This window comes from Microtus pennsylvanicus, chromosome 6, assembly GCF_037038515.1.
Source record: "Microtus pennsylvanicus isolate mMicPen1 chromosome 6, mMicPen1.hap1, whole genome shotgun sequence".
NCBI lineage: Eukaryota > Metazoa > Chordata > Mammalia > Rodentia > Cricetidae > Microtus > Microtus pennsylvanicus.
In genome coordinates this window covers 77,987,269-78,048,216 of record NC_134584.1, presented here as the reverse complement: position 1 = coordinate 78,048,216, position 60,948 = coordinate 77,987,269, and the positions used below count along the sequence as shown (strand labels likewise).

The window sequence follows — 60,948 nt, the reverse complement described above, 5'->3', positions numbered from 1 at the left end:
GGCAGCAACTCAAACAGGGCAGGAACCTGGAAGCAGAGGCCATGGAGGGGTATTGCTTACTGGCTTGCTCCTCATGGCTTGCTCATCCTGCTTTTTTATAGAATCCAGGACCACCAGCTCTGGTTGGCACCACCCACAAGGGGCTGGGCCTTCCTCATCAATCATTAAGAAAATGCCCTACAGCGGGATCTTATTTATTTATTTATTTATTTATTATGTATACAATATTCTGTGTGTATGCTTGAAGGCCAGAAGAGGGCGCCAGACCTCTTTACAGATGGTTGTGAGCCACCATGTGGTTGCTGGGAATTGAACTCAGGACCTTTGGAAGAGCCATCTTAACCACTGAGCCATCTCTCCAGCCCCTATTTTTAAATATACAGAGGGAATGAGAAGAACTAAAGCATTTGGTATAAAAAAACATAATATGTATATTTTACTATCAAATGACTCAAAAATGACTACCTATGAGGAAAGGAGGAGAGAATAGCAGAGTGAGTATGGCAAAGTGATAAGAAAAATGATTTTGGAGCATAAATAATGCATTCATTATTTTGATTATAGTTGTTGGTTGGTGTCAACATTAATCAAAACTCTACCAAATTTCACACTTTAATACATGGCAACTTGAAGTATCTCTCTATTCATCAATAAAGGAATAAAAATGTCATAGAAGAGACACAAATACAATTTCTAGAAATAATAGTTACAATGCCTGGGATACCTAGATACAGTGAACAGCCAATTAGATGCCGATAAGGATCTTTAATACCCAGCAAAGACATCACCTAAATAAAATACACAGAGAAAAAGCCCAGATTGAAGGTTCAGTAACTATAGAACAACTTTGAGCTTAAGATAAATGCAACTTGAGGAGCTAAAAGAGGAAAGAGAATGAATTTTTATTTCATTTTATTATTATTATTACTATTTAATTATTTATTTATTATGCATATACTTGCCAGAAGAGGGAGCCAGATCTCATTATAGATGGTTGTAAGTCACCGTGTGGTTGCTGGGAGTTGAACTCAGGACCTCTAGAAGAGCAGACAGTGCTCTTAACCTCTGAGCTACCTCTCCAGCCCCTATTATTATTTTTTTTAAATTTAGAGTGCATAGTGGTTAAGACCATACGTGGCTTCCAGAGAGCCTGAGTTTGGCTCCCAGCACCCACAGGGCAGCTCACAGTAACTGTGACTTTATTTCCAGGGGAGGATCCAATGCCCTCTTCTGACCTCTGAGTACAATGTACTCAGGTGAGTCATAGATCTGTATCCAGGTAAAACATACATATACATAAAATAAGGTAAGTATAGTGGCATATATATATATATATATATCTACTTTGGATGCTGAGGATGAGGAGGATCTCTTGAGCCCAGGTCTTTGAGGCCAGCCTGAGGCAACCTACAATAGCCTAGTTCTTACCCAAAGCTAAAACAAACAGCAACAGCATCAGAAAAGGGCCGGCAAGATGGCTCAGTGAGTAAAAGCACCCATTAGGCAAGTCTGATGACCTGAGTTCAGTCCTGGAACCCACCTGTTTTTAGGAGTTGACCATTTGACACTAGACAACCAATTATTATTGTGCTTTTTAAGAAAAAAAAAAAGCCCTCTCCTGTTGTTCTTATTTGCTAGCTTTCTTGTCTGCAGGGTTAGAGGGTGAAGGCGTTATGCGGGGAAAGGAGACACAGACACGCAGCGGTCCCACGTGGGTGCACTTTAATGGGGGAGGGGTAACGACAAGTAAGGTACAGGCATGCGGAAACGAAAGGAGAGGCGGGGGGGGGGGGGTCGTGGTGATTCTCGCCTTTTAAGGAGGAATGCAAAGCCTTCTGGGAAAGCTGTCCTGTGCTTGATCCGTAGTCCAGGGGAATGCTGGGAGCTGTAGTTTCGCAAGAGGAACAACATTTTACCCTTTTGGTTTTATTAAAAAAATGGGGGGGGGGCCTTAAAGGGTAGGGAATGGGGGCGTAGCCCGGTCTCTCATGACTGCTTCCTGCTGGCTTTGGGCGTCGAGGGATTCAGGGAGTGTCCAATTATTCTGGCGATATTTTGTTGGTTATATCCTGTCTGCTGGCGTTTGAGGTGGCTAGTGTCCTGTCCACTGGCGTCTGGGGTGGCTGATGTCCTGTCCACTGGCGTCTGAGGTCGTGGCTGATTGAAGAAATCGCATCTGTCTGGCTTCTTTTGAGTAGCTGGGTCATCGTTAAGATGCTGGAAGACAAAAGTCGCATTAGTAGAGAGGAAAAAAATTAAAGGGGAGAGGAAGTTAAAGGGGAGATCTGGGGTGGGATTAGAGGGGAGATCCGGAGTGGGGGAATCTTAGGAGGTCTGGGGTTAAGAATGATAAAAAAATTAAATGATACTTATTCCGTTAATGATCCGCTTGTGTTTGATTTGTTTAGGTGGGTTGGGCTGGCGTCCTGGAGCTTAAAGAAAGTGTCTTAAAAGAAATAGATTTTAACCGTATATTCCTTAACATTTCAGGGGCCACTGCTGCAGTCAGCGGCTGACCTGTCATATCAAGGAGCTTTGTTGAGAATCTGCTTACCGCCTGAGCCCTTGACTCCGTATTTGATGATGGTATCTGTAACGACAGCTGGATGGTTATTTATGAATTTAAAGAAGGGAGGGTGTGTTAACACAGCGACGGATGGGACCACTGTTTTCCTTAGACTGGAGTAGAGGGGGCTGAACCCTGGTCTTTAAGCTTGGCAGCTTATCTCCTCAGCTGGCCGGGCGGGTGCAGTTATCACGTGGCAGTGATTCCGGGCCTTGTCGTTTCTCGTGTGATACACCTTGAAAACCACCTCCAGGATCTGTGCCTGTGGGGTTAGGGGACCCTTCTCCAAACGTCTGAGCTTTGCCTTGATGTCTGAGTAGCATTGATTGACAAAATGGGTCATCAGGAGCTGTCTGCACTCCGTGGATTCTGGATCCATGTTTGTGAACTGTAACATAGCTTTAGTAAGACGGTCAAGAAATGCAGAGGGATTTTTCCTTAGTGTCTTGGAAAATTTCTGTGAGTTTAGAATAGTTTACTGGTTTGAGAGCAGCTTTATGAAGCCCCACCATGAGGCAAGTTAGGAATCGGTCTCTGGCCAGAATGCCCCCGGGGGAGTTATAATCCCAGTGGGGTTCCTGGTCCAGCACTGCCTCTGCCCCCGGAGGATGGGAGGCCAGGGTTTGGTGAACATCATCAGCCTGCAGCCTAGCCTGTTCCCAGACCCGCCTGGGCTCCTCGGGAAGTAGGTTATTACAGAGAATCATATAAATATCATGGTAAGTTAGGTTGTAAGATTGGGTTAAATATTGAAATTCTTTTGTGAAATTAGTGGGGTCAGCTGTGTACGACCCGAGTAACTTAGAAATATGTGAAAGTTCCGATAAAGCGAAAGGAACGTGGACTTTCATCAGGCCCTCTGCGCCAGCCACCTCCCGCAGGAGCAGAATGGCGGCTGGCTTGACTTGATCAGGGCCAGACTCCACTGCTGCACAGGGGTGAAGGAAGGCGCAAGGTGGCGGGTGGGGTTAGAGCCTGAGGGGGCTTTGGAAGATTGAGGGGGTGGGGTAGGGCGGGGAGGTGACCCGGAGGAATCCAAAGATGCTTCCCACAGTCTGCGTGTCCTGTGGCGAGAGGAAATTTTTAGCTGTTTGTGCGACCTGCTGCGGGAAAAGTGGGGTGAGGCTGGGTCGGAAAGACTAGGAGATCTGGAACGGGGGGAACGGGACTTTCTCGGGGATTTAGGGGAGCGGGTAGGTGACCCAGAAGAATATTTATGCGGGACTCCTGGAGACCTAGGAATGAAACGTTTAGAGGCGTCATGGGGGGAAGGTGTAGGCGAGTCCTTTCTGTGCCTAGAAGAAACTTTTGAAGAAAGAGGGATAGGTGAGGTGTTGCCCGATTGGGCAGGGCGGGAAGGGGTGGTCCCTCGAGGTCGGGGGGGTGGGGGGAGTGGGGGGGGGTGGAGGTTCATTTGCTGGATCCATGGCGGGAGCGGAGGGTTCCTGGAGGGATGGCATTGCTAAGAACATGTGGGCAGGTGAGCAGTGGGAAGAGGCGGAAGGGTCAGTCTTTAGGGCCATGTAAAAGAATACCATAATGTACATTATTTCTTTCCATTTAGCTGACCGGTGACAAAAATTGGACAATTCCCGTAGAATGTCGGGGTCAAATGAACCCTGAGAAGGCCACCGGAAGGAACCCTGTAAATTGTACTTTGGCCAAGTCTTGGAGCACAGACGGATTAACGTAGATAGTTTTACGGAGGGAATCAGGGCGTGAGATTTGAGAGCTTCCAGAAGCTGCCCAAGAAGAGAGGATGGGGGAATTGTCTTAGAAGGCTTGGAGCCCATGGCTAGAAACGTGAGCCTGTCCGCAGAAGGTACCGGGAAGTATCGCCAACACGGCAGCCCTGAGTACAGGCGTCCGTGTACCCGGGGGTGGGGGGGGAGGGGCGTGTTATTGCTCAATCGACCCGAACCCAGCTACCGACAGGGAAAGCCCCGGCTGGGAGGAGACAATTAAGCTTTTGCGGGGCTGACCGTACAGCCCAGAGGCAACCGCTCCGCAGTGGGGCCGTAAAGAAGACAGAAAAAGATTAGAAAAAGAGAGGGAGAAGCTGGAAGCACTGAACTTCCAGGCGCGGATGGAGGCAGGTTTTAGCCGAGGGCGGAAGGCCAGGGGGAAGGGGGAGGGGAGTCGGCAACCTTACCCAGGATGCGCCAAAGAGAGCAGGCCGGACAGTCTCTGAGCACCCAGGAGGAAGGCAAGCCAACTCAGGTGAACTCATGAATCAGTCGGTGTTGTGTCAGGTGGCCGTGGTAAACAGGTGGAGGCAGTCGGGTTGTCGGTTCAAACCTTGTTCCGGTGAGGCCTGAGCTCCGGGAGGTGGCAGGGAGCCCAGAGGCCAGAGACCAGGCCTCAGGCACCAGGACGGAAAGGTTACCGAGTCGACGGCGGCACCAATTGTTGTTCTTATTTGCTGGCTTTCTTGTCTGCAGGGTTAGAGGGTGAAGGTGTTATGCGGGGAAAGGAGACACAGACACGCGGTGGTCCCACGTGGGTGCACTTTAATGGGGGAGGGGTTACGACAAGGTACAGGCATGCGGAAACTAAAGGAGGGGGGGGGAGGGGATCGTGCCGACCCTTACCTTTTAACAAGGAATGCAAAGCCTTATGGGAAAGGTGTCCTGTGCTTGATCCGTAGTCCAGGGGAATGCTGGGAGCTGTAGTTTTGCAAGAGGAACAACATCTTCTACTTCCAGTTTTCCTCAGTTGCCTATTGTTTTGTGTAGGCTTGAGGTTCTTCTGCTCGTCCGGGCATGTAATTGATGGCTTCTTCAAACAGCTGGTCTTCAGAGAGCATGTCCTGGGAAGACTCCAAGTTTGGATCGTCAGGAGGGCCCTGCTCTTCTTTTTTTTTTTTAATTTTATTTTTTTAATTTATTTATTTATTAAAGATTTCTGTCTCTTCCCCGCCACTGCCTCCTATTTCCCTCCCCCTCCCCCCATCAGTCCAAAGAGCAATCGGGGTTCCCTGCCCTGTGGGAAGTCCAAGCAAACGTCTCCTCTTGGATGTCCTGATCCGAGAGATGGAATGCAACAGTGATTGTCTGTCCAAAGCATCAATACCGAGGGGTGAGGATGACCTTGAGCCTGAAGAACTTGCATCACTTGGTGTTGTGGAAAGGAGACTTGTGTATTCAGTATGCTCTGTGTCTTCCGGAAAACATTTTTGTTTGGGATAACCCCACACGGTTCTTCCTATAAGACAATATAAAATTAATATCCAAAAGTTATTTTTACCATTGTATACATAATTCTATAACCACTCCCTTCCCCTTTTTGTCTTCCCCAAATATGAAGAGCCTGTATCATGGCACTGCTTTCCATATTTTCTCATTTCTTAAATTACTAGAGTAAATGACCTTATCTTACATATTTGGGTCAGGATGCCACACAAGCATGAGGACCTGAGTTCGATCCTCAGCACGGGTACAAAGCTGGGCATGTTTGTAGTCCCCGTGCTAGCAAGGCAGAGATAGGATCCCTGGGGCTCTCTGGTCAGCCATCCTAGCTGAATCTGTGAGCCCCAGGACAGCGAGAGACCCTGTTCCAAAACCCAAGCTGAACATCCTGAGGGACCACACCTGAACTTCATCTCTGACCACATGTGCACAACACACAAACCTAGCTTCCCAATATACACACTTACACTAACACAAGTTAAACAGATGTTACTTACCGACACGTCTCATTTGGTCAGAAATGTCACTTTTAATATCGGAGACGTCCCAGATGGCGAGGAAGGAGTGGATGCATGTGCCTTTCTCTCCCTCTTTCACGTAAGGTTTATAAGTGAAAAAGTAGTGGTGGGCCAGTGCTGTGATGAGCGTTTCAATACAAATGATGAAATCCTACAACAGCCACACAAATATCAGACATCTTTGGGCTTTGATCTAATTTTTCAAATTGCTAACTTTTCAAAGTTACTTAGAGTGTCAGTAACTTTGAAATATAATCCAGATTATATTCCTTTTCAACATTTTTCCCCACTTCATAACATGACAAGCAAGATTTGCATCTCTTTTGCTTTCCCTTATTCAAGAATTTCTCAATGCACTATACAAGCACTGAAAGGAACCATGCAGACATAAGCGGACCAGGAATACAATCAGTACCCATCAGTCCCTATGGGCCATTTCTCTCGGGTTCTCGCTTCTCACTACAGAGTAAGCTAGCAGTCTTGCCCACTGTTTGCACGTTGGCAGGTTCTGGGCATCACTGCATTAAATACCTTAAACAGTAAACCCCCCCAAGTTCAGAGACAGCCCTACTTACCTGCAGGCCTATGGCTGCAGCTTCAGGACTTTGCCATCCCCATCTTAGATTGTGCGAAAATACTCCAGCTTTAGCCAGGCCAAAAATAATTACTTCTTGCCTAGTGTCAAGAAGAGGTAAATGTCAAATCTAAATCATGAAATGACCAGCTGTTTTATGCAATTAGGGGCTAGGGAGGTGGCTCGGTAGGCAAAGCGCTTGTTGTGCAAGAGTGAGGAAGGTCCTAAGTGAGAAGCACAGAACCCAGGTAAGGCGGGCATGTAGCACACACACGTAAACCAGTATTCCTGAGGGGAGCTGAGAGGTGGGGCACAGTTTGGGGAAGATCGCAGGCCAGCAAGCCTTGTGTGTACAGTGAACAATTAAGAGACCCTCACCTCAATGCAAGACATGGACACCCAAAGCTCCTCATCTCCACATGCACACATGACACGGGCATGTTCCCACTCACAATAAACACATAACATATACACAAAAAGATTAAAATACGCAACAACAAACAGTTAAAGCCTCAGTGTATCCTAGGACTACAAACTATCCTGCCTTCAGGACATACTCCCAAACAAACTGTAAATATACATACCTTGCCTTTCAAATGTATTAGTTTCATAAGATGAATTCCATTATATATTCTCAGAACAACATTGATTTATATATTTTTTTTGTTCTGAAACCATGTACAAATAATTAGATTCTGAGTTCTAACAGTGTGTTTACATGTGCATACTAAGACTTTATTTTATTATTTATTTATTTAGATACAGGGTCTTTCTATGCAATCCTGGTTGTTCTAGAACTTGCTATGTTGACCAACCTGGCATTGAACACAAGATCTGGCCACCTCTGCCTCCCAAGTGCTGAGACTAAAGGCACGTGCCATCACACCTGGATAATTACTAGGATCAAAAAAATTACTATTTATTTTCGGCCGTGTATGGGAGATCGGAGGACAACCCGCTGGCGCCATTTCTTTCCATCTAATGTAGCTCTTGGGTGGAACTCCCTCGTCAGGCTTGGCAACGGCAAGCCTCTCTTCCTACTGACCCACGCCATGGATCTACTACTCTGTCTTATTCCCCCTCCCTTTATGATTAGTGAGTGTGGCAGGGTCTCTGAGGGCAGCTGTGTTCTCTACTTCTGCTTTTACAAGGGTGCTGGGGATCAATCTCAATTCTTCAGTGTGCACAGCAAGGGCCTTTCCCTGCTGAGCTATCCTGCCAGTTTACGGGTTATCTGAATTAGAATACTGTTGCGTTTCCAGAAGTTTTTCTAGCATAAATTACATCTGTAGAAGACAGCACATGATGTGTGCCCTCAGATGCTAATCATTGCTCTGGCAGTGTAGTTCCGTGAATTTTTCTTTTTTCCCGTTACTGAACTGCTAAACTGGATAGGTCTGTCTATGTAAGTCTTATTACCTAGCCTGTTACTAATCTAACACCATGTCTAGGTTTGTTTGCTTGCTTTGTGACACTGAGGACAGACAGTAGGGCCTTGTATACACTATGCAGACACTCAAATGTATCTCCAATCCTACCTTGTATTTTAAAGGACACACACTGATAAACATTTCCCCCATGCCATTAAATGTCTTCTCCTAAACTGATACTGTTTTATTCATGACAATCATAATTTTAAACAGTTTATTTTATTCATTTTGAGGCAGGTTCACACTATGTACCTCTGACTGGCCTCACACTTGCTATGTAGACCCTGCTAGCCTTGAACTCATAGAGAACCACCTGCTTCTGCCTCCCCGGGGAGTGCTGGGATTAAAGGGTACACTACCACACCCAGCAGAACTATAATTTTAACGATGGTATCAAGATAGTTAGGCTATCTCAAATTATCTTCATCTTTTAAATGTCATAGTGGCCGTCTGACTACTTCTTTGATTGTTTAGATACAAGATCACACACGGTGGCATAGGCTAATCTACAACTTGCTATAGAGAGCAGGCTGTCATCAAACTCAATGAGATTCTCTTGGTTTACCCTGAGTGTTGGGACTACAGGTATATACCACCACACAGGACTAAGATTGTGTTTTAAACATATTTCTAAAAGCTATTTTTTAATATTTATTTTTGTGTGAGTTTTGCCTGCATATGTGTGTACAAGTAGAGTATCTGTAGATACCAGAAGAGGGCATTAGAATCACCTGGATCTGAAATTGCAGAGGGTTGTGACCACTAACTTTGTTGGTGTTGGGAACTCAACCCAGATCCTCTGAAAGAATAGCAAGGGCTCTTATCTGCAGAGCCATCTTTCCAGCCCTGTTTTTGTAAATCTTACAAAAGTTAAATGGACGGGTTTAAAAAAAATTCAGGGGCTGGAGAGACCAGTGGTTAAGGGCTTCCAGAGGTCCCGAGTTCAATTCCCAGCAACCACATGGTGGCTCACAGCCATCTGTAATGAGATCTGTCGCTCTCTTCTGGCCTACAGGCATACATGGAGGCAGAATGTTGCATGCATAATAAATAAATAAATCTTTAAAAAATATTTCGTGTGTGTGAGAGAGAGGTGGGGGGAGGGGAGAAGAGACTGAGACTTTGCAAATATGTGCATGTGTCACAGAGGTCAGAAGAGGGCTTCAGGTCCTTTGAACGAGAGTGACATGAGGTTGTGAGTCGCCATACATGGCTGCTGGGGACAAACTTTGGTCCTCTGGATATGCGCAAACTCTAACTGCTAAGCCTCTCTCCAGCCCAAGGACGTCCGCCTAGTTCAGACTGGCCTTGAACTGGTGGTCCTCCCTCAGTTTCCCAAGGGCTGGGACCACTGAGTCTGGCATTGTTTTCACATTACTGTAAAAAACTCCCTTAAACAACAGTTTTATTGGCATTTATAAAGAAAGAATATTTAAGAGCACGCAATACTTACCAGAATGAGAGCCAGACTACCAGTTTGATACAAAGAAATTTGCGAACAGGTTGTATAGGGCTGAGCTCTTCTTTCAGCACTTGATGAAACAGCAAGAGGCAGTACAAGGCAAACTAGAAACAAAAGCAACATTCATCATTCTGCAGTAGGAAGACAGGGACTGACTCTTAAAGCTGAAACCAGAGCCTGCTCTACAGGAACATTCCAGGTGGAACTTAAGGCTGATTAGTCAATGTTTTAGTGCTTTTACTATGTTACTGTAGAGATATACATATGAAATTTCTGGGGACATATGTACCATTTTTCCTGAACATGTTTCTAAGTATTCACATACTGTAACTCAAGCAATAAACAAATGACATGAACAGAAGAAAAGATTTCCTTCAGTCAAAAGGGAAACATACCTGTTAAGCTTTTAAACACAAATTACCGTCACTTTTATAAAAACTCTTGTGTAACATTTACACAACACACACGGTTTATAAATCAACACATTAGATAAGTACAGTTTCAATAAAATTGTGATCATGAAATCTACATCATACAAATTTCCCTGAGAGCAGTCTGTTAGTCTAGCTGGCCTGACTTCTTTAGAGTCAGTTCTAAAAACCAACCAGGACTTCAACAGAAAGAAGCATCTCTGAATTCTTACTTTCTCCATTAAAATGATAAGATACTTTATGCTCATTTAAGCTACTCCAGGACAGGAAAGCAGTAAGGACCCTTCTTCAGATCCTTGCAGTGGAGTCAGGGACAAGCAAGATGCGTGTCCTACACTCACGGGCCCTGGGTTCTAGCTCCAGTACTGTTAAAAAAGAAATTGAGGGCCTAGTGGTGGTGGCACACACCTTTAATACCAGCACTCAGGAGGCAGAGGCAGGTGGACCTCGGTGACCTCGAGGCCAGCCTGGTCTACAGACCAAGTTTCACAACAGGTTCCAAAACTATGGAGAAGCCCTGTCTCAAAAACTCAAAAGCAACAGCAACAACAAAAACCAAAAAAAACCAAAACAAACTGACTCTCGGTACTGAGCGATTTCTCTGTACATAGGAACTGTAACCCTGTTAGGCTGGGATCATACCCAGGGCTATGTGTGCTAGGCAAACACTCCATATTCCACCAGTCACAACCCAATTTTCTAACATCTGTCATGAACTAAAGTATTTTTGTTCCCCAATATTGTTTTCAACTAAAAGTAGCTAACTTTTGTGTGTTTGAAAATCTATCTAAATGCCAATGGGAAGAACAAACTATGCCCACAATAAAGAGCTTTTCCAGTCCTTTCTTATCATGGGTATTACATCCCAGAAGGCAAAAGCACTTCTGACCATTTCTTTAGACTACATTTCCAGAAAAAGGACTATGGGTCATTGTAGTAATAAGAGCGGCGGGGCTGCGTCCCCGCACCCGGCCGCCCGCACGGCTAGCTTTACCCGAAATAATTACACAGAAACTGTATTCTTTTAATCACTGCTTGGCCCTTTAGCTCTAGCCCTTACTGGCTAATTCTGATATCCGGATCAACCCATCTCTAATAGTCTGTGAGCACCGGTCTTACTGGGAAGATTCTAGCCTACGTCCATCCTGGGTTGGAGTTTCATGGTGTGTGTCTGCCTGGGAGCGGGGCATGGCGTCTCTTCTGAGGCGTCTGCTCCCGAGAGGAGAGCTGTCGAGTCTGAGCTCATTTCCTCTTCCTCCCAGCATTCTGCTCTGTTTTCTCCACCCACCTGTGTTCTAACCTATGAGGGCCAGCCAAGCAGTTTCTTTATTTTTTTAACCAATGACCTTCCTCTATCAGGTCATGAAGGCAAACACGAGGGAAATCTCTGGAGACATACCACATTTATTTCCATTAAAAATTGTTTGTTTTGGGTGTTTTGAGACAGGGTTTTTCTGTGTAGCACTGGCTGTCCTGGAACTCACTTTGTAGACCACGCTGGCCTCACACTCAGATTCACCTGCCCCTGCCTCCCATCTACTGGGATTGAAGGCATGCGCTGTCATGCCCAGAACCAATATAAACTTCCAACACTGTGTGTGGGCCACTGTATTTCAGTTACTACACTGTGGGAAGCACCACCCAAAGACACTCCTTATAGCCCTTAAGTTCCTACACCAGCGCCCATATTTTTTTAAAACTTCAGTCTTGGCAGGGCAGTGGTGGTGCATGCCTTTAATTCCAGCACTTGGGAGGTGGAGGCAGGCAGATCTCTGTGACTTTGAGGCCAGCCTGGTCTACAAAGCAAGTTCCAGACAGCTAGAAGAACTGTTACACAGAGAAAAATCAAAACAAAAACAAAAAAACTTCAGTCTTTATTTTCCTTTAATTCTAAATACAGACTAGATGATTGAGTTCTTTCTTTCTCTTTTTTCTTTCTTTTCTTTTGAGACAGGGTTTCTTTGTGTAGCCCTGGCTGTCCTGGAACTCACTCTGTAGACCCAGCTAGTCTCAAACTCAGAGATTTGCCTTTATGCTGGGATTAAAGGACTGTATCACCACCGCCTGATGAATCCTTCCATTTTTATTTAAAGTTTATCCTTTTGCACCATTAGACGTTCCCTCCAACTGAACAGGCTGACTGTGTTATGTTCTGCTCATTTAGAAGCACACAATGCTTTTACCCACAGCTAGGCGGTAACAAGGGCAAACAGGTGTCCACGGACAGGAAAACATCACCAAATCATTCATGAACACATTACTCTACTTTTATATACATTAAAGCTGTTTCAAGTAACATGTACAAATGAAAAGGTAATATTTTTCTCAAGAAAAGTACCTGATAACACTCAGCAACAGAAACTAACTTAGTACAGCTATGGGGAATGATGATTTACTTACGTATTCTGACAAGTTATTTACTATAAACAAGTAAGTCCAAGGGTTGTGGAAACTAAAGGTCCCTTCACCGTAGACACCAACAATCTCACAGGTCCTTAAAAATGGCAAAACTCAACGTTAGGACTAACCAAGCAAACCCATATCTTAATATGTCTCCTTTAGAGACTTATTTTATGTATATGAATGTTCTACTGCATGCAGACCTGTGCACAATGTGTGTGCAAGTGCCTTTGGAGGCCAGAAAAGGGTGCTGGCCACGCTGGCCCTAGATGTTACTGAACCCGAGTCCTATGCAGGAGTTCGGGGTGCTCTTAACCACTGCGTGCTCTCAGCCCTGAACACACACTTAAGAATTCTGAGCCGGGCGGTGGTGGCGCACGCCTTTAATCCCAGCACTAGGGAGGCAGAGGCAGGCGGATCTCTGTGAGTTCGAGACCAGCCTGGTCTACAAGAGCTAGTTCCAGGACAGGCTCCAAAACCACAGAGAAACCCTGTCTCGAAAAACCAAAAAAAAAAAAAAAAAAAAAAAAAAAGAATTCTGAGACCATTTACTTCAGCATTGCTATGGATCATCTCTTGACTCTGGTCACAGACAGAGGACATTCTTCTAGATGTGTATGATATGATTATTCCTTCTACCTCACAGGAATGACAAACTCAGAGTCATTGAACTAGAGAATCATCACCAACTCCAGAAGACAAGGCCTGATTTTGAAAAGTGTGATGGATAAACATTGACTCTGGCTCACCTTTTCCCTGTAAACACTATCTGGCAGATGCGTATCTGATTTTGGAAAGTGTGACGGATAAACATTGATCCCAGCTCACCTTTTCCCTGTAAACCACCTGGCAGATGCGTATCTGCAGACCCAGTCCCCCCACCTCCCTCCCCGAAAGTAATTTTTAGCACAAGTACTGGGTTATGCGCTTGTCCGGTTTCTAAGCAGCAAACAAACAAAGCATAAGCCATAAAGCACTCCAGCTCGAGGGCAGAATAAAGAGCTGACCTGATTTGTTTCAGTGTGGCTGGCTTTACTTTGTGAGCTGCAGAACTTTGAGGTCTAACAGAGGAATCATATAAATTGACACTTTGGATTTTTTTAAGGGAACGTCTCCGAGGTAGTTTCATTATGTTTCATATTTTGACATCAAATGGTTTTTGTCTGTGTTTGAGACTCCGTCTATGTAGACCAGGCTGGCCTCAAACTCCCAGAGATCTGCTTCCTCTGCCTCCTCAGTGCTGGGATGAAAGGAGGCACCAGTAAAAGACAGTGCTCCCAATAAACTTTTTTTTTTTTTAAGATTTATTTATTTATTATGTGTACAACATTCCTTCCATGTATGCCTGCATGGCCAGAAGAGGGCGCCAGATCTCATTACAGATGGTTACAGATGGTTGTGAGCCACCATGTGGTTGCTGGGAATTGAACTCAGGACCTCTGGAAAAGCAGTCAGTGCTTTTAACCTCTGAGCCATCTCTCCAGCCCCAAACTTTTTTTTTTTTTTTGAGACAGGGTTTCTCTGTGTGGCCCTGGCTGTCCTCAAACTCACTCTGTACACCAGACTGGCTTGAACTCACTGGGTTCCTCCTGCCTCTGCCTTCCAAGTGCTGGGATTAAAGGTGTGTGCCACCACTGCCTGGCTCCTAATAACTCTTAACAAGGTAGAAAATAAATCTGTGTGGTTAACCCAAAGGAGATTTTATTTTTTGTGTTTTACAGTCTGCTCTCAAAAGGATGTGAATCTCCTAACAATTCTTATACTGTTCACCGTAATAGAATCCAGATTTTATATATGGATTTACATTATAAATCAACATTGATTTTCTTCTTGTTTTTTCCCATTTAAGAACATAAATTTGGCCAGCCTGGTCTACAAGAGCTAGTTCCAGGACAGGAACCAAAAGCTATGGAGAAACCCTGTCTCGAAAAATCAAAAAAAAAAAGAAAAAAAAAACCATAAATTATTTTTTTAAGACAGGGCCCAGTCTGACCTTAAACTCTCAATTCTCCTGACTCTACCTTCAAGTGCTAGGATTATTTGCCATGAATCACTACACTTGGTTTCTGTGGAATTAAACCCAAGGCTTTGTGCATACAAAGCAAACACTCTTATCAACTGAGCTGTATTCCCTGGCATGTATCAAGAAGATAAAAAAAAAAAAACCAGCTCCAGAAAGGTCACACTTACAAAGCTGTCACAGTGGTGATCAATCTAACCACACTGTATTGAAGCACCCCCAGCTTGCAGCGAAATAACAGTATTCTGCAAGAGAAGAGAACACCAAAGCTCAACTATTCAGTGGCATTAGAGCATCTCAAAGCCTCCAAACTGAAGTCATTTACAAGGCGCGGAACAGAAGGAGTAGAAAGTACTGGGACCTTGGTCTTTCCTTGTTTCCCACTCTTGCCATGATATACCTCAAATCAACAGGACCCAATGATCTCATCAACAGTCCAAATAAACCCGATTATCTCAGAAATTTTGCTAGAAGTGACAATGAAAACTCTAACACACACACAGTCCAGGAGAGAAATTGAGGCACAGATCAACTGTGCATATATACCTGTGCATATGTAAGAATGTGTTCACAGAAAGATTTCCTGGGACAAGGGAGCCATCGAGATTAGCAGCATATTCTCCAGGCTGTGGCCCAGACTGCACAGAGGAGGCGGTGAGCTGAGCTCCGGCTTTCCTCGGCCTCCAGACAGCAGGTGCACCAGCCGCACACCTTCCCACCACAATGGACTGGCCCCACAAACTCTCTTCCTTAGTTGCTCTTGGCAGTCATTTTGTCCCAGCAGTGAGACAATTAGTGTGTGATCACAGACAAGATCACGCAGGCTCCTATACCCAGCTGTAAAAAGGATGTTTTTTTTAATGTTTTCTAATGTTCTCTCCTACAATACACTGATGAACTTTTCTACCGGAGTGATCACTCACAACATAAAAAGAAAACAAAACAACAAACAATAAAAACAGCTGACTGATACTGAAAGCCCACACGGAGGCTCACTAAAGACAAACATACTTACTCTCCCATAGCCCAGGGTGGACAGCAGCACAGAGGACAGAGAAGCTTTTGTTGATCCTTAGCTTCCAGGTGGAGCACCAAGTTGGGGATTTGAGTTGCTACGTACTTGTTAAGGAATAACATGAAGTTGTAAATAGCATAAGCTTCGTAGCACTCCCTCAAGGAGTCCACGTAGATGGCGCAATGGGGATACTTCAAAGCTGACCACTATGAGGAAACAAGACGTTAAAGACCTGTCACTGACAGAACGTGAATTCACCCTACTCATAGACGCTAACTCTAGAGCTTGGAGATCACGTCCCATGCTTGCCGCAAACTACCATAATCCAGAATGGATTCACTTGGGGAGGAGGCCAGGGAATGCAAGGCTGCATTCCATCACTGAGCTGCATCCCCAGCCCTGTAACACATGCCTTGATGTGCAACAAGCAGTTTCAACACAGCTAACAAAACAGGTAAGTGCTAGGATAAATAAGGAATATAAAAAGAAAATTAATGGCATTCACAAATTATCTGAAATTAAGTGGAAAAAAAATGATCACAGAAAATGCTCCTGAAACCAAAAGCTACAGAGAAACCCTGTCTCAAAAAAACAAACAAACAAACAAACAAACAAAAAAAAAAAAAAGAAAAAAAGAAAATGCTCCTGAAGCCGGGCAGTGGTGGCGGCGCACGCCTTTAATCCCAGCACTTGGGAGGCAGAGGCAGGTGGATCTCTGTGAGTTCGAGACCAGCCTGGTCTACAAGAGCTAGTTCCAGGACAGGCTCCAAAACCACAAAGAAACCCTGTCTCGAAAAACCAAAAAAAAAAAAAAAAGAAAAAAAAAAGAAAATGTTCCTGAAGACATCTGTGTGTGTGTGTCTTTCTTGTTTTTTTTTTTTTTTCAGACAGGGTCTATGTAACCCAGATAGTATGGAACTCACTAGGTAGACCAGGCTGGCCTCCAACTCACAGAGTTCCACCTGAGGGATGGGATTAAAGGTGTTCAACACCACACCTGGCTAAAGCCATTTTCTTATAACTAACCACCAGAGTAGTTACATCCACTGTGGAAAGTTGGTCCTTTCCTTTTTCTCCTCTTTTGGGGGGGCGAGGTGACAAAATAATAACGGAAAAGCGTGATAGTGATCCTTGAGAATCCGCATCCATGGGTTCAGCCAACCCTGGAGCAGATACCTGTAAAACAGCCTCTGACCCCAGGTCTGCACTCTGGAACTCACTATACAGACCAGGCTGGTCTTGAACTCATGGAGGTTCTCTTATCTGCACCACTATCTCCTCAACCTCCAGGGCTGTCACTATTATTAATTCCAAGCATATATTAAAGAGTAGTGGTGAGAGATGCATCCCTGCAATATGCCTACAACTGTCTTTAATACAATAGTAGGAAAAGAGCTACACATTAAAAATATTTGAAACAGCTTCATTTTTCATTACATTCTTTGCCAACATTAAAAAAAGTGAGCTTAGCCAGTTGCAGTGCTATATGCCTTTAATTCTAGCACTGGGGAGACAGACAGGTGCTGTGGGACAATGGTCTGCACCCTGTCAATTGTATTTTAATAAAGCAGAAGTATAGGTGAGGCGACAAGAACAGGAGAATTCTGGGAAGAGGAAAGATTCAGTCTGCGGTCCTCACTCAGCTGCAGAGGAAACAAGATGAAACTGGCTCACTGATATAAAGTACTGAGCCATGTGGCTAACACAGACAAGAATTACGAGCTAATGTAAGATATAAGGATGAGTTAATAAGAAGGCCGAGATAATAGGCCAACCAGTTCATAATTAATGTAGAGTTCTGTGTGTTTCTTTGGGACTGAACAGCTGTAGGACTGGGGGAGACAGAAACCTCTGCCAAAAAACTGGGAGCCCTCTGTAAGTTCAGGGTCAACCTGGTCTCCAGAGTGAGTTCCAGGACAGCCAGAAACACAGTGAGACCCTATCTAAAAATAGAGAGAGAGAGAGAGAGAGAGAGAGAGAGAGAGAGAGAGGAGCCATCTCTCCAGCCCAAAAATTCTTAATACAATACAATAAAATATACTTACGGTACTCAAACTGTATATTGGGACCATCCAAAGAATTCTATAGAAAGTAAAACATATAATAACATTTAATATCATGTTTATGAATTATGTCAGTCAACACTGGTAGTAGCAAATATATTAAGACTTGACCTTATAATAGGCTTTTGAAGTTCTGGTTTGGTATGATGTATTACATGGTGCACAATCCCCCAGAAGGACACAGAGATTGTCAATATCATAAAGACACCCGCGATAAAGGATGGATCTGTGTTTATTCCAACCTTGAAAGACAAAAGAACGCATTAGTTTAGATTCTGATATTAAAAGTATAAAGATCAATATTTTTATTTCTTATGTTTTCATTTGATTTCTAATTCTCCTTGGCATTTCCAAAATAATTAGTAACAATTTTTTTAAAAGATTTACTTTTTAAAAACTTCTACGAATGTTTGTGTCTGTGTGTGGGTATGTGCATGTGTGGGCATCTGCTGAGGCCAGAAGAGGGCGCTAGAGTCCTTGGACCTGGAGTTAGAGGGGTGTGAGAGCACACACCTTTAGTGTGCGTCCAAGGAGGAGGCTCCAGGACACCAAAAGAGCCCTCCTCGAACAAAACAAAACATTCCCATACTATCTTTGCCCACAGAATCATGTCTGAGTGAGGACCAGCACCGTGTGTGCCAAGGACTGATGCAGACCAAGTGTCCTCACAGAGTGCTGCTAGGAGGAAAGTTCCATGTCGAGCAGTCATAAACCATGCGACAGGAAAAACAAGCCACCACAGCCACCGCTGCAGTCACTAAATGAGGAAGTTATATTTATATTAAGATTGCTATACCCAAATTTGGACAACAAATTTCAAATAACCTAAAAACTAAACAAATGAGAAATATTTAATGTCATATTTTAATAGCCTGAACTAGCTATATGGACTATAAGCCAATAAAAGTTTAGTGAACAAAAGCACCCTACAAATATGGCTAGACACATTGTTTAACTAAAATATTTTCCACAATCAAAGCGGGGGGGTCATCTACATGGTATGTCATAACTCTTCCAAAATAAGTGTTTCTCAATAAAAGTACTTTCTGGTTATCAATTAATTAATCGATAATTATAAGTTCCCTTTATACATATATTATGGCTATGTTAGGTACCCAGCTTGCAATGCTTTACTAATGTCACAGCGTGACTTCAACACATAATGAAGGCTGGGTCAGAGAGATGGCTGCGCTAAGGTGCTGGCCTCCAACACTGCACTGATCCCTTGCGCTCCGCCCTCACTCAGCACTCAAGAAGGAAGGAGAGAACCAACTCCCCCAACTTGTCTATCTTTTGACCTCCACAACCGGGCCATCCCACAAATACGCCAGCAAATACATTTAAGAAAAGAAAGGAAGGAAGGACGGAAGGAAGGAAGGAAAAATGAATACACAAGAAACTTTGGTAAAACTTTTCCCTTGACTGAGAAAGAAAGAAAGGAAGAAAGGAAGGAAGGAAGGAAGAAAGAAGAAATGAATACACAAGGAACTTTAGTAAAACTTTTCCCTTACTGAAGAGTAACTTCAAGTCTGGGAATGTCGCTCAGATGGGAGAATGCCTGCTTGCCTCAAATGCACACAGCCCTGGGTTCCATCCCCAGCGTTCAATAATCAGAAGCGCTGAGAACGTGCTTGGAGAATTTCTCTAGGCTACAAGGCAAATTCCAAAGAGCATGGTCTACGTGAGACTTTGTCCCATTAGAGAAAGAAACAAATAAAAGACATAACTTCAAACGTAAAACTAATTAGCAAGTCAAACTAACAGGAATCGTTTCGTTTCAGGAAGAGCTTCTAAAATCCAGAATGTAGCTTTCAAGGTAGTTTATTTTATCTGGTTAAGACCAATATCTGTACAGCATATCTGATTTCCCAATCTGGGAATTGATGGGTATCAGCAAAGCATTCTAAGCAGCTTTAACTATTTTCTCCACCCGGTCCCACCTCCAGTTGTAGTGGCAAAATGAAATCAGACGGGTACGTATGTTCAAAGACAAAATGTTTTTCAGACCCCAAGCATGACAGCGCAGACAAAGGGATTCTGCCAACTAGCGTAGGAAAGGGTAGAGGTGCTGGACCCACCTACCTTTAGTTTTTGAGCATTCCAAACAAACAGGAAAACAGAGACGAGGATCAAAATTACATAAATAAGTACGAGCAGGCATCGGATCCATGGCCTCCAGTTGTTCCCATTACAGGTCTTTTTCATAAACAAATTAGTTTTGAACAGCTCAATAAACGAACCAAGCCGAGATTTTGGCGGGTTCTCTTCGTTTTCTTTCTCCTCTGGCTCTCTACAGGGGAAAATTCAGCAGCCGTTGGCACCGCGTCCTCTGGTTGCACTGTGGTTGTGGCTGCCGCAGCGGCAGCAGCTCGGGATGCTCACAGGTGCGGGCTGCATCCTCGCCCGCTAACCGGCATGACCTGGTCGGCTGCGGTGCAGTCACCGCTCACCTGGGGGTCACCTAAAGTCTCGGCTGCACCATGGCCCAGAGGACAGCCGGGGTGACCTGTGGGGGTCCCACCTGCAGCTGGAAGCCAGTGACTTCCTTCCCCCTGCTCTGGCAGGTGAGTCTCCGCCCCCCACCCGGAAGACCTGGCTTGCAACGTCCTCACTCACGCTTCCGGAACTTCCACAGTAGTGGAACTCATCTTCGAAAGAAATGAGTCCACTTCCGTTTCTGATCAGATGCTCAAAGTCAACGACCAGCGGGGAGCTTCAAGCTAGGCAAACCCTGTCTGGTAACTGCCGCCTTTATGATTGGTCAGCTACAGAGGAAGGGCGTGACTGTAACCTAGGTTACCAGAGGGCGGGGCGAGGGATGCAGGAGAGGGTAGGGATTTACTGGGTCTTAGTGGAGCCTGAGGGGGGTTGTAGGAACTGAGACCCTTTTAGAAACACCTTCTTCATTCTTTAGACTTTATTCCACATAACGGAAAGCTTTAGTGAACACTGTGGAGGGGAACTTGAGATAGCCTTTTTCTCAGACGGCTTCCCAGTTGTCTTTAGGGGTGGAATCGGGAGCCAGCTGGAAAAAGACAGAATAGGAAACTTTCTCTTAGATTTTAGTCAGTTGCTAGAGTTTGAGCCCTAAGGAAGAATTTGTCTGCATAATTTCTGAACCGAGTAGGAGAGTCATTAAAAAAAAAAGCTCATTTGGAAGTAACTGCCAATAACTGCCAATATATGTTCACATTTGGAACTTGTGTTAAAACTGACATTCTGACATCGTATTCTATGCACTCAGCTTTTAGCTATATAGGTTTGCAAACAAAACAATGGCAAATGGGATCGTAAAGTCTTTCTAAATCAAGGGAACAAGCAAACATCTGTGTCCAATTAGATGCATGAATACGACCTGTAATGTCATTTTCTGAAATCAAACACTATATTATTTTCTTTACCCATATATGAGTTAAAGTACCAAGAGACAGGGAGTTTCCACTTCACAGATGATCTGCACACAAGTGCCTAGAGACAGGCAGTTTCCACTTCCAGGTGAGAAGTTTCAAGTGACAGATTTGCCCAAACATTTCCTCTGACCTTGAATTCTGCTTGATTTTTAAATACTTGGTTTGTCAAGTATACTGTACATAGTCTGAGTTCCAACAAGATCTCAGCTCCACAGTCACACAGTAGATCCTGTCCTCTGTGACCTAAAAGAGCTTTACTACTAGCATGTATGTGTGAATGCATGCCATAGCCAGTGTGTGGGGGATCAGAGGACACAGCAACCTGGTGGAACTGGTTCTTTCCTGCTGCCTTCGTGTGGGTTCTGGAGATTGAATGCAAACCATAAGGCACGTGCGGTAAACACCTTTACCTGCTGAACCACCTGTGTGTGTATGTATGTGATGTATGTGTGTAGGCCAGAAGACAACATAGGCTGTTAGGCATTGTCTTAGTTAGGGTTTTTATTGCTGCGAAGAGACACCATGACCACAGCAACTCTTATAAGGAAAACATTTAATTGGGGTGGCTTGCTTATAGCTCACAGAAATTTAGTCCCTCATGGTGGGGAGCATGGTGGCATGCAGGCAGATGTGGTACTGGGGCTGAGAGAGTGCTTACATCTAGACAGAGGCAACAGGAAGTGGACTATCACAGTGGGAGAACCTTGAGAAAAAGACCTCAAAGGCTGCCCCACATTGTGGCCTGGATTAAAGGTTAGCCAACCTCCTCCAAGACCACGCTTCCCCCAACAAGGCCACGCCTCCTAACGGTGCCACTTCCATTGAATTTACGTGGGCCAAATGTATTTGAATTACCACGGACATTATCCTCCTTATTTTATTTTATTTTTTGATAAGGTTTCTCTGTAGCTTTGGTGCCTGTCTTGGAACTAGCTCTTGTGGACCAGGCTGGCCTTGAACTCACAGAGATTCGCCTGCCTCCGCCTCCCAAGTGCTGGGTTCACTGTCCAGCCAGCCTAACTCATGTTAGCCACTGCCTGGCACATCCTCCTTGTTTTTAAGGCAAAGTCTCTCACTGGCCTGAAGCTCTCCACATGGGTTAGGCTGGCTGCCCTGTGAGCCCCAGGAACTCTGACTGTCTCCACTTCCCAGTGCTAGGATTTCATGTACAGCCACACTTTTACTTGGGTTCTAGGGGTCCAACTCAGAATCTCATGCTTACATGGCATAATTTACTGTCATCCATCTCCTATACAGATTTTAAAAAATTGCATGAAAATATGATAGCTCAATGCCCTAGGAATGCTTTTGTAGCCTCTAGCGTTTGCATTGGGGCCATTGCTGCTCTTGCCTTACCTTTAGCTCTGTCTCCTCCATAGCAGCTTCATGATTTAGTTTGCACCTTTGTAAAGTAGGGAGATCGTATTGCCGTGCCTCTGCATGATTATGTCAGTTGAAAGAATTAATACTTGCAAAATGCTTAGTTCAGTGCTGGTGGAGAGACTAGGGCCCAGCTAGGTGGGCACTGATTCCAACAGAGCACATGCCTGACCAGGATTGACTCTAGGTGGCCTTGCCCGTGTTGCTGTCTTGGAACCTCTGTTTCTTCCCGAAGGGACTGGCTTCACTCAAAGAACCAATGAGAAGGTTTGGGAAGCCAAGCTGGGCAGGGGCTTCTAGAATGCTCTGCCATCTAAGGCCACCGGGGTTTTTCTGTGGTGGGTGTTGTAGGTCTGAAAGACCCCTCCCCACAGATGGCTCACTGAGGTGCCTATTTAATATATCAAAGCGGACACTGGCCAATAGGTTCTCTCAGCACACAAGCACCTCTTGCAAAGTCCTAGCTTCTCGCAACACTCCTCACCCCTCCCCTAAACCTCTCTAGCCCAAGCTATGTTTCCCTTCCACTAGCTTCTCTTTCCTATATGCTTCAGAAATTTTGGCTACGTGCTGTCTTGGCTCTGCTATTGGCCTCTTGGTCTTCTCTTTGCCCTCTTGCCCCCCCCCCCCCCCCATGGCGCAGTCTATTCTGCTGGCCATGTTCAGTCTGGACTCTTCTAGATGCTCTCTCCTCTTATCCACAACAAAAACCTCTATCATACCCAGGAGTGGTCATGTCTTAAGTTTTTCTTTCATCTGGTGCTGAAACCCAGGAATAGCATACATGAGCTCCCCCAAGGGACTCACCTCTCTGAACCAAGCTGCTGAGTCTCCTGTGTGTGGATCATTTGTTTCTGCTGGCTTCTGCCACACACCAAATTTGATTCTAAATTCTAGAGTCTGTCTCTTCTCCTGCTGCTTCTCTCTACCTGCTCTAACCATTTGTCTCTCCTTGTCTACTAGTAAGCTTCTCTCTAGCTCTAGGAGCCTGGGACACCTGCCTGCCATGCTCCACTTGGGCATCTCTTTACTAAGACACTCTCCCTTCTCCCTCTGTTGGAACACTCACTTTCCCCAAAGCCTCTCCCAGTCTGTCCTTCTGCTACTTTCTCCTCTATTGGGTAAGGGTGACACTTTCTTGGGGTTGCCTGCTTTGACTAAGCCACACCAGTGTGTCAGGATGCTCCTGTTGCCCTACTGGGCTTCTCCTCTGTGACCAATCTGCTTGGGATTGAAATTCTTGCTCCTTTTGTCCTTATCCCCCTCCTGGAGTTTCCTTGTCTCCCCTGCTAAGTTCTTCAGCTTCTCTGTGCCCTCCTGGGAATCCTTGCTCAGGCAATTCCTGCAGCTCTGTTCTTGAGTCTCTCTGCCCCCTCTTGGGGTTTATAGAAACTTCCTCCAGCAAAGTTCACTTCAGGACCCTTTCTCCTTTTGTCTCATTAACTCTTGTGCGTAGGCCTCATTCCCAGCAGCAGATAGATGGCCAGCAGCTTTGCAGACTCCTTCTCTTGTTATGTTGACTCTGGACTGTCCTTCCTTTTTAAAACATCTTTATCTATTTTTTAATTTTTAAGTATCTCCTCTCCCCCACTCTTTTCTTTCTTTACCCCACAATTCCTTTGAATATAGATTATGGCTTTTGGTTTTTGTTTTTATGGGATTCCTGAGTGCAAATTAGTAGGTCTCTGTGTCTGTATCTGTTACTTGTTTTTTTTTTTTTTTTTGGCTCTTTTCCTTCTGTCTATTTATATTGTCCTATTGCGATGTCTTCATTTTTGTTTATCTTGTTTTATTTTACTATTATCTCTTAGAAGCCTGTTTATTTTCTAATGAGATACAGAAAGGGGGTGGATTCAGATGGGAGGGGAGGAGGGAAGGAACTGAAAGGAGTTTGGGGAGGGGAAAAACATAATCAGGATAAAAATAATATATTTTCAGCTGGGTGGTGGTGAACACCTGTAATCCCGGCACTCAGGAGGCAGAGGCAGGCAGATCTCTATGAGTTCAAGGCCAGCCTGGTCTACAAAGTAAGTTCCAGTACAGTCAGAGCTGTTACACAGAGAAACCTGTCTTTAAAAAAAAAAACCCAGTCCTCTGCTCCTGCTACCTAGCGTGCTCGCTCGCACGTTTCTCTCCCTCCACGCTCCGGGCTCCCTCCCTGAAAGACCCTCAGAGTGGTCCTTCCCTCAGGAGGAGACCCCTAACCCAAGGAACAGTCGAGACCACTGGCTGCAATTAGCAAGAGGTTTATTGGGTGGGCACAGGTTCCTGTGGGCGGCAAAGTCCTTTCAGAGGACTTGTGGAGGACTTGCGCGCCTGCAGGCTGGGAGAAGGTCTTTTTATAGGAAAAGAGTGGTAAAAGCAGGCATACGGAAGCAATGGACGGTTACAGGGATCTCATTGGTCAGTTCAAATGAGGCGATGGGTTCATTTAGGGGACAAGTTCCCCAGAGACATGAAGGTCTGATAATAATAGCACTTGGCCCTATCTAGGGTACATGTAGTTTTTCCCAGAAGTGTTCGTTCCCCTCCTAGGCCTGGTGTCTGACCACAGATACCCTGTTTGACTGCCTAGGAGTACTGACTTTACTTGAACTTATATTCGTTTGTGTGAAGGCTTTGCAAGATGGCATTACAGCAGCTAAGCTGGGGTCTTTCACTCCCCACGCTGCCCGGTGACCGTGGCGCACCACTGAGGCCAGAGAGGACGTTGGATCCCATGGAGCTGGAGTTAGATGCAGTTGTGAGCCCCTCTGGGAACCGAGGAGTAAGAACAGCAAAGCCGTTCATCATGGAGTCATCTCTCAGGACAGACCTGTACCACCAGGCTCGGCTTCCTCGCCGGACCTAAAAGACTTTAAGAAATGAGCACAAAGCTCCCGTGACGCTCCGCCGTCTTTGCGTGGCTTGGCTCGCGCCACAGTCACAGCTTCCTCCTTTTTCACAAGTTTCGCGCCAAAACGTCCCGTTCACAAACTAGAGACCGGAAAAAAGTGGTACACGAACCCTCCCTCACCAAGAATCACAGCCAATCATTTTTGGAATCAGGCAGGGGGGCGGGACTCGACGGACCAGAGCGGCCCAATAGCTGGCCGCGGGGCCGAGCGAACCAATGGGAGCGCAGACGCCGCGGCGGACGAACGCCAAGGCTGGTTTTCCCGCGAAAGCCGGCTTGTAGGGGACCGAGGTTCCTGTGGCGCGGCGCTGAGAGGTGAGGGACCGAGGTGCAGTCATGTCGGGCTTCGACGACCCCGGCATTTTCTACAGCGACAGCTTCGGTGGCGACCCGGGTGCCGACGACGGCCAGGCCCGCAAGTCGCAGCTGCAGAGGCGCTTCAAGGAGTTCTTGCGACAGTACCGAGTGGGCACCGACCGCACGGGCTTCACCTTCAAGTACAGGTGGGTCCGCTTGCGTGAGGCGAAGGAGGTCTAGGGAGGACCCTCTGGGTAGAGGCTGGGCCGCCCTCGGGTCAGGTGTGGAGGGAGGTGGGGGCAGGGCTGTAGCGTGGGCACCGCGGCTGACGGCTCCTCCTCGCCGTCTTGTTGGCCACCGCAGAGATGAACTGAAGCGGCATTACAACCTGGGGGAATACTGGGTCGAGGTGGAGATGGAGGACCTGGCCAGCTTTGACGAGGAGCTGGCCGACTACTTGTACAAACAGCCAGCCGAGCACCTGCAACTGGTGAGTAGCGCCCGTTTCAGAGTCTTGTATAGCCTGGCCCAGTCCCGTCACCAGCAGTTCATACGTTTCCTCTTCTTCAGCTTGAGGAAGCTGCCAAGGAGGTAGCAGATGAGGTGACCCGACCCCGGCCTGCAGGTGATGAGCAGCTCCAGGACATCCAGGTCATGCTCAAGTCAGATGCCAGCCCATCTAGCATTCGGATTCTGAAGGTGGGTCTATTGAGTGGGCCAGTCAGGGTGGCGTGGTTGATGTATGGTGCACAGGGCTCTGGCATCGGTAGCCTGTGGCACCAGATGTGTGACCCTGAGCGGGACACTTAAGTAAGCCTGTGTCCTTATGTATAAAATACTTTATACATAGGATTGATGTCCTAAGGGAAGGCAGAGTTGAGTCTTGGAGAAACAGCAGTGACTTCCTGTCCATTGGGGAGACTGACAGACCAGTAAACACCATCCATGACTCACAGGCAGAGGCAGGCAAATCTATGAGGCCAGCCTGGTCTACATAGTAAGACCCAGTCTCAGAAAAAAAACATAAAAACTAAAAAGACCAAAAGAAATGGGGGACACCGTGGCCATGGCTGAGATGGGTGGAGAGTTGGGAGAGAATCCTTCTGAGCAAGTAATCTTGGAGCTAAAACTGAAGGGTGTGTAGGCAGCCAGGTCAAAACCTGGAAGGGCTTTCCACTAGCTCCAGGAAGAGCAGCAGGTGCAGAGGCCCAGGGGTGAAAATGGTCGCCTGTTTGGAGGAGTGGAGAGAAAGCAGTGCAGCTGGAGTCCCCTGAGCCTGAATGTTGGTAAACAAGAGGTGGATGTGTGCAGGTGCCGTCCACATGTGCAGTTCCCGGAGGCAAGCAGGTGTCTTTACTCACTGGCCCCGATTCCATTTTCTTTCTATGAGGCTGGCGAAGTACTCTATCTAACTCCAGCCGGAGACTGATGCCGAGTTCAAAAGATCCCTCTAGCTGCTATGTAGAAGAGGATTTATAATGCAGGCAGGGAGGAGGACGCAACACTGATTGTTGTTCTGTCTTAGGTTGTTGAGAATCAAAGGCGCAGTACATGTGGCAGTACTCTGTAGCAGTGTCCAGGTGGCACCATTGACTTGGTGTCACTACACCGAAGGCTATTTATCTTGCTTGGACCGTGTAGAGCTCTGCAGTTTTGGAGGCCCTGTCAAACTGTTCTCGGTTAGCAGGACAGCCTCGCTTCCACAGACAGCTGAGTCCTTTGCGCAGTCTCTGTTGGTTTCTTCTCAAGTCTCGTGGTCTAGAACTGAACTGCATCGTAGGTTCTGCCTCTGATGGTGGCATTGGATCTGTCTGGGTGGGGGCTGCTATTTCATTGGAAAGAGAAGCTTGTCCCTCTTCTGGCGGGGTTTGGGTGGGGTGGGTTGTACAGAGCCATACCTCTTCCACTCTGGGAAACGTACTGCAAATGTACTGGTTGCAGTGAGTACTTGGCCCTATAGAGCAGTACTTTTTTTTTTTTTTAATATTTATTTATTTACTTATTTATACAACATTCTGTTGGTGTGTATGCCTGCAGGCCAGAAGAGGGCACCAGACCTCATTCCAGATGGTTGTGAGCCACCATGTGGTTCCTGGGAATTGAACTCAGGACCTTTGGAAGAGCAGGCAATGCTCTTAACCACTGAGCCATCTCTCCAGCCCCAGAGCAGTACTTCTTGACCTGTGGGTTGCACCCCTTTGGAGGTGACATGTCAGATATTCTATATGCCAGATGCTTCCATTACGATTCCTAACAGCAAATTTACAGTTATGAAGTAGCAACAGATATTTTTATGGTTGGAGGGGCCACCAAAACATGAGAACCGTATTAAAGGGTTATAGCATTATGAAGATTGAGAACCAGTATTCTAGAGGGATTCCCCTACTGGGGATGGGATATCTGCACCCTTGTAGGTAATTTTCAAAAAAGTTGTTATATGGATTGTTCAAGGGTTGTAATGCCTGGGCAGGTCTTTGTGACTCCATCCTCTTTTCCCAGAGGTGGCCACTTTTTCCTGTGTTTCTCCTTCGAACAGTTTTGGAGCCCCTTTGTTCCAGAATAACTTGGAATGGAAAGATGGAAAAAGGAACTTTGCTTGTTGTTTGTTTTAGGTTTATTTTACATGCATGAGATTTTGCCTGTGTGTACTGTGTGTACAATGTATGTGTACATGGAGGTCAGAAGAGAACATTGGATGCCTGGAATTAGAATTACGGGTGGTTGTGAGGCACCATGTGGGTGCTGGAAACCAAACTTGGGAGTTGTGGAGGACAGCCAATGCTCTTAACTGCTGAGCTATCTCTAGCCCACCTGCCCACTGTGAGAAACTTATTATCACATACAGAAGTGTAGAGAAAAGTGTAATGAGCCCCATATGCTGTTAGCTGAGATTGAATGCTAATATTTTATCTAGTTTTCTGCCTTTTCCTGTTTATTTCTGAAGAATTTTAAGCTGAATGTTGTATATGCCTTTTTTTTTTTTTGGATTTTCGAGACAGGGTTTCTCTGTAGCTTTTGGTTCCTGTCCTGGAACCAGGATTTCCAGGCAGTCTCCAGAGACACCCTGTCCACCCTGCCTTGAACCGCCCTTATCCCCCCAAAAACTTAGTGTTCGTATCCAGTAGTCCTTACGATGGGGAACCTAAGGCTGGCAGAAGGTCCATGGTGGCTGGAGATGGAACTTGAACTAGAGCCTGGGCTTCTGCCCCATGTCTGTTCCCTGTGGTGTACAGCACAGGAAGTTACTGTTAGAGCTGGGGTTTGGGTCCTATGGTTTTGTCATAAAAGGTGTTTCATGTTTCCTTTGTCTCTGCAGTCCTCTCCCATTGTTCTGCGAGGCCCCTGAAAGTACCGGCCTGTGTCTGAGGCTCCTGAACCTGGTGTCCAGGTAGCCTGGCATTGAATGCTCTGGAAAGTCTGAGCTAAACTATGAGCCATGGCTTTGTCACCTCCTCCAGATCTTGTCCGTGTCTTTCCTCAGCACCTTCTCATGTCTCCTGGTTCTCCTTAACCATCAAGTCTCCTTGTGTCTCTGTTACAGTCAGACATGATGTCACACCTGGTGAAGATCCCCGGCATCATCATCTCAGCCTCTGCGGTTCGTGCCAAAGCTACTCGTATCTCCATTCAGTGTCGCAGCTGCCACAACACCCTCACCAATATTGCCATGCGTCCAGGACTGGAGGGCTATGCTCTCCCCAGGAAGTGCAATATGTGAGTGTATAGCCGGGAGGGATTCTGGGGGAAGTGACCTGAATGAATCACTTCAGATCAAAAAGCCAACAACCCTGGCAAGTACTGCCTGTATGTAGCTACTTGTTCTAGGCCTTCCGTGAAGGGCTGGGTAGCACGATATCCTTGGGTCAGACCCGGCATGGCGTTCCTTCACGTGGTTGCCCCACCTGAATGTCACACAACCTATGTGGGAGACGCAAGGTTGAAGAGGAAACAGTCCATAGAGATGGATTCTATATGGGATCTTGAGGGGAAAGGTTCTCTGTGTAGCTTTGGTTATTCTGCAGCTCACTCTGTACATCAGGCTAGCCTTGAACTCAGAAATCTGCCTGCATGTGCTACCACTACCCCACCCATAGAATCTTCTAAAGCAAATTGACTTGCTGGGCTAGAGCCAGAGTGCCCACTGTACTGCCTGAGAACATGGCTATCCTACTTGATATTTTGCATGTTGTTCCACTATAGTGGTAGAACAAATGGACTTTCAGTTAGCAGTACTTAAAATATTTACTGTATGGTTCTTATTAGGAAATGTTTGTTGACTCTGACCCAATGAACCCTACTTGTATCCTGACTGCTTTTGGCTTTCTCTTCTGGTTTCTTCTCAGCTTCCACGTTGCTTGAGGCATACTGGCCTTGTCCTAGGCTGTTGCTTGCCCTCACCTGCAGCCACAGAGGAGTTCCTCCATCTCCTCATGTCCCAGCTTTACTGCTCCTCAGTCTATTCCCTATTCAGGAGCAGAGTGGCTTGGCCCTTCCATAGGCTGCTGTGGGTCTAGTTCTCTCTGCCTAAATGGTTTTCCCTCAGGCTGCCACGTTTTACCTGTCTCTTTAGGCTCCTTACCTGTCCTTACCTTATCTTCCTTATCCTGTGCTTGCATTTGGTACACACATATCTATTCACCCTCCCACCTGCCTATTTTTACTGAATGTCATTATACTATACAGATAGTTTTCAATCCTAGTGGGAACTTAGCTTCTAGACCAGGGACTTTTGGTTCACTGCTGTTTCCTCACCTATATTAGTTGAGTAGACTTAGAGTCTGCATCCTCAGAATGTTCTAGAGGTGGTAAAACCTTACTGGAAAAGATCCTGGCTGTGGATGTGGTTTATCAAGGAATTTGATATATAGCCTCTCTTTCACATGTGGGGACAGTGAGGCCTCATGAGGGAATTATGAGTATGATTGCCACCTCAGTGTGCCAAGGCTCCTGAAGTTCTGACTTTGGATATAGCATCCTGCCATCATGGAAACTGTCCTTCCAGGCCTTTCTCCAAACTTATCCCAGCTCTTCCTTATATTGCTGCTGCATCTCAAGGCTGACTTTGAATGGATGAGCGCTGCCTTTGGGTCCTCAGGGTAACTCTGGTGACTGCTTTCTCCCCTGTCCAGGGATCAGGCAGGGCTCCCAAAGTGCCCACTGGACCCTTACTTCATCATGCCTGATAAGTGCAAGTGTGTAGACTTCCAGACCCTGAAACTTCAGGAGCTTCCTGATGCAGTGCCTCATGGTGAGATGCCCAGGCACATGCAGCTCTACTGCGACAGGTAAGCTGGCAGGGCTGTGGGTTGTTGCACATGTCACTCAGGTGTACCATAGAGATAATCTGGAGCAGAGTTCATGTGCAGGGTAGAGCTCCTGTGTCTGGTGCTTCTTATTCTATTGACTGTCATCTCTCGTCTCCCATAGTCCACAAGGCCTGTCTACCCATATTTTACATTGGGACTTTAGCTGGGGGAGGTCAGATGACTTACAAGTGGTACCAAGGCCTATGCTCTTTCAGCACAGCAGAATCACCAGCAGCTGTGCTAGCTTCTGTTCAATCTGCTGTCCTAGTCAGGCTTCCTGTTAAGAATTTGCCTGTAGCCGGGCGGCGGTGGCACACGCCTTTAATCTCAGCACTCGGGAGGCAGAGGCAGGCGGATCTCCGTGAGTTCGAGACCAGCCTGGTCTATAAGAGCTAGTTCCAGGACAGGCTCCAAAACCACAGAGAAACCCTGTCTCGAAAAACAAAAAAGCAAAAACAAAAACAAAACCAACCAACCAAACAAACAAAAAGAATTTGCCTGTGGTTTTGTTGAGTAGTTATAATCTGACCTGGGGTGAAGGTTTACAGGTCCCTGAGTGCTTACCCTGGGCTCATACACCTGAGGTCAAGTACAAATGCAAAGCTTTCTGGGGAGTGATGGACCATGGTTGTCAGCTTTATTACTGGCAAGTATGTTGCAGATGCAGACTCTTTGGAAAGCTACACCCTAAGCCTCATTTTTTTTCCCCATCTGTAAAATGGGGGTCTGGACTATCTCAGACTGCTTAACAATAAATGTCAAAGGTTTAACACAATTCCTTAACTGAGTATAGGGTATTAGAGTATTCTCTGAGTATCCAGAGGGCTTGAGGATTAAGGTGTGAAATGTGTAGGAGGTTAATAAACAGTATGGGTGCCTGAAACAGTCCTGTGAAGCTGTGATCTGATAGTGTTAGTGTATAGAACACCTTTGTGGGGCTGGAGAGATGGACCAGCGGTTAAGAGGTCCTGAGTTCAATTTTCAGCAACCATCTGTACTGAGGTCTGACACCCTCTTCTGGCCTGCAGGCATACATGTAGGCAGAATACTGTACACATAATGCATAAATAAATCTCAAAAAAAAAAAAGAATGTGTGTGTGTGTGTGTGTTTTCTTTTGTTCTTCGAGACAGGCTGTCTCTCTGTGTAGCCCTGGCTGTCCTACTGTCCTGGAACCTGTCAGACCAGGCTGGCCTCAAACCCTCAGAGATCTACCTGCCTCTGTCTCCTGAGTGCTTAGATTAAAGGTGTGAACCACCACTGCCCACATCTTTGTGTTTTTTACCTTGCTTGATTCCCAACAGTTGAGACAAGTCAGATTAAGGCTGGGCTCCACCAGCACAGCTGGTGACGTGCTGAGTTCAGTGAGAGCCAGCTCAGCGTCATAAACACTGTCTTTGCCATCCAGGCAGCCATGGGTGTGTAGCAGGAGTAGGGAAAGGTCCCTTCCTCTAGGCCTTGTGAGGATCCAGCCAGCCTGATAGTGATGCTAGGGGTAGACATGCTAAGCTGACCACCGTTGCCCCTGGATTTCACTTGTTTTTCTTTATTTACTGCACTTTTCTCAGGTACCTGTGTGACAAGGTTGTTCCTGGGAACAGAGTCACCATCATGGGCATCTATTCCATCAAGAAGTTTGGAATGAACTCCGGCAAAGGCCGGGACAGAGTGGGCGTGGGCATCCGGAGTTCCTACATCCGGGTCCTGGGCATCCAGGTGGATACAGATGGCTCTGGTGAGTTGCTCAAACCATCAGGACATGCTTTTCTTTTCTTTTTCATGGTAGGGCTCAAACTCAGAACCTTGTGCATACCAGGCAAATATTCTACCACTGAGCTATATTTCCAATCCCAGGGTGTTTATTTTTCAGAAGGCAAAATTTGTTTTCCCAAAATGTCCACTTACTGTATAGTTGTGGCTCCCCCTCTGAGGTTGTTGCCTAAATGCATGCTTGAATTGCATGACTCAGTGCAGTAGATGGATGCAATGGTGTGTGCTGCACTGTGTCTCGGTAGCTGCAGAGGAGACAAAGAGGGTTGAGCAGTCTAGTTGAAAAAACAGCCTCTGAGGAGCAGGTGCCTGAAACTGAACTGCTTGATTCCATCAAGGTACTGAGAAGGAGCTAGGGTGTCATTGGAAGGCTTCCTTCACCAGGGGTGTCAGCACTGACTTGGAAGGATGGAGATGTGGAGCAGAAGGGTCTTACAGCATATAGGAGAGCTGATGGGAACTCAGGCCTTGTAGGGGGTGGATATAACTGGATCTCTAGTAACTAGAGTTGGGTTGAATGGCAGGGGCCTTGTAAATAGCTTCAGCTCACAAATGTCAGGAATCAAGTAAATAGCCTCAACTCTCACATGGAGTAGAAAACTCATGCTTAGCACCTAGGGGCAGTGGTAGCAACCTCTGGGCTAGAGTGATGGAGTTTTGAGTACCTTGTCCATATTCTATGTCCATAAAACTCCCTGGTTAAAATTCGAAAAGCCACCTGATTATCTAGCCATATTCCAGACTTAAATCTAACTCTGCTTGACTAGCCTTCCCAGACTTTATGTGGCTACAGTTAAGCACTTTTTTTTTTTTTTTTGGTTTTTCGAGACAGGGTTTCTCTAACTTTGGAACCTGTCCTGGAACTCCCTTTGTAGACCAGGCTGGCCTTGAACTCACAGAGATCCGCCAGCCTCTGCCTCCCAAGTGCTGGGATTAAAGGTGTGCGCCACCACCGCCCAGCTCAGTTAAGCACTTTTATTTCCCACCTTCTCAAACTGGCTCCTCCTTAGCCTTTCCCCACTTTCAGTTGTTCAGCAAACCCTCCAGGTCCTCTTCAGTTCTTTTTAAATCCTTCCACCTCAATGCAAGTATACTGTTTGCCTGTTTATGTTCACAGTTAGGACTGTCCACTTCTTAGTGCCCTGGTCTGAGTCCCACTCTTTCTCCTAGATTGTTATTGGAAGAACACTTGAGAGTCCACTTTCTCCATTCCTCAGCAGCTAAAGTGAGCCATGCTATTGCGACCAAACAATTGCATTGGTTCTCTACTTTATCTTCCTTATAAGAGATTTGCCAATGGTCCCCAGGGGCCATATGATCTGGCCTGTTTTGGTTGTTTGTTTTTGGGCTTTTGAGACAGTTTCTCTGTATCCCTGGCTGTCCTAGAACTCACGCTGTAGACTAGGCTAACCTCAAACTCAGAAACCTTCCTGTCTCTGCCTCCCAAGTGCTGGGATTAAAGGTGGCATACACCACTTAACCTACCTATGATCTGTCCTTCTGATTGTTTGGAACCTTCTTTTCCTCACTGGACCCTTGAGATTTGGAAGACTGGGATAGTCCTGTGCCCTAACTTTCTTGAATGAGATTGTGCCCTCCTGGTGCTGAGGGGGTGAGGAGGTTCCTGATTTAGGGCTAGGCCCAGCAGTAGGCTGGAGGAGATGTCTTTTGCTCACTTATGCACCTGTCTGTCCTCCTAGGCCGCAGCTTTACTGGGTCTGTCAGCCCACAGGAAGAGGAGGAATTTCGTCGCCTGGCTGCCCTCCCCAACATCTATGAGCTCATCTCTAAGAGCATTTCCCCTTCCATCTTTGGGGGCGTGGATATGAAAAAAGCTATAGCCTGCCTACTCTTTGGGGGTTCACGGAAGAGGTGAGGAGCCTGGGAGGAGGGTATTAATGACAAGGTTGCTTCAGAAGGACATCTGTGTTGAGAACCTAGTTTTCTTCATGTCTCCCAGGTCCCTCAGCCTGCTGGCATGGGGAGCACAGTGGGAAAACATTGGGCTAGGACCAAGGGTTTGATCTCTGCCCTAGACTGTATGGGGAGTGAGAGAGGCCGCCTTGCACAGTTTCTGTGCTTGAACGAGATATGTGAAACATCTAGCACTTAGAAAGTGTCATATAGACAGACATACACATACTTTGTTTTGCTTTTTCTTTTTTGAAACACATTTCTTGTGTTTTTTCCTCATTATATAGTCAGACTGCCCTTGCAACTTATGATTCTTCTGATTCAGTTTCCCAGATTCTAAGATTGCAGGTGTGGGTCACTTATGGCTTCCTATGTCCTTTTGAAACTAAAATACAGCTACAGACAGTAGCAGCAATGGCATTGTACTAGTGGCTACTGTTTAATACATTTTTTATATGTTCAGAGCATTCTTGTGTTTAATGTGTCCTGAACCAATTGTAGTAGTACCAAAGAGTTCCACAATAGCCTGGAATGGAACATAACAAAGGTTATTTATTTGGGGATAAACTCACAGTAAGGGTAGTCATCACAGTCCTCTTCGTGTGCTGGGAACTGAAACCAAATCCAGCAGGAAGGGGGCTGCACAGGCTTTGCTTTTCATCTGTACTTACAGTACATGAGACCATGCCCAAAGTGGGCCGGTATCTTAAAGGCTATTGGCTGAAGGAGTTTCCACAACACTTCCTCCTTTCTGTCTAAATAAGAGAGTACTGAGCTTAATACAAAACTACATACAATAAGAACAAATATCAAGTATTGTCGAGGAAAAAGAAGAGGCAAAAACATACATAAAAACTAGAATTACAACCCACATGCACAACATCTAACAAGAAACACATGCTAAATGCTTCAATAGTTATTCTATCCTGAGGAGTCTAAGTCTTATATTGAAAATGGCTTGGCTAAGTCATGAGGAAAGTGACTGATTGTTTTGTCTTCAACCCCATCAAAGACCTGGGAAGGGAATCTACCTATTATCCCATCCATCACCCCTCTTTTCTTTCCTTTCTTTTTTTTTTTTTTGTAGATTTTTTCGAGACAGGATTTCTCTGTAGCTTTGGAGCGTGTCCTGAAACTAATTCTTGTAGATCAGACTGGCCTCAAACTCAAAGAGATCTGCCTGCTTCTGCCTCCTGAGTTCTGAGATTAAAGGTGTGCACCACCACTGCCTGGCTTCCCACTCTCCCCTTTTTTTTTCAAGAGAGAAAAATGTCCCGTTGCAGGCTATTGTGGAACTCTTTGGTACTACTCCAACCCAGCCCTGTCCTCTCAGCCTATAAGGGTGTCACTGTAGTGTCCATTTCATAGATGGGGAAACTGAGGCACAGAGAACGAAGGGGCTTACTCCAGGTACCAGGTTGGACTGGATCCTGCTCTGTGACTATTCTGCAGTGTGCATAGCTCTCAGGTGTGCCTCCCCCACCCTTAGCTCTCATTTCCTTTACATCTCTACCTGGGAAATAAGCCTTGCCCCCAGTGTTAGGCTAGGAAGCACAGAACTGGGTGTGAACATGTTTCTGGGCCAAACTGTCATTTGCACCTGTTTGGAGACTCTGAGGGGAGGGTGACCAACCCACACAAAGCCAGGAGTGGTGATCTGTAATTACAGTCCTAAGATTTGGAGGATTGAGGTAGGAAGATGGTGAGTTCAAGGACAGCCCACAGATTCACTGTCTTCTACCAACCTGTTGTGTCTAGGCTCCCTGATGGACTCACTCGCCGAGGTGACATCAACCTGCTGATGTTGGGGGACCCTGGCACAGCCAAGTCACAGCTTTTGAAGTTTGTGGAGAAGTGCTCTCCCATTGGGGTGAGTGGCTGGGGACTACTTTCTTCCTGGCTTGGATGCCCCAGCAGGGAATAAAGCTAAAGTTCCTGGGCATTCATGGGCTCTTGCTCAACCAGGACCTACTTTTTTCTCATTCATCTTGTCTGTTGTCAGGATGGCAGAGAGGGTGTGAGAAGGAAAGGACAACAGGTTAGGTGTGGGTGGTAAGAACATGGACTGAGTCAGGTCTGGTTTGCTTCTCAGACTAGCAGTAGTCACGTGGACTTTGAAGAGGTAGCCTAGACTCCCTGAGCATCAACCTATCTAGTTGCAAAATAATGGCACTGCTAGTGATAGGAGCTGGTATCAAGATGGGCCAGATGCTTCCTGATGTGCCTGTGACGTTTTTACTCACTTAACTGTCTCCTCATGAGTATTACCACCCGTGTTATGCATTGGAGATAGGAACGGAGCTCAAGATCCCACTACTGGGGGACTTTAGAACAAGTCAGTTCTAAAGCCAGTGTGTGTTACGGGAGGTCCTCCCACTCCTCCAGCCTATCGCCGCTGAGATACCAGCCCCTTGGGGCGTGGTCTCTCTCCCTTTAAAAAAGCGGCCACTTCCCTCTCCTCTCTCTCTTCACTTCCTGCTCCGCCGGCGACTAGACTCCTGGTTGCGTTGCGTAGAGGGCCGTTGCCTGGGACAGTGATCTGTAAGTTTTTCCCCTTTAAATAAATATCACCTTATTAATCATAATCCCAAATTAGTGTGGCATTGTTTGTGACTTACGCCTTCATTTGGCGCCCAACGTTTGGTTTTAGAACCTCTCTCGGCTCGCAGCCGCGAGTTCGGCTTGGCGGCCGGAAGTTCGGCTTGGCGGCCGCAAGTTCGGCTTGGCGGGCGCTTGTTCGGCTTGGCGGGAGCCCTTGCTTCCTCAGCTGCTGCCTGTGGATTTAAACTCCACAGGCCCGCGTAGTCTCTGCCCGCGTGATTTGCTCTTTTCTGAGTCGTTTTCAAATCTCCCTTGCAAGCACAGCTCTTAAGTGGCGCAAACCAGAGCACGCGGTTGCTGAAAGCTGCAACCCCTCAGGGTGACTCTGTCACGTGGAGGCATAAGTAGCTTCCAGATTGCTCTTCTCTACCCCTGGATTCTAGGTTTCTGGTTCCATCTCTGGAATTGATTTAATTACATTTACTTTGTTGAGCAACTTACATTTTCCAGTTTTTAACAAATACTAGGCGGACTCTGAAACAGGACCGTGTTTTCGTCGAGACTTGGCAACAGCGCCACCTGCTGGATAATAGGTAATATGGCAGTTCTCGTTTCCAACGCGAATTTTACTGTTCTGGTTACCAATACAATGGGTTATATCATGCAAGGTTTATATGACTATGGGGATAACTTAATTTACTGGTTACTAGGTTTCAGTATTCTTTTGAATATTCTATCATTTAGGAAGATCATGGCACTCCTAAGAACCATACAATCTTTACTAGAAACTCATGCAGGTCAGGAGATTCAGGATTCAAAAGAGACAATAATAAAGACAATAATAAGAAGACTTGAAATGATTGAAGAAATGATTGGAGCTGGTGAACAGAGTAATAAGGCACAAGGACAGGATACAATGCCAACACCAGCTATTAGAACTGGCTTACCAAAGGTTTTAGCAGCATACCCTATACTTAATTCTGACAAAGCGTCAACTTCTAAAGGCTCAAAGGGAGTCAGAGAAGCTAGATGGACGCCAATAGCAATGAATGATCTGAAAGAAATTAAGCAAGCTGTTGTTAATTTTGGCTTGCACAATGCATATGTAAAGGAAATGATAAAGACTTGGGCTTCTAATGCTAGAGCTATCCCCCATGATTTCCATCAGTTAGTGTCTGCAGTTTTAGATAAGGGACCTTCCTTGATGTTTGGAATTTATTTCAGAGAAGAATCCAAACATATGGAACAGCAAGGAAGAGCAAAAGGTATTGAGGTTTCCCAAGATCAAATTCTTGGTGCAGGAGAATATGCTGATCCACAGGTCCAAGCTCTTTATGATGATGAAGTACTGTGTCTATGTCACCAAGCAGCTTTAAATGCTTTGAATAGGATACAAGATCCAGCAAAAAGGGTTGAATCATATACCAGAATTAGGCAGGGACAGAGAGAACCCTTTATTGACTTTTTGCAAAGATTGATTAAGGCTCTGGACATAGGGGTAACAGACCCAGAATCTAGACGAATACTTCTTGAATCTCTAGCTTTTGAGAATGCAAACATAGAATGCAAAAAGATAATTGGGCCTTTAAAGTCTAGATCAGCACCTATGGATGAATGGATTCAGCATACGATGAATGTTGAGACGTTTAGCTATAACGATGAATCTTGGGTAGGAGAAGCGATTTCCACAGCAATGAGGAGACATCAAACTGCCAGGTGTTTTAATTGTGGTAAATTAGGACATCTGAAAAGGGATTGCAGGCACAGAATTTCTAGGAATATTATCTCCTCTGGGAATGACAAAGATAGGAGACCTAGGCCTTCAGGTATATGTAGGAGATGCGGTAAAGGCCGACATTGGTCCAATGAATGCAGGTCAACAACAGACAAACAAGGCAACCCGATACCGTCGGGAAACTCCTTGAGGGGCCTCTCGCAGGCCCCCAAGCCAACAGTGGCCCAGTCATTCCCAGTCACAGTGGAGAACGTGCCTCACCAAGAAAATTAAAAGCTCCAATTTCTGCTGTAAAAAGTAATACTGGTCTAAATGATGAAATCCATGTGGAGGATGAGTCAAAAAACCCAGTTGGACAGAGTAAACGTATATTTTGGCAGACTTCTATTAATGATCAAAGACCAAAGCTAAGAGTCTGTATAAATGGCACTTTTATTGAAGGCTTATTAGACACAGGTGCGGATGTAAGTATCATTACCCCAGAATCTTGGCATCCGAATTGGCCTCTTCAAGAGGTAGATGTTCAGTTCCTGGGAATTGGAACCCTATCTCGTGTAAAACAAAGCACAAGATGGGTTGAATGCATAGGGCCCGAAGGGCAAATAGGAAGACTAAGGCCATATATAGCCAATATTGCCATAAATTTATGGGGCCGTGACCTGCTACAGCAATGGAATACCCAGATTAACATTCCTGTAGTTCCAGGAACTCATAATTCGGGGAAGGATATGATGAGGTATTATGGAAAAAGGTCACTAGCCATTCAGGCTGTACAAGAACATACAGCAAATACCAAACCTTTAGAGGTACCAACAGCCCTACCTTTAAAATGGCTAACTGAGAAGCCAATATGGATCAAACAGTGGCCTCTAGCTGAAGATAAACTACAGGCATTGGAACAGCTGGTGCAGGAGCAACTAGATGCTCACCACATTGAAGAATCAACCAGCCCTTGGAATTCTCCTGTGTTTGTTGTAAAAAAGAAATCTGGTAAATGGAGAATGGTGACAGATCTAAGAGCTGTCAACAAAGTAATTCAACCTATGGGCTCACTACAATCTGGAATTCCTTTGCCTTCTCTGTTACCAAAAGGATGGCCTCTTATAGTTATTGATTTGAAAGATTGTTTTTTCACTATACCGTTACAAGAAAAGGATAGAGAAAAATTTGCCTTCACAGTGCCTACTTATAATAATTCTCAGCCCAATAGGAGATATCAATGGACTGTCCTCCCACAGGGTATGCTCAATAGTCCTACACTGTGCCAATATTTTGTAAGTAAGCCATTGGAAATAATTCGTAAACAATTCCCCAAGTCCATTATTTATCATTACATGGATGACATCTTGTTATCTGATCCAAATAAAGATACTTTAGAAAGGATGTTCGAAGAAGTAAAGAAAGTCTTGCCTAGGTGGGGATTACAAATTGCCCCTGAAAAGATTCAAAGAGGAAATTCTATTAATTACCTAGGTTACAGAATAGGGTTAGAGAAAATTAAAACGCAAAAGGCACAAATTAGGAGAGACCGGTTAAAGACTCTTAATGACTTCCAAAGATTGTTAGGAGACATTTCCAGTCTACGACCAGCTGTTGGGATAACACCTGATCTAATAGTTCATTTAAACAAAACCTTAGATGGTGATAAAGATTTGAATAGTCCAAGAGAACTGACAGCTGAAGCAGAAAAGGAACTGACAATGATTGAGGAAAAATTACAGGAGGCACATGTGGATAGGGTGAACCCAAATCTTAGCTGCATCCTAGTCATATTGCCTTCCAGAATTTCTCCTACAGGGATTCTAATGCAGAGGGAAGATATTATTTTAGAGTGGATATTTATACCTAATAAACCAAGTAAAAAATTAAAAACTTATGTGGAAAAAGTCTCTGAATTAATTATAAAAGGTAAGCTGAGACTTCGTCAACTAGCAGGTATAGACCCAGCAGAAATTATAGTGCCTTTTACTACTGAAGAAATAAAAAAGTTATGGGAAGACAATGAACCGTGGCAAAGAGCTTGTGCTAATTTTTTGGGAGAAATTAATAGCAACTATCCCAAAAGTGGTAGACTTAACCTCATAAAAAGAACTTCTTGGATTCTTCCTAGAATTGTACGTGATGCTCCAATAACTGGAGCCCGTACTTTCTATACTGATGCAAATAAATCAGGGAAAGCAGGTTACAAGTCAGATGAATTGAGTAAGGTGGAACAAAGCCCTTATAATTCTGTCCAGAAGGCAGAATTATATGCCATTCTTATGGTGCTAAGGGATTTTAAAGAACCTCTTAATATAGTTACAGATTCACAATATGCAGAAAGAGTTATCTTGCATATTGAAACCGCTGAATTTATACCAGATGACACAGAGTTGACTTCATTGTTTATCCAGGTACAAGACATAATCAGGAACAGGCTTTGTCCGATGTACATAACACACATCCGGTCCCATACAGGTCTGCCTGGTCCTCTAGCCCAAGGCAACGCTGAGATTGATCAATTATTGATTGGAAGTGTGTTGCAGGCCTCAGAATTTCATAAGAAGCATCATGTCAATAGTAAAGGCCTAAAGAAAGAATTTTCCATTACTTGGCAACAAGCTAAGGACATTATAAAGAGATGTCCTACTTGTTCTTTCTATAATCAAACACCGTTGCCTGCAGGGAGTAACCCAAAGGGCACTAAGAGAAATGAAATCTGGCAGATGGATGTGTTCCACTTTATAGAATTTGGTAAATTAAAATATGTACACCACACCATAGACACGTATTCAGGTTTTCAATGGGCTACTGCCCTGAGCTCAGAAAAGGCTGATTCAGTAATCACACATTTATTGGAAGTTATGGCCATCATGGGTATACCTGCGCAAATAAAGACAGATAATGGTCCAGCATATGTATCTAAGAAAATGAAACGCTTTTTTGATTATTATAATATAAAACATATTACAGGTATACCAAACAATCCTACAGGTCAGGCAGTTATAGAAAGATCAAATCGTACTATAAAGGATATGCTGAACAAACAGAAAGGGACTGAAAATACCCCCAGAAATAGATTACATAATGCTTTATTAACCTTGAATTTTCTTAACGCTAATGAGAAAGGAACGACAGCAGCAGAGAGACATTGGATAATGGAAAAGTCTGCTGAACTAAATCAACCGATTTATTTCAAAGATGTGCTGACCTCTCAATGGAAGCCAGGAGATGTGCTACGTTGGGGAAGGGGTTTTGCTCTTGTTTCCACAGGAGAAGAAAAATTGTGGATACCATCAAAATTAATAAAGTTTCGATTTGAAGAGGAGAAACCTCTTGGAAAGGAGAAATGACAACTTATCTACAATGATGATATTCATACAGATGGTAAGAAAAACATATAGAATGGGGGCAGGGTTCTGTTCTTATCTCCACAGGAAAACACTCATCTTTGAAAAATTCAAGGGACCCTGGATATTTGGATACTGACAGATGGAAAAATACCTGCCCAATAGGAAATATCAAGAAAACCGAAAGGGTTGTGTAAGTAATATTAAACCATATTTCTAAATTTATAAAGCTGGTTTTGAAGTTGGACTCTGGCTCAGTCCTTCTCCAATTCCAAGCCTGTTAGTAAGAGAAAAACCCAGAGTTTCTGGAGTTTCTGTCTCATGTCAAGAGCCATGATGTGGGACAGAAAGAAATATGAGTTTAGAAAACATCTTTGCTTTTCTTCATATCTATCATACTTTTCATTGAATATATCTATCATGTCTTTCATTGAATATATATATATATATATGTCTATATGATTAATGCTTAAGTTTTTCATAATGAACAATGAGTTTTTCCTGAAGTGACATTTGAAGTTTCCAGGAAGAAGATGGGGCCCCATAACAACAACTCCACCTGGTTGATATGACGTCATGATACTGATAGCGCTACAACAAGACCTGCTTTGGATACCAGCTGCACAAGACAGTTCCAACTTGGTTAGCTGAAATGGTGCACATCTTATACAACATTTTGGCCAGACCTGCACAAAATACTCAGAGACTATTGGAAATTTTAAAAGACATTGATCTTGAAATTTAACCATCATTTTACTTTCACAGGATCCCCCAGAAAGAACGTCGCCCCCATGACAGCTGGAAGTAATTCTAGAGGACGACGTCCCCTCTCCCAGTAAAGTTTGCCCTTGGGTTTAGGGACATCATTTAGGGGTTGATTATAATTAGTATACGATTGAGGGTTGGGGGAGGAATTTTATAAGCTCAGGGATCATTTTGAAAAAAAAAAAAAGAGGGATGATGGGATAATAGATTTGTAATTGTGAGTTACTGTTTTTAGACAAATTATTGGTATAGATTCTTGTATATTGATACAAAGTTAAATTATATTGACTATTGGATGCATGCATGTTTCTACCTTGTTTAAAACATTTTTATGTATTGACATATATTGTATTGTATATATTTACCATATTGCAGTGTACATTTCTACCTCTGATTAAGATACTTATATAATGTTTGTGTATTGATATATATTTACCTACTGCAATGTATATTTGTACATTGTTTATATTTGGAGGTCATTGTCCTCATTTGTTTCACAGTTGTTTATTGTCTTAATCTTTAAGTTAGATAGATATTGAGAATTATATAGACTAATAGTCATCTAAGTTTGTCATTTATAATTAGAATAATCAGGTTCTTTAGATATATAGAGATTATACTCAGTATAGATAGATAATCTTCAACTTCTTCAAAGAGCTGTAGAAAATGGCCTTTAATCTAACTCAGAGTTTTGTGGTAGTGAGACACAATTGCTCCTGGCAACACCACTCTATTCCCGAGAGAATGTTGAGCACCAAAGACACTCCACCTGGAGCCTTTCCTTTTGGCAGAACTGGCCTTGGGGCAAAGAAATGCCCATACCTCAACCACTGACAAAGATACAGAGCGTGCATCAATGGATAAAACAGGGCTGTCTTATCCTGCCAAGACAGGGTAAGATAGTTTTGAAAAGTTGCTTGCCTTTGAAAATGGTGTGTCAGTTATGTTAGGCCTTAGCCAAAGTTGGTTGCTTCAACGCTGCTAATGTGACTTTGGGTGATTGCCTAGGTAGCTAGTTGTCTCTGTGATTTGATGCATGTTTTGGAAGTTGTTTTACCGAACTTCCTAATTAACCAGGTAACATTATTTCCCTTCTCAGATCTTCGATGGGGTTGAAGACTATATAGATGTAGTTACTTTTCTCTCATGACTTGGCCAAGTTATTTATTATACAAGACCTAAGCTAGTTAGAATAGGATATTTGTACTTATTGTATATAATTTCATAGTAGGTTTAGAACTCTCTTATTTAAACAAAAGGGGGAGGTGTTACGGGAGGTCCTCCCACTCCTCCAGCCTATCGCCGCTGAGATACCAGCCCCTTGGGGCGTGGTCTCTCTCCCTTTAAAAAAGCGGCCACTTCCCTCTCCTCTCTCTCTTCACTTCCTGCTCCGCCGGCGACTAGACTCCTGGTTGCGTTGCGTAGAGGGCCGTTGCCTGGGACAGTGATCTGTAAGTTTTTCCCCTTTAAATAAATATCACCTTATTAATCATAATCCCAAATTAGTGTGGCATTGTTTGTGACTTACGCCTTCAAGTGTGTCTAATGATCCAGGTCTCCTAGGTCTGGGAAGATCAGGGTAAGTGGACTGTGCAGTAGGAAGTGATGGTTTTAGATGGAGGGGTGTGTGCTAAGTTTACCACATTGGCACCATCCCATAGAAATACCATGGCCTGAAACTGAGCTATGTTAAATCTTGTAGTAGCCACATTTAGAAAGTAAGACTAGGTGAAAATAACTTGTATAATCTGTTTATACCTGTAGTTCAATATAAATAATTTTTTTTGTCAGTATAGATGGAACCTGAAAATCTTGGCATGCTAGGAAAACACTTTAACATACTAAGCCACACCCCAGGCCTACTGTAGACAAGTACTTGGCATTCCCGGTAGTGCAGTCTGATCTGAGTGTCTCATTTACAAGCATCTCCGGTAGGTATGTTTCAAGGAGTCTGTCAGCATGTAGCATGCAGGTCTTCACAGATGAAGAACCTACGAACCAGGAATTCCCAGCCCTGAGGCCAGCTTGAAATATGCCCTTCCTTTTCTGGGCCTCATTGCTTATGTCACAGGGCTGTGCTGTAGCTCAGGTGAGACTTTTGTTTTTGATTTTTCAAGACAGGATTTCTCTGTAACAACCCTAGTTATCCTGGAACTAGGTCTATAGACCAGGCTGGCCTTGAACTCAGAAAGATCCACCTGCCTCTACCTTCTGAGTGCTGGGATTAAAGATGTGTGCCAACACTGCCGAGCTTCAAAGAAATTCTTAAAGTAGGCTGAGGCCCAGGATGGTCTTTTTCCTTGCGGAAGAAAGAATTTTCAGTTGGGCCTTGAGTTCTGGACTGTACAGTCACCTTTGCATTGTGATGTGGAGTAGTTACAACCTTCTGGGTTCTTGGCATTTGGTGCCGACACCTTTCCTTACTTTCCCAAGGTATACACATCTGGAAAAGGCAGCAGTGCTGCTGGCTTGACCGCCTCAGTGATGCGAGACCCCTCTTCCCGAAACTTTATTATGGAAGGTGGAGCCATGGTTCTGGCCGATGGTGGGGTTGTCTGTATTGATGAGTTTGACAAGGTGAGTAAGTCTTCTAGTTGGGGTGTGTGAACTCAGGTGTGGTAGCACATAGCACTTCTGAGAGAGTTGTATGTAGTTCTTGTGCCTATCACTCTGGGGTAACTTGGATAAGTTGCTTGCTTTACCTCTCTGAGATACTCTAGAAATTGGGGAGCGTGAAAGCCAAGCTCATGTGGTCATCTGCCATTGGCTGACCTGAAGTCTGTATTATGGAATGGTAGCAATTCCTAGTTATTCTCCTGCCACTTTCCTCTCCCTGGTGAGGATTCTGATAGATGTGTCTTTCCAATGTAGATGCGGGAAGATGACCGTGTGGCAATCCACGAAGCCATGGAACAGCAGACTATTTCCATTGCCAAGGTGAGTGGCCCTTTCATCCTTCATCAATTCAGCTTGGTGGATGTACCAGGTTATGTTTACTTAGGACTGTGCTGGCAGCAGCCGGCCTGGAACACACACAGACACCCACACACGCATGCATCCTTATGAGCGCATGTAATGTATGTATATGGGTGTATGTGTATGAGTTCATATGCGAGGAAGGAGAGGCCTGTCCCAGGATTTTTTGACTGTCTCTTCCCCACTTTCCACCTCAGGCTGGGATCACTACCACCTTGAACTCTCGCTGCTCTGTTCTGGCTGCAGCCAACTCAGTGTTTGGCCGATGGGATGAGACAAAAGGGGAGGACAATATTGACTTCATGCCTACCATCTTGTCCCGATTTGACATGATCTTCATCGTCAAAGATGAGCACAATGAGGAGAGGGACATGGTATGTCTCATTGGCTGGGCTGGTGGCTCCAGGTGGTTTCATGGTCATGAGGGTGAACAAGAGATTTTGCCAGGGAAATGCTGGTGCTCAGATAGGCTGTGAGCGAGAAGCACATGAGATGACTGCATTAGTGACTTGCAGAGTGTTGGAGAGGGACCTGGAGTCCTGTGGCCTAGTCCTGTTTATGCCTTGAGGGAGATGCTGGGTGATTTTCGCAAGATGCTTCCACTGAGCTTCACTCCTTGCCCTTGCTAGTAAGTTTCTGAAAGAAAATAGTTAGGGAATTGGTTTGCAATAAGTTTAGTGCACAGGTGGTTGCTGGCCCAACTGTCTCTCTGCTTCATTCTCAGGCAATTAAGGTTTCTACTGCTGTGAAGAGACACTGTTACCACGGCAATTCTTATAAAGAAAACATTTAGTTGTGGTGGCTTTACATACAGTTCAGAAGTTTAGTCCATTGTCATGGGAAGCAAGGCAGCATGCAGACAGATGTGGTGCTAGAGAAGGAGCTGAGAGTTCTACATCTTGACTTATAGGCAACAGGAAGTGGTCTGAGACACGGTGTGGCTTGAGCATATATGAGAACTCAGAGCCTTCCTCCACAGTGAGATACTTTCTCTAAAAGGCCATACCTATTCCAGTAAAGCTATACTTCCTAATAGTGCCACTTCCTTTGGGGGGACTATTTTCTTTCAAACCACCACAGATGGTAAAAGATTGACCAGGTTGGGCTGGAGATGTGGCTCTTCCAAAAGTCCTGAGTTCAATTCCCAGCACTCATGGGGGCTCACAACCATCTCTAATAAGGTCTGCTGCCCTCTTCTGGCCTGCAGGCATACACACAGACAGAACATTGTATACATAATAAATATTTAAATAAATAAATAAATATTCAAATACATAAATAAATATTTTTTAAAAAAGATTGACCAGGTTTAGGTTTAGGTTTCAGTGGAGGCTAAACCAGGAGAATTGCAACTTTAAGGTCAGCTTGGCAACTTAGACCCATATCTCAAAAGAAGTAATAAAGGACTGGGGATTTTGTTCAGTGTCAGAGTGCTTTCTTAGCATGTAAAAGATCCTGGCTCAATTCTGAGTATTAATAGAATCAATAATGTGTACTCAGTTTGATAGCTGGTGATTTAACTGTCCCTAAAGAAAAGAGGGAGAAAGAAGACTTTTCCAGTAGTTGTAGTAGAGGTCCCAGGATGGACTCTCATTGGCTTGGGTATGTCCAATATCTACCACCAAGACAGGTTTTTGTATGTAGCCCTGGCTGTCCTGGAACTCACTCTTTGGATCAGGCTAGCCTTGAACTCACAAAGATCCAGCACCCAGCTCTATGTCCATACTTGCCAGCAGTAGATAGGCCACAGGAACGGAGCAGAAGCCACATCCCACCACATCATTATTTCTTCCTGTCTGTTCAACCTTTGTGCTTACCCAGTATTTCCTCTTTTGCCAAGATGCTGGCCAAACATGTGATCACTCTGCATGTGAGTGCACTGACACAGACACAGGCTGTGGAGGGTGAGATTGACCTGGCCAAGATGAAGAAGTTCATTGCCTACTGCCGAGCGTGAGTGCTGGGAGAAAACCCTGTTCGGTGACATGGGCTTCATGGGTGGAGAGCATGCAGACCTGTTCTTCCTTACCCAGGATTACCTGGTAACCATGTTTGAACTGTGTTCTGCTCTCATCTAGCACTGTGACTCACTCCATGGGTGGAAGGTTATTTGCTTCAAAGTTACCGTTGTGGTGCCCACCATAATGGGCAGGTTGCTCAAGTTTTCTGAGCCTCAGTAGCCCAAGGTTGATGTTTTATAAGGACTGCTCAAGATGGTTAAATTCTTGGCATCTCTCTGCACTGGGTCAATACTCAGTGGATTGCAGCTTTAACTATCACCGGAACCCTACACGATTCTTCTATCCTAGGCATGGTTCTGTCTTTTTGTATATAAATGACCTGTAGCTCTGTTGTAGAAAGGTGAGGTGCAAGGTTAGATAACTTGTCTGAGGACATATGTGGGAAGTAGTGGGGACAGACTGGTACTCGCCCCAAAGGCTGTGCCCTTAATTAACCTCATTCAGATTCCCAGTATTAGTTATCTTTGAAAGGGTTGGCCCCAAAGATGGGGCACTGGTTGGTTGATCATAGCAGTTGAGTGGTTCCCCAGGTCATGCACCTGCCAGAGTGAGTGGGCATCAGAGTCCGGTCTGATAGTTCCTATGTCTTTGAGCTTTGGGAAGCCTTGGAGGTGGTGCTCAGTTTTCTCAGATCAGCAGGGTGGAGAGGAGGAGACTGCTCAGAAGCCTGCTACTGTGTGTGGACCTCAGTGCTGGAAGAATGTACACCTGTTGGCCAGATAGCACAGTGCAGCTAGTAGCAGTCAGAGTAGTTGTCTTCACATCTGCTCAGATCTCAACCAGCCTTCTCAAAGAGATGCCATGTAGATCTCTGACACCTGCTCATAGCCAGCCCTAGTCCCTCTTTCTTTCAAATGACTTGCAAGTAATGTGGGAACATACACGTCTGCAAGCCAAGTAGAGGCCTGGGGATGGGATGGGCAACTAAGATTTCTTGCCGGTCTCATGCTAGTTCACTCTGCTATCTGCAGGAGGTGTGGCCCTCGGCTGTCGGCAGAGGCAGCAGAGAAGCTGAAGAATCGTTATATCATCATGCGGAGTGGGGCCCGTCAGCATGAGAGGGACAGTGATCGCCGTTCCAGCATCCCCATCACTGTGCGGTGAGCGAGTGGGCCTCATCTCACAGAGCAGGGCCAGTTGGCCATTGCCATCCTCATAATACATGCCCAGGGTGGGTTGGGAAAGGGAGCCTCTGGAACCATGTGCTCTGGCCTCCTAATGGTCTGTCTTTGTGTGTTTGTTTAAGCCTGGGGGTGGTTGGGCGTGCCTCACTTCTGTAGTTGGCCTGGCTTCCCTCTCTGAGAGGCAGACTGAGGTAAGGGGGAACACTGTCCTGGGAGATAAACCAGGCTCTGTTCTAGCCTTTGGCCAACTATGTAACCATAACAAATTTGATCTTCACTGGATCTCAACTTATACTTTCAGCTGGGCCTACGATCTTAAGCTGAATCCTACCTCTAGCATTGATTACAATTACAACTAGATTTGATTGTGTATAATGTAGCTTATGTTGGAAGTTTATTTTCATTATGAAACTGGGGAATATGTAGTTTATGGTGGTTTTTCAGAGCTGTCAGCCTGGGTTTCATTATGTCCATCATTGTCAACCTTTCAGCCCTATAAGGTTCTAGAAGTTCCAGCCATCACTTTGATCATCAAGAGAGGCAGCCCGGGGACACGCTTTTTGTTGTTCATTTTACACACCAGTTCCTCTCCTCCCCTCCTCCCAGTCCCACCTGTCTCCCCCTCCCCTCAACTCATTCCCCATCCACTCCTGAAAGGGTAAGGCCTCCCATGGGGAGTCAGCAAAGCCTGGCACATTAAGTTGAGCTTGGACCAAGCCCTCCCCTTCACCAAGGCTGAAGGATACTTCTGACATTTTCATATGATGCATGGATTTAGAGCTCATTGGTCACATCTTGTTTACACAGCCACCTTGACCAAAGAGGCAGGCAATATCCTTTACCAGGCAGCATGTACTGGAATGAAAATTGGGTTCCAGTACTAAGAATATAGGGTAATAGATAATGGGGATGGCAATCTATCCGGCAATCTCCCCTATAGTTTTTTTTCCCTACTTATTTATTATGTATACAGTATTCCTGGTGTTCTGTCTGTTTGCCTGCAGGCCAGAAGAGGACACCAGATCTCATTACAGATGGTTGTGAGCCACCATGTGGTTGCTGGGAACCGAACTCTGGACCTTCGGAAGGGCAGGCAGTGCTCTTAAGCACTGAGCCATCTCTCCAGCCCCCTCCCCTATAGTTCTAACTACCTTGGCCATGCTCCTTCCTAAAGGGTGGGGGTGGGGGGAGTAAGTGGGCTGAGGTCTGAGTATTCTATTGTTCCAACAGGCAGCTGGAGGCTATTGTGCGCATTGCTGAGGCCCTAAGTAAGATGAAACTGCAGCCCTTTGCCACTGAGGCCGATGTGGAGGAAGCACTGAGATTATTCCAGGTGTCCACACTGGATGCTGCGTTATCTGGCAATCTGTCAGGTGAGTAAGTGCTAGGCTGTAGTCCTGACCTTAGACTTAGAGATTTAGTTAGCTGTTGGCCTGCAGGGTGCTGCCTGGATGTGTTTTTGATAATAACCTTGCCCCCCACTTCTCCATTGACTGTTTTCACTATTTTGGAAGCTTTTTCTAGGCTTCCTGAGCCAGTTCATTAAATTTAATTGTTGTGGCCTGTCACTGGTGAAGAATGGCTGGCAGCCTTCTTTCCCCCCTGTGTTGAGCTCAGAATTGTAGAGTTTCCCAGCCTGTGGCCTCATCTTTTTTGACAGTCACGTCTGGGATGCCTGGCTGTCAGTCCTTCCTGTCTCAGAGATGAGACTGACACAGAGCTTCCTTGGTGCCTTTCTCACAAGTCTTAGTGGAACCCAGGCGTGTTGGTCCCTGAGCCCTAGTGTCTGTTGCCTGCTTTCAGCCAGTCTTCTGAGACTGGTGATATGTCAGCCTCTTCAGAGTTAGGTTTACTCTGATCTGGCCAGGATTCTGGCTGAGAATTTGCCAGTCACTGTGTAGGTGTCAGAGCTGTAAGCAAGCAGTTCCCAACCTCCTTGTTCTACCTATCCCATAGACTTTCTTACTTTTCTTGGTGGGATAAATACAGTGAGGAGGTAGGTATAGGTAGTGTAAGGAGTGGTAGGGAGTGGTGACAGCTGGGCCAGCTGTGTTGGAGAAGGAATGATGTTCTCCCATCTGGTGGAGATCGTAAGCTTCTCTTACCCAGGACTTCTCATGAATGTCACCCATATTTGGACCCTATCAGGTCCTGCCTTCCCTCTCTTCTTGCTCTGTAACTCCAAACTTGTACTTCCACAGCACATGGTGGTGCAGAGGCAGGAAGATCTCTGAGTTTGAAGTTTGAGGCCACCCAGGGCTATATAGTGAAACATTTCCCCCCAAATAAATAAATAAACCCAACCAAACAAAACTGCTTCTGGCCAATCCTTTCTGTGGCTATTCCTGTTACCTCAGTGTGTGTGACCCACAGGGCCTCATGGTACCTGGCTCTCAGTTACCATGATGGCTATGTCTCTATCACCTGGCGCTGGGCCTGTTGGATGGCCTCTGTTGCACCCTATATTTCTTAGTTCTCACTTCCGTGGTAAGGTTCCCACTGTCACCTGACACTGTTCTGTCTTTAATTTTCTCTCTGGGTTAGGCCACTCTACTGAGAGGCTATCATTTCTCTCACCCTCCCAGTATAGATGAACTGGGTTTTCTAGTACCCAATTCCTTACTGCACTTTCACAGGAGTGGAGGGCTTCACTACCCAGGAGGACCAAGAGATGCTGAGCCGCATCGAGAAGCAACTCAAGCGCCGCTTTGCCATTGGCTCCCAGGTGTCTGAATACAGTATTGTTCAGGACTTTACCAAGCAGGTGAGCCTTCCTAAACACTGGGAACCTGCAAGCCATGCCCAGGATACAGAGGATTTCCTGCTGGTTCCCTTGCCCTGTGCTCTATGCTCAACAGTGGGTTGCTAGGGTGGGGAGTGTTTGAGCCACCATTTCTTCCCTAAGAACCACTATAGTTGGAGTTGGCTACTTATATATCCCTTGAAGTGGGAAAGGTACAAGCTGGGTAGCAGAAACCACCTTCTAATTTCCCCATCTCCTTAGTCTTTTCCCTTGTTGCTTGGCTTCTTAAAGGGTAGAGAGCCAAGAACCAGTTGAGTGAGCTTTGTAGCCCATTGGGCAGAGGGTTACTGATCCCATGCACAGGAGATAGTGCTTTTGGGTGCTAGGAGGAACCTGTGCCCTTTAAAATCATGAAGATAGCCCTGGTTTCTGTTCTTGGCTCTCTTGTCTGTGTTTACTCATTTTGCTCCTGGAAGTAATTTACACAGTAGCTCATACTGGTAAAAAGAGTCACCAGCATCCTGCTCTGTAGGTGAAAAGATTATCATTTACTGAGTCTGGGGCTGGAGAAAGTTTGGTTTCTAGGGTCACAAGGACCTAAGTGCTAGCTCACTTAATTGCTGTATGATCTCAGATACCCTCTGAGCCTGTTTCTTCTTCTGTAAAATGAGATAATTCCTAATACTGGATGTTTAAAGTTGATATAGGACTATACGTGCCTGGTACACAGGAAGTATTACAAAGTATAAGCCCTTCTGAAGTCAAGGCAGAATGAAGGTGGAAGCCTTTTGTCTGTTGTAAAGTTGTTTATGAGCAACCATGGGCTCCCTTGGGTCCTGGTGATTCATCCTTGTATCTATCTTCTGCTCCCTCCTACAGAAGTATCCAGAACATGCCATTCGGAAGGTGCTGCAGCTTATGCTGCGCAGGGGTGAGGTCCAACACCGCATGCAGCGCAAGGTGCTCTACCGCCTCAAGTGAGCTCACTACCCATCAGCCCTCAAACCTGAATGCCAGCTCCGCTCCACTTCCCAGTTGGTGTTCGCCATTCTAAGGAAGTGGTTCTGCCTCACCGCCTCTGACTGCTGTCTGCAGATGCACTGGTCCTGGAAGTGTGCTTTGGTCTCTTGGTCTCATCACTGCGTTCGGGTGTATGAGTTTCGCTGTAGGTGCCTATCTCCTGTCCTGTCTCCTCAGCAAGACAGGTCTGGAGCAAGAAGAGGCTCTGTAGGTAGACAAGTCTGTACATTGGCTCCTGGGCTGCCTGACTGCCAAGCTTCTTCATGTGCTCAGAGGAAATAAATAAAGTCAGTTCCTGGCTGCTAATCGTAGAGCCAGTGCGACAGTTGTTTTGTGTGAAGGTGGGGTTGTCTTAGCTTTCTCCAGCAACACCTGGTGTGAGAACTGAATCAGTCACTAAGCCCATCTGTGCCTCAGTTTCCTAGTCTGCAAATAAGTTTGACATTGCCTCACAGGGTTGTATTTGAGCTCAGTGAGTGAGAGCGAAAACCCAAGTAAGCTGCAGTGTAGAAAGCCTCCAGTGAACTTTGGGTTTTATTTACAGCACAGTGGGCTGGATGAGTTTGTGGGACCTTCATGCTGTGTATCCCTGGGAAAGGAACTAGACTTCAGGGTTTATCAATAACAGAGCTAGGAGGACCTGACCTGAGTTCAGCATAGTAGAAAATACTAGGGGAAACATTGTTAAAGGAAGATGCCCCAGCATTTTTATTATCAAAATGCCACAGAGTTTTGTTGTGCTCTTAGAAATATAGACTTCACAAAATTAAGGAAAAGTGAATGAAATAAAGTATCTGTATTTAAATGGGAAGCCTCAAATGAACTGGGCTTAACTGGCTGAAATGCTCTGGTCAGTCACCGACAGTAAAGCCACTGTAGTGAAGCTGCAGAGAACAGGACGTACAAAAAAACCTTCTCCTAGGGCTGGAGAGATGGCTCAGTGGTTAAGAGTATTGCCTGCTCTTCCAAAGGTCCTGAGTTCAATTCCCGGCAACCACATGGTGGCTCACAACCATCTGGAATGAGGTCTGGTGCCCTCTTCTGGCCTGCAGACATACACACAGACAGAATATTGTATACATAATAAGTAAATAAATATTTTTTTTAAAAAAACCTCCTAGTTGTGTCCTGTGCTGAGAGTGCTGCTGCTTGAGGTTGTCTCTGTATGCCTCTTGGATATGTGCTTGCTCCTGACTCATGTTCTGAGCTATTTCTTTTTGATTGGTTTGCAAACTTGGAACAGGGTGTGCTTGTTGTTTGGAAGGCAAACTTGATGAGAGCATTTCCTCATGGGTACTTGAAGTCTTGAGTAGGATGCATGGACAAGTTGGCCTGCAGAAGTGGTTGATTGAGTAGAAAATACCAGTACCTGCTTCTTGGTAGACCATTGCTAACAGGCACAGTGCTAGGGATATGATAAGATAGGCTTGCAGGGAATCGGGGAGTACTTAAGGGGTGTGCAGCAGTATGAGGAAAAATGGCCAAGAAAATTCCTAGGAATTGGGGATTGGTTGGTTTCTGAATTCGAACTGGATTCTAACCCTTAATTCTCCAAGACATTGATCTGAGCTCGTGTGGCCAAGCTACTGTAGCCCTGCAAGTATGGCCAAGATAGTCTGAACCTCCCTCCGCTTTTCCCTCTGATCTTTCTTCCCCTTCTCATGTTCCCATGATTGTGATAACAGTAGGATTTGAAGCAGTGCTCTGAGAACCTTGCCAAGGAGAGCATCAGCCCAGCTCATTAGAGTTACCACTAAACACCACATGGCACAGTCTGTACAAGGCTATTTTGAGATTTCCTCTGCTAATGGAATTAAAATATATTCACTTTAGCCTCAGGCAAACTCTTTGGACAAAAGGAGCCACTTTCTTCAAAATACTACAAGAATGATTACTAGGCAACATACTAAAATTATTCTCTGTAACCTATTGCATGAACCCTCAAACAGTTCAAAAACTCATAGCCTCTCTGTCTTCTATACTCCTACTAGTATGACCCATTAATCAGTGCTTAAAGCATTCCACTGCTTTCCTAACCCAAAGTACCAAAGTCCAAATTCCTTCAAACACATGGTCTGGTCTGTCTCAGCAATACTACAGTTCCTGGCACCAACTTCTGCTTTAGGATTCTATTGCTCTGAAGAAAGACCATGACCATGGCAACTCTTTTAAGGAAAACGTTTAATTGGGGTGGGTGGCTTGCTTATAGTTCAGAGGTTCAGTCCTTTTATCATGGTGGGAAGCTTGGGATCACGCAGGTAGACATAGTGCTGGAGCTGAGAGCCCTAGATCTTGCAGGCAACAGGAAGTTGACCAAAACTCTGGGCAGTATCCTGAGCATAGGAAACCTCAAAGACTGCCCCACAGTGACATACTTCCTCCAATAAGGCCATGCCCATGCCAACAAAGTCACACTTAATAGTGCCACTTTATGAGATTATGGGGGCCAATTGCATTCAAACTTCCACAAGTACCTGCTGTGGACGAGGTAGAATAGACTAAGGCAGAAAGGGTGGACAGGTATGGTGCATTCAAGGTTTGCCAGATCACAGAAGCTGGAAGTTCAAGGCATGGTTGCCTGGGTTGGTGTCTGACATTTCTTTTTCTCTTTATTTATTTATTTTGTTTTTCGAGACAGTGTTTCTCTGTAGCTTTGGTGCCCATCTAGGAACTAGCTCTTGTAGACCAGGCTGGATGCGAACTCCCAGAGATCCGCCTGCCTCTGCCTCCCAAGTGCTGGGATTAAAGGTGTGCGCCACCACGGCCCGGTGCGTCTGACACTTCTGACCTGCAGGGTCTGTCTTCATGTCATCAATTCCGTGTGTGTGTGCGCACGTGCATGCACACACGCACACATACATCCAAATAACGTAAGGATACCAATTAGGGTGGATTAGGGCCCACATTAACATTATTTATGTTTTTGTTTTTGGAGACAGGGTTTCTTTGTGTAATAGCCCAGAACAGTCCTGGTTTTCCTGAAACTTTGTAGACCAGGCTGGCCTTGAACTCACTGAGATCTGCCTGGCTCTGCCTCCCAAATTCTGGGATTAAATGTGTGTGACACCACCGCCTGGTAACTTTTTTTTTTTAAAGGTAGGGTTTCACTGTGTATCCTGGCTGGTCTGGAACCTGCTATGTAGACCAGGCTGCCCTCAAACTCACAAATCTATCTGCCTCTGCTGGAATTAAGAGCCAAGTTCTACTACACCTGTCCCATAGCTACTTTCTGAAAGCCTAATATTCAGGTCTGAGGTGCAAGTTCCAGTTGCCAACAGTGTTTTTGGCCTCTTGGAAGGCTCCTTTTATCTTTTGTCAAACACCATTAAGAGGAAAGGGCATTAGATGGGGAGCAAAGTAGCTCAGGAGTCAGGAACCTTGGGCAACGTGAACCAAGTTTCTCACCTTGTGATGTGGGGACATTAGATTTGGAGAGGGGCTCTGGGCATGTATTTCATGAAGAGTCCAGGGCTTTCTGGTGCTTTCCTCTGCCAGCATGTTCTGGAATTCATGTGCAGATGATGGGCTTTCTCAATACCTGCTTATGAATGAGTGAATGAGTGGTGTTAGTAGTTCTGCCGCTGGTATGCGCCAGGCACTACACCAGACACCTGCACACTCTACAGCATCCTCTGCTCCACAACTCTGAGTTACATACAGCCCCTGAGATGCAGGTGAGTCTCACCTGTGAGTATGTCAGAGCAATAAGCTGATAGCAAGACTCGAGCCTCTGTGCAGTCCCTAGTGTCTCAGGCTTCTGCACAGGCTGGTGCAGACTTGAGTCTGTGCAGACCGTGGTTCTCAGGCTTCTGCAGAGGCCGGTGCAGACTTGCCTTGGCAGTCAGCTGTGTCCTGGGACATGGATGGTTGGGGCCCTCTAGAGAAAAGCAGCAGCTTACTTGATGTTTAACTACTGGCCTTCTCTGGAAGATCCAGAGCCTGTGTGAGGTTGTTTGTCACTGAACAGTAGGTGTGTGTGTGTGTGTGTGTGTGTGTGTGTGCGTGTGTGTGTGTGACACAGACCTGGGGACAGCAGGAGTGGGAAACAGGCAGGCTCTACTGAGTGCCTCATATTTCATGTGGAAGATTAGTCCTCGTGGCACTGGGCTTGAAAGCTTTGTGTCCCAGGGAGACCCTTGGTCTGAAGACACATCTAGAGCTTCGGGTGGGTGCTCTGTAGAAGCCTGTGAAGTCTTTTAACTGTCGCTAGCCTTGCCCCCTTTGTTCTTTTTTAACTTATTCTTTTTCTTTTTTCTTTTCTTTTTCTTTCTTTTTTTTTTTTTGAGGCAGTCTAACTGGAACTCTCTATGTAATCCCAACTCTAACAGACCTATCTGCCTCTGCCTTCTGGCTGCTGGGGTTAAAGGTATGCACTATGCCTGATGGCCCCCCTTTTTTTTATATTTCTTTTTTTTTATTGATAAAAGGAGAATAAAGAAAAGAAAGAAAAAAAAAGCAAATTTCCACCTCCTCCCAGCCTCCCATTTCCCTCCCCCTCCTCCCATTCTTCTCCCCCTCCTCCCACCCCTCTCCCCTTCCCCCCACTCCTCTCCCCCTCCCTCTCCAGTTCAAAGAGCAGTCAGGGTTCCCTGCCCTGTGGTAAGTCCTAGGTCCTCCCCCCTCCGTCCATATCTAGGAAGGTGAACATCCAAACTGGCTAGGCTCCCACAAAGCCAGTACATTGCGTTGGATCAAAACCGCGTGATATTGTCCTTGGCGTCTCATCAGCCCTCATTGTTCGTCATGTTCAGAGAGTCCAGTTTTATCCCATGCTTTTTTGGTAACAGTCCAGCTGGCCTTGGTGAGCTCCCAGTAGATCAGCTCCACTGTCTCAGTGGGTGGGTGCACCCCTCGTGGTCCCGACTTCTTTGCTCATGTTCTCCCTCCTTCTGCTCCTCCTTGGGACCTTGGGAGCTCTATCCAGTGTTCCAGTGTGGGTCTCTGTCTCTATCTCCATCCATCGCCAGATGAAAGTTCTAGGATGATATGCATGATATTCGTCAGTATTGCTCTAGGATAGGGAACCTGATGGCCTTCTTTTCAGACACCTCTAACAGGACATTTCGTTGAAAGTGGGTTCTCTTGACTCTGTCAGGGGTGTTAGGAGGATGGTGTCCACTAGGCGGCGACAGAGTACCAGGCACGGCCCTGTCTGCTGCAGCTTCCCTGGGGTCACATGTCTGGCCTCAAGACCTTGGTTCCCTCTCTTGATTCTCCTTCCTCCAGGAATCCCTCATCTTAGAGAGGCCCAGCTGATCCTGCAAGATCCTCTTTCGTTTTGCCTCAAGAGAGGAGAATAAAGGATCCAGGGAGTTATGGGGATGCTGTAGGAAGCCTTTCCCATGAGATTGGCCTGGGGAAGAGGGTTTAAAACTGATGGGATCCCCTGGGAAGGCCCTAAGGTCTGGGTGTGGCTTCTGTCTGGGCAGCTCCTCCCTGAGGCCATCATGTTGCCCTCTGCCTCCCGGTTGCCGTTTGCCCTTATTGTTCCCATCTAAAAGGACTCTGCTAAGCATCCTGCACTACCTTTGGGCTCAGCACAGAACAAACCCTAAATGTCTAGCCATTCATCTTTCTCTACAATCCAGTCCTTCATTTGGGCCCACTGAAGACTGCATATCTAGTGATCCAGTGACTAACTCTGGCCCATAACAGGTGGCAGCCTATAAAAAATGAATCGTTCCTTTAGCTTTTTCCTGCTCAGCAACCAGAGACATTCCAGGTAGGTTCCTAGAAAAGACAACATGAGCAGAACTCTGTCTTTACCCCTGCAATAAGCCTTGGTTTTATTTTGTTGAGATAGCAGATTCTTTGTTATTCAGCTTAATCTTATCTGTCCTGACTGATAATGATCAGAAATGGGAGTTTTGACAATATTTCTGGACTTTTGCCTCCCTAACCTGCTGCAGTAATCAAAAGGCATGTTTGTATGCGATAGTTTACTCTTGTCTGTACTTGCACTCCCTGGTATTCTATCCGAAGATGGGATTGTTTCCAGGGAGAGAATATGGTATCTGTCTGTCCACCTGCATGTCCATCCATGATTGCATACATCTGTCTGCCCCTCAGTCTGCTGCTCACCATCCGTGCATGCATACATCTGTCTGCCCCTCAGTCTGCTGCTCATACTGCTACCCTGGGGGTTTAGGGTTAAATGTGTCAATGCTGGGCCCAGGCATTTTCTCCGAGGTGTCTTAGTATTACTGATACTTTTATTTCATCCATCTTTATTTGCCTGAATGTTTATTTGCCTTTATTTGTGTGTGTCCTGGATACTGACGATACAGAGAACAAAGCAGGGGAAAAAGATCTAGAGAGAATGTCAGCATTGCCACCAAGAGCCTTATGAACCCAAGGCAGTGAAACTCCATGAATGCTCTGGCTGTGGATTCTTGGTGGCCCTGTGCTTTGAGATGCAGCCAAGGGACTGGCAGAGAGTGGGGGTGGCAGGCTTCATTATATAAATCTGTAGCCTGGGAGCCAGGGTACTGTTTTGACAGTTCCGTTCACAGCCCCTACATGGACATGCTCCTTAGCTGCAAAGCCGGTGGGGAAGGGAACATCATGGGAGTCTGGAAACATCTTCTCCCAGGCTCCAGTGCTAAACCTGGCAGTTCTATAGCCTGGGCCAAGACCATCTGCTCAGTCCCTTGCTCAAGTCCAGCCTGTCTGGCCTCCACTGGCTGAGTCAGGGAGGGTTTAGAGGAGAGTAGAGAAGGAGCTGGCAGGGCTTCCTGAGGAGAAAGATGGCAATGTGGGAGTAGGCTTAGGGAGTCATAAACATAGGAAGGAGAGGAGGACAGGATTGCTGGGGGCAGTGCCTTTAGGGATGGTTCTCATTCGAGCACTCTGATGTTCATCTCTATGAGGAAGGGCCCTCCCTGTGAAGCTGCAGTTCTATGGGTACTGGGAGCATGCTCTTGGCATCATTGGAAAAGCTTGATCTTGGAGCTGAGCAGACCAAGGAAGAACCAGATTGCTATCCTGGGTTGTAAAAGGAAAGACTAGTAGCTTGAAATGGCAGATACTGCCCTTGGTTCCTGGGAGTTGGCATTGCACAGCCTAGCTGGGACCTCTGTCTTTACTATTATCAGGCTAGGGTCCCCCAGGAAAGCTGGATTGAAAGAGGACTATTTCTCATCTCCCTCCCGTGGCTTTTGATACCTAGAGAGAACATGCCATTTGGTCAGACATACAATCCTCAGGACCAGAAAAATAAATGAAAGCCTTTGGGCTTCTTGAGTGACACCACACTTCTTTTTGGGGCCCCCATTTTAGTGTGGAGGCCTCTGCCTCATTTATTCTACCTTCATCCTGCCTTCCTGTGGGGTGGGCCTCCGAGGGATGGAGTGGTGGCCAAATGAGGCTTTCTGTGAGCTTTTCCACCGGCAGTGGCAGACCTGGGCACATTTGGTGCAAAGGAGCGGAGGGTAACTTTTTCTTTGACCCACCTCATCCCTTTTGTCTGCCCCTTTCTCTGAGGCACTGGACCAGCAACTGTAGCCTGTGGTGACTCCTTTTGGCTGTGGTCTAGACCATGGCTAAGTTGGTCATAGAAGTTCCTCCTGGTAACTATACTTCCTTGTAAGTTGTTATTTAGTGACTAGAATCTGGCAGTGGAAGGGCACTGTAGAGGGATTGGGGAAGAGATAAGACATTTTGAGAGCTGGCATCAGGCCTTGCTCCTTCTCTGCTTTCAAATATTTTGGGGTGAGCATCCTCTGCCCATAGGAGTTAGACTCAAGGCTTAGCAGCCATTTGAGGGAGATGGAAATAGCACTCTTTCAATCCAGCTTTCCTAGGAGACTGTGACCTGATGACAGCAGAGACAGAGGTCTCAGCTAGGCTGTGCCAAGCCAACTCCCAGGAACCAAGGGCAGTGAGTATCTGCTGTTTCAAGCTACTAGGACATTTGCCATACAGCCACAGAGTTCCCTGTATACTCATCACTGCCTCCTAAGGGCCAACTGTCCTCTCCCTCCCCTTCTGCTTTCCATTGCTCTAAGGCCTGATCAGAACTCACAAGCTCAAGTTCTAGGCGACTGATTGGCTGAA

General features: G+C 45.6%; 2 protein-coding genes across 4 annotated transcripts; one reads left to right on the top strand and one right to left on the bottom strand.

The window, feature by feature from the left end:
- Positions 1–500: 500 nt before the first annotated feature.
- Positions 501–20,343, bottom strand: Tmem184c (transmembrane protein 184C). 3 transcript variants are annotated; one of them, XM_075976502.1, is made up of 12 exons: positions 19,750–20,343; positions 17,779–17,909; positions 17,650–17,686; positions 15,605–15,810; positions 14,760–14,834; positions 12,570–12,663; positions 9,730–9,842; positions 6,848–6,947; positions 6,252–6,423; positions 5,158–5,770; positions 4,719–5,001; positions 502–2,217 (listed from the first exon to the last, which is right to left on the bottom strand). In XM_075976502.1, exons 1-10 carry the CDS (start codon positions 19,870–19,872, stop codon positions 5,454–5,456), a joined length of 1,368 nt encoding a protein of 455 aa, XP_075832617.1. In that variant the 5' UTR covers positions 19,873–20,343; the 3' UTR covers positions 502–2,217; positions 4,719–5,001; positions 5,158–5,453. The 3 variants fall into 3 exon arrangements, 1 of the variants encoding a protein (XP_075832617.1); XR_012910920.1 differs by lacking the exon at positions 12,570–12,663 and having other exon boundaries at positions 501–2,217; XR_012910921.1 differs by lacking the exons at positions 12,570–12,663; positions 14,760–14,834 and having other exon boundaries at positions 501–2,217.
- A 5,231-nt stretch (positions 20,344–25,574) lies between these two features.
- On the top strand, positions 25,575–53,204 carry LOC142852091 (DNA replication licensing factor MCM5-like). The gene is made up of 16 exons (XM_075976500.1): positions 25,575–25,856; positions 26,014–26,140; positions 26,221–26,349; positions 29,192–29,364; positions 30,780–30,935; positions 32,524–32,690; positions 34,426–34,597; positions 36,398–36,509; positions 45,443–45,586; positions 45,881–45,946; positions 46,183–46,359; positions 47,826–47,938; positions 48,978–49,106; positions 50,361–50,503; positions 51,767–51,894; positions 52,753–53,204. Exons 1-16 carry the CDS (start codon positions 25,690–25,692, stop codon positions 52,852–52,854), a joined length of 2,205 nt encoding a protein of 734 aa, XP_075832615.1. The 5' UTR covers positions 25,575–25,689; the 3' UTR covers positions 52,855–53,204.
- Positions 53,205–60,948: the final 7,744 nt, after the last annotated feature.

Excerpts from the sequence above, each read along its gene's own strand:
- Tmem184c (XM_075976502.1), bottom strand. The coding sequence starts at position 19,872 with ATGAAAAAGACCTGTAATGGGAACAACTGGAGGCCATGGATCCGATGC. Across the intron at positions 17,687-17,778 it reads CTTCAAAAGCCTATTATAAG|AATTCTTTGGATGGTCCCAA; the intron begins GTCAAGTCTTAA and ends TACTTTCTATAG. Across the intron at positions 6,424-6,847 it reads CTGCAGCCATAGGCCTGCAG|GATTTCATCATTTGTATTGA; the intron begins GTAAGTAGGGCT and ends TGGCTGTTGTAG.
- LOC142852091 (XM_075976500.1), top strand. The coding sequence starts at position 25,690 with ATGTCGGGCTTCGACGACCCCGGCATTTTCTACAGCGACAGCTTCGGT. Across the intron at positions 26,141-26,220 it reads CAGCCGAGCACCTGCAACTG|CTTGAGGAAGCTGCCAAGGA; the intron begins GTGAGTAGCGCC and ends CCTCTTCTTCAG. Across the intron at positions 32,691-34,425 it reads GGTGGATACAGATGGCTCTG|GCCGCAGCTTTACTGGGTCT; the intron begins GTGAGTTGCTCA and ends CTGTCCTCCTAG.